Source organism: Fukomys damarensis, unplaced genomic scaffold (assembly GCF_012274545.1).
Source record: "Fukomys damarensis isolate Sample0158 unplaced genomic scaffold, DMR_v1.0_HiC HiC_scaffold_27, whole genome shotgun sequence".
In the NCBI taxonomy this organism is placed as follows: domain Eukaryota; kingdom Metazoa; phylum Chordata; class Mammalia; order Rodentia; family Bathyergidae; genus Fukomys; species Fukomys damarensis.
In genome coordinates, this window is record NW_022900939.1 from 4235233 (window position 1) to 4307321 (window position 72089).

At 37.2% G+C, this 72089-nt stretch overlaps 8 protein-coding genes across 8 annotated transcripts in view; 1 reads left to right on the top strand and 7 right to left on the bottom strand.

Annotated features, from left to right (window-relative positions):
- Nucleotides 1-204, bottom strand: part of LOC104851252 (olfactory receptor 8K5) — a 930-nt gene extending 726 nt beyond the window's left edge. Inside the window, exon 1 of the mRNA XM_010608426.1 lies at nt 1-204. This exon is cut by the window's left edge and continues 726 nt beyond it. Within this exon, the coding sequence (XP_010606728.1) occupies nt 1-204 (204 nt within the window).
- Nucleotides 205-13134: 12930 nt separating this feature from the next.
- Nucleotides 13135-14295, bottom strand: LOC104851176 (olfactory receptor 8K5-like). The gene is made up of 2 exons (XM_010608352.1): nt 14175-14295; nt 13135-13952 (listed from the first exon to the last, which is right to left on the bottom strand). The coding sequence occupies exons 1-2, from the start codon at nt 14293-14295 to the stop codon at nt 13135-13137; spliced, it is 939 nt and encodes a 312-aa protein (XP_010606654.1).
- Nucleotides 14296-26531: 12236 nt separating this feature from the next.
- LOC104851177 (olfactory receptor 8K5-like) lies at nt 26532-27473 on the bottom strand. Its single transcript, XM_010608353.1, has one exon. It carries the CDS (start codon nt 27471-27473, stop codon nt 26532-26534), a length of 942 nt encoding a protein of 313 aa, XP_010606655.1.
- A 7583-nt stretch (nt 27474-35056) lies between these two features.
- Nucleotides 35057-35995, top strand: LOC104851253 (olfactory receptor 1052). Its single transcript, XM_010608427.1, has one exon. The coding sequence runs from the start codon at nt 35057-35059 to the stop codon at nt 35993-35995; it is 939 nt and encodes a 312-aa protein (XP_010606729.1).
- A 5491-nt stretch (nt 35996-41486) lies between these two features.
- LOC104851178 (olfactory receptor 8K3) lies at nt 41487-42434 on the bottom strand. The gene has a single exon (XM_010608355.1). It carries the CDS (start codon nt 42432-42434, stop codon nt 41487-41489), a length of 948 nt encoding a protein of 315 aa, XP_010606657.1.
- A 7743-nt stretch (nt 42435-50177) lies between these two features.
- Nucleotides 50178-51119, bottom strand: LOC104851179 (olfactory receptor 8K3). Its single transcript, XM_010608356.1, has one exon. It carries the CDS (start codon nt 51117-51119, stop codon nt 50178-50180), a length of 942 nt encoding a protein of 313 aa, XP_010606658.1.
- Nucleotides 51120-59443: 8324 nt separating this feature from the next.
- On the bottom strand, nt 59444-60415 carry LOC104851255 (olfactory receptor 8K3). The gene has a single exon (XM_010608428.1). It carries the CDS (start codon nt 60413-60415, stop codon nt 59444-59446), a length of 972 nt encoding a protein of 323 aa, XP_010606730.1.
- Nucleotides 60416-65521: 5106 nt separating this feature from the next.
- LOC104851256 (olfactory receptor 8K3) lies at nt 65522-67857 on the bottom strand (the record flags this gene model as incomplete). Its single annotated transcript, XM_010608429.2, has 2 exons — nt 66948-67857; nt 65522-65544 (listed from the first exon to the last, which is right to left on the bottom strand). Coding segments are annotated over exons 1-2 (933 nt in total), but the record flags the coding sequence as incomplete, so codon positions are not given.
- Nucleotides 67858-72089: the final 4232 nt, after the last annotated feature.

Consider the following 72089-nt stretch of genomic DNA (forward strand, 5'->3'; position numbering starts at 1 on the left):
GTAAGCCAGGTGTCTGATAAAAAAATACATTGCTGTGTGTAAATGGGAATCCAGCTTGGTCAGAATGATCATGCCCAGGTTGCCCACCGCTGTGAGACCATAGATGACCAGGAAGATAAAAAAGAGTGGGAGCTGCAGCTCAGGCAGGCTGGAGACCGCTCTCAGAATGATGGTGGCTGGCACTGTCAGATTCTGTCTGCCCATGACGTCCAGATATCTCTTCTGGGACAGAAGAAGATGATGGTATGACTTCTATTCACAATGGTCAAATAAATTGACATACTCACGCACAGAAGGAAATATATATTTTCCCTGGCCATAGAATAGTAATACCATTTTCTGATTCCATTAGTATAAAAAGGAGTATAATTTTCACTCTGTCAATCACCTTTTCATGTTAAATACATGCATAGATTCAACTGTTAAGAAAGGCAGAAATATTGGAATATGTCTGTCATATACAAAACCATATTAGTAAATATATAGAACTCTTTGCTTTATTTATATCCATGATGGAATAAGTGTTTCTTTTTCTGAGAACACATGGGTAGATGGAAAGATGGGGTAAAGGTTGAAACAAAGCACATCCATTACGATGAGACTCACTGCCATTAGTCAGCCTCAATACATTCCCTTTGGTTCAAACACATAAATGTCATTATTCTTGCTACTCTGAGATGCAGTCCCGACAGACTCCTTTCATGACTGTATAAGGAGGTGTGGACTAACGAAGTCAGTGAATGAATGCTGCTGTGAGCTTCCATGCAAAAGAAAGACAGTCCCATAAAATCGGTGTGCTATGTTTCATCCACCTCCCTCAGCAGATCTGTCACAGTGGGACTTCCCTCTCTTCTCCAAGGTCAGAACGACCTCCAGATTGATTCAGGACACCAAGGCAGCCATAAAAAGGGCAACTGATGATACTCAAGAAATAGAACTTCTAGAATAGCTTCAGCAAGTGGCAATAACAATGCAATGTTATTTCACCACGTCGCAAGATGATTTAAAGATAATTAATAGCAATCTGTTCTTTACTTGTTAAAATTTGTGATTGTTTATTTTTGCACTGCTTCTTGATCATACCTTGCATTGTTGACTTAATCCATCAATTCTAGTGATTTCTAGTACAGCTTTATCATTAAAAATACACAAAGCAAGTTTTTGTTGTCAAACCTCCAAAAATGCGATGTAACCTTCAATCAATTAAGCTCATTTTTCTTTACATTCTAAAGTCCACTCCCTTTTGATTTTAATAGAACTTATGGTGCTTTAACCTGTACATACATTTGCAGAGTCCAAGTAACAGAATTGAGGTAAAATTGAAGGCATTTAATAATGATAAATGCTTAATTCTTATACAAGAACATATGGCTCTGTAGAATTTTCAATACCTTTATCAATATTAATATATTTTGTTTTTTAGAGTAATTTTTACATTTGAAGTTCTAAAATATTTTTCATTCTCTATAAATGCTAACACTCTTTTATCAGCTTTTATAGATATTTGACTTGATATAAGTGTAAAAGTATACACAATTATATTATGCTTTAAAGCATAATATTGAAATATATTCATGTTCACATAAGTGCTATTTGTCATCACATATGAAGTTTGAGCATTTAATTTTATATGCTTTATATGATAAATAGACACTAGTAAGATGACAGTTTTTGATACATTAAAACAATCTTTCCATCATTTATATAACCTATTAATAGTGTTCACAATATGTCTACCATTTTATAGTGAAATAAAGTATGACACTGAGATATTCTAATACTCCGTAAAAGCGACTGGCCTTCAATCCCCAAAATTAATGTGACAAGACCATAAACTAAGCAGAATGCATGAAAAGTGGGGATGCTGTCAGCCTCACCTCTTGAAGTCTCTTCCTGTTACTTTCAGTCTCAGTTCAGTAAAGGCCTGGTACTGCGAAGTTGATTTTCCGTAGAAAAGAAATGGGATGTCCCAGTTCTGTTCTAGGAATGCAGAACAGGAATGTTTCCTAGGACTTCGGGGTCCCCCACATAGACAGCAAGACTCAGGGTCCAGGGCAGACACAGAGCGATCCTGGAGGTTGCTGGCAGCTGGTATCCCTTCTCCCCAGTGCAGTGGTCTGTGACTGCTTCATCTGAGTCCCACACCTCTGCCAGACCTCTTCCTCCCACTCATGAGCCAGAATATGTGTCCTTCTGAAAGTTTAATTTTGAATTTTCTGGTTACAGGTTCTGCTATCTTAAGCTGTTACTGTAGAATGGAAGAGGATTTGACTGAGAAAAAAGGATCCAGAAATGCATCACCTACCTTATGACTGTAAAGGTCTCAAATATGTCCAAGGATTCTAGAGCTGTGTGTGTGTGTGTGTGTGTGTGTGTGTGTGTGTGTGTGTTCATGCGAGGCAGGAGGCGGCACCACAGAGCTAAATCAACAGGCCTTAGAGCTTTTTTCTATATTTATTGATTTGTGTACTTTACTGATTTGTGTGTGTGTGTGTGTGTGTGTGTGTGTGTGTGTGTGTGTGTAACACAGGATTGAACTCAGGACCTTAAGTTTTTCAAGGCAGTAGGTGGAACCACTGAACTAAATCCCTGGCCCTAGAGCTTTTTCAAAAATTATTTTAATTATAATTTTATCTCATAACTGCCCAAAGCCCTCATCTCCCCCAATGTAATAAAATCTTTGTTTCCATTTTTCCTTCTATTTTCATTTTTGCCTAGTTCCTTTTCTTAGAACTTTTAATTGTGTTACATCTATCTCCATTTCTAGTGACCATTTTACATTGCCATGAAGATATAAACATGCTTTCCCCCTGCCCTGTTTTCCTGTTTGAAAAAAAATACCTCTGAGCTCCTCAGAATATCTCACTGTATACATTTTCAGTATTCCCACCTGGAGCTATTTCCTAGCACAGGTAGAGTACAAAAAGTATGTGGAGGAACTAGGTATGCATGCTCATTTTATTTAACAATTATTGGGAGGTCAGGGGTTTCTTCATAACTTCAAAAGCCTTACAAAGTCATCTGATTAGTTCTATATAGTCAAGATTTGTATTATCCAAACAGAGAATATACTGTGTGAAAAGAAAATGGAGCCAGATAATAAGCACCGTTTTGGAAAATACAGTCAAAGACTGAAAAACCTGACTGTTGATGCATGTAACAACACCCCACAGAGAAAACTATCTACACTTTAGGAAATTTTACTATGAAATATGACTATAATTTTTCAAAATGGTATTATTATATGTTAGTGGAAAGTGATATTTTAATGATAAAATATAACATACTAGTGGAAACTGCCACACATTTCAAGACCAAATAAAACTCCGCATTCTGGATTTTACTTGGAATTTCTAAACTTAATTCCACGTTATGAGTCCAGTGATACACTTTATTATGTTTCCTAACTCCCTTATGACTCACATTATCTAAATGCCACGTGAAACTCTCACCCATCTGATGGATCTGGAGTATTTGTTAGGTGCCCTGTTTTTTGTACCTAAAAGCAAAACGCTTTTTCAAGAGCCTGCAGTTCACAGGGAGATGCTGAATTTTGCAGTGTATTTAAACAAATCAGCCATCCTGATCATGGGTGTCTACAGCCAAAATCCAAAAGTGAGGGAGACTTACCAAATGCAGGGGAGCATCCAAAGTGAGGGCTGTTCTTTCTCATCTAGAAAGGAGAATCAGATTTCCTCCTCTGAAATCGCTCTCTCTCTCTGTGTTTGGTTAAGACTTTAAGGCTCACTACCCAATGTGTGATATTCCCTGAGGAAACAGCCCTTAATTTGTTTCCTTCGTTTTGCCTGATTCATCTGAGAGACTTAACATTTGTTTTGACAACACCCCTACATTCCCTGGTGAGAAAGTTTCAGAGAGACTCAAGAAAATGAACAAACCATGTAAGTGATCTGTGCCGTTGCATGGAGATTTGGAGATTTCCAAGCACTTTTTCACCCAATTACATGCATTGCAGCAGTGGGGAAGCGTTCACATTTAACCCCTGTGACCTGAAATAGTTCCCAGATCACCGTGACATTTGAAATCATGCCGTCATTATCACCTAGGAGTTTTCCTCTCCATATTTCACAGTAAAATGCAGAGTAAGCACTGAATTAAAGCTATGTCATTTACCTCATACATGTGAGATGGAGTTTAAGAGTAAATAAAACTTTTTTTGTTCTTTCCTGTGGTCACATGAATGGCAACTGAAAGATGTGAAATTAATACTTCATGTCTTAGTGAGTGTCACATCTAGCTTTTTCATTTTCTAAAAGGATGGCAGTTTTGATGAGGAATGCTTTACTGTAACTCTATGTAGTGATTTTTGTGATTTTATTTCATGACCTGAGATTCCACCAGTGCTGTATCATATTCAGTGGAATCTCACTGTGCACACAGTCTACTAAATAAAATGCCTCTCATCTCATGGTTCAAGTATGCAGCCTTCCTTGTATTTGTAGAAAACTCACAGGCCATATACACAGAGAATGTTGGAAGGTTTATGAACAATATCACCAAGTGTGATTAAAAAGTATTTCATGGGTCCGGGGATTTAGCTGAGTGGTTCCACTGGCTGACTTGCAAGCACAAGGACAAGAGTTCAATCTCTTGTTCCCCACCTAAAAAAAAAGTATTTCATGACAGACCCCAGCCAGAAGCCCAGCTAGACAACAGTAGCACAGTTGCACAGGTTCCAGCCAGGGTACCACCCTGACACCAGCATTTTGATCAAAGAGACCCATTCAAAGGCCCACTGCCAAACAGCTCTGTAGGTACACAAAACTCCAGCCAGAGGCCTGCCTAGAAACCATCCACATGTGTGTGGGGCCTCATCCAGAAACCTGCTCATATACCAGAGACTTGGGTGCACAGCCCCCAGCCAAAGGCTTTTCGACACAACAGCTACGCAGGCAGACAAGCCCCAGCCAGGGGTCTGCCCAGTTACCATTACTATGTGTGCACCCGTCCCAGCAAGAACCCGGCCAGGACAACAGCACAACACAGGGGTCCAGAAGGCCATCATTCTGAACCCAGGTTTTGGCACAGTGGTGAGCTTTAGAGAGAAGGCCTCTCTGTGGCTTCCTGAGAACTGAAGCCCACAGGGCAAGCAAATAGTCGCCTCAACAACAGTGCAGCAGGCCACAACTTTTGAAATGAGAAGACCTTAAATAAGCCTCAAAAATCAGACTTCCAGATCACCTAAGGCAACCCCAAAGGGCAATGAGATGAAACCCTCTGATACTCAATCACCTGGATTCTCTGAACTGGCAAAGAAAGAGGATCTGGAGAAAAAAATCTGAAAGAATTTCTCAGATAACAACAAATTGGGTCCATAGCAAAAGACATGATAACTAACTCTAGAGCAGACACAGAAAAACAATCATTGGAGCTGAAGAACATGATAGAATCCCAGCATAGGAAACAAATGGCATCCACAAAACAGACACAAACAAAGATCCAGAAAAGTAAAAACTCCATTTAAAGTTTACACAGCAGAAGGAGCCAATGTGAGGACAGAATATCTGATAAAAAAGGCAGGATTGCAATTAGTGACCAGGAAAGGAAACATTTTTTAGAAATAGTAAGGCACCATGAGAAATCAATTCAGCAACTGCTACATGGTGCAAAGAAGGATAACATAATACTGATCAGAATCGGCGAAGTAACAGGAGAGAGTGCAGACAACATAAAAAACTTCCCAAATAGGGAAAAAGAATTTGACATACAGATAAGTAAGGAATATAGGATACAACTAGCTGTGATCAAAAATATTCTATACCTAGGCAAATAATAGTTAAAATTCCAAAAACCTAATAGAAGAAAAAAAATATTAAAATCAGTTAAAAAGAAAAAGAAACAATTCACATACAAAGCAAAACCCACCAGAATCACAGTAGCTGACTTCTCAACATAAACCCTGAAGAAGGGCCTGGGGTGAAGTATTTCAAGCCCTGGAAGGAAACAACCTCCAATTGCTTCTTGGCCTTTGGGCTAAGATCAAGGTTGAAAATTAACCTCCAACCCAGATTGATGTATCCTGCAAAACTATCTTTTAAAACTGATGGAGAAATAAGATACTTTTGTGAATAAAGTAGAGGATACTGAATATGATACTTTCCTGAAGAAATTCATGAAGAAGTTCATGAATACCAGACCATTACTTTGGGAAATTTTACACAATATCCTAGGAAAAGACAATGAGGATAACAATGCCAGGTAACCCAGCAGAATGAATCCATCAGGCAAGACAATAAATTAAATACAACGGGGGAGAATCCAACAACAGGGAAAGTTCATGACAAGGATAAGTTGACACATAGCAGTTATAACCATCAATCTTAATGATCTCAATTCACCAATCAATAGAAATAGAGTTTGAAGTAGGGATTGATGATCCTCTGGATTTCTGTTGGATCTGTTGTGACTTCACTTTTTTCATTCCTAATTGAATGAATTTGAACCCCCCCCTTTTTGATAAGGTTGGCTAAGAGTTTATCAATTTTATTTATTCTTCTGGAAAACTAACTCTTTGATTCACTGATTTTTTTTGTTTTGTTCTCTTAGTCTCCATTGCATTAATTTCTGCTCTGATCTTTATAATTTTCTCCCTTGTATGAGCTTTTGGCTTGTCTTGCTCTTCTTTTTCTGGGAACTTAAGGTTAAGTATTAAGTTGTTTATTTGACCTCACACTGTTTTCCTAGTACGGACATTTACTGCTATGAATTTCCCTCACAGAACTGCTTTCATTTAGTCCCACAGATTCCTGTATGTTGTATTGGCATTATCGTTTAATTGTAGAAACTGTCTAATTTTTTCTTTAATTTCTACTGTGACTCAATTATTGTTCAGCAAGGTGTTACTTAATTTCCATGTGTTTGTGAAGTTCTTGAAGTTTCTTTTGCTATTCATCTCCAGTTTAACTGCACTATGGTCTGATAATATACAGGGGATAACTTCAATTCCTTTGCATTTACTTAAGCAAGTTCTGTGAGCTGGCATGCGATCTGTTTTGGAGAAAGACCTGTGTGCAGCTGAAAGGAATGTATATTCTGATTTTGTGGGATGGAACACTCTGTAGACATCTACTAAGTATACATGTGCACCCATGTTTATAGCAGCACAGTTCATAATAGCTAAAACTTGGAAACAACTCAAAGGCCCATTAACTGGAGACTGGATAAAGAAGATGTGGTTTTTCTATAAAATGTAGTACTACTCAGCCATAGAAAATGAGAAACTAGAGACATTTAAAGCTAAATGGATGCACACTGAGGCTGTCTTCTAAAATGAAATAAATAGGGCACAGCTGATAAATACCGAATAGTTTTTCTGGTGTGAAAAACTAAAAATGTAAATATGGTTCAAATGGTATAACTGATAGTGTGAAATAGGAAGAAAAGGGCTAAAGGGGAAGTGGGAAGGGGAGGGGAAAATCAAGAAGGGAAAAGAAAAAATGTGAAAAAAGGAAAAAATGGAAACAAAATCTTTGTAAATAGGGAAGCGTGAAGGGGGCTAAGGGAGGGCAGGAGTTTAGGGAAAAAATAAGAACCAAGACACATCCTGTAAAGGTACAAGATCCCAATGACAAGTGTAACTGTATTGTTTGCTTTACATGGACCAAAAAAATTAATGGGGGTGGGGAGAAATAGCCTGGCAGAATGGGTCCAAAAGCAAAATCCAACAATATGCTGCATACAAAAAACACATAATCCAAAATGAAACTTATCGACTGGAAGTGAAAGGGTAGAAAACTATACTCCATGTGACAAGAATGCTCCCCCGCAAAAGACAGTAGATATCCTAATTGCAGATGAAATGGATTTCAAACCAAAACTAATTAAGAGAGAAAAGGAAGGGCACTACATCCTTGTAAAGGGAACAATCCAAGAGGAAGAGATGACAATGGTAAATATATATGCACCAAACACTCGTTCACCAACGATATAAAACCAATTCTAATGGACATGAAAAGTCAAATAAGCACCGATATAATAGAACTGGTGGACCTCAGTAATCCACAGTTACAAATACATCAACTAGACAAAAATTAAATAAGAAAATACTGGGATTCAACTAAACTCTTGAGCAAATGGACTTAACAAATATTTACACAGTGCTTCACCCCACAAAATCAGAATACATATTCTTTTTGGCTGCACAGAGGCAATTCTTCAAAATTGGCCACAGACTTGTTGATTGAACATGTTTACATAAGTGCAAAGGAATTGAAATGATCCCCTGTATATTATCAGACCACAGTAAGATGAAATCACAGATCAATAGCAATAGAAACCACAAGAAATTCATGAACACATGAAAATTGAGTAACATACTTAGAAACATCCAATTGGTCACAGAAGAAGTTAAAGAAGAAATAAAACAGAACCTACAATTAAATGACAATGTCCATACAACATATTGGAATCTATGGGACACAATGAAAGCAGTCTTATGAGGGAAATTCATAGCAGTGAATACTCATATTAGGAAAACAGAGCAAGCTCAATTACCTAACCTGATGCTGAACCTCAAGCTATTAGAAAAGAGAAGAGCAAAGATAATCCCAAAGTTCATACAGGGGAGGAAATTATAAAGATCAGAACTGAAATCAATGCAATGGAGACTAACATAATGATACAAAAAAAATCAATGAGGCGAAGAGTCATTTCTTCAAGAGAATAAACAAAATTGACAAACCATTAGCAGACTTTATGAAAAAAAGGAAAAGAAAGACCCAAATCCATGTAATTAGGAATGAAAAGTGTAAAATTCCAATGGATCCAGCAGAAATCCAAAGGATTATGAATACCTTCTTTGAGAATCTATATGTCAATAAGATGAAAAACACAGAAGAAATGGACCACTTTCTAGATACATATGAATTACCAAAGTTGAGGGAAGAAGACCCCAAAATTATGAGCAACCCAATACTAATCAACAGAATTGAAAATGTGATTAAAAGCTTACCAACTAAGTAAAGTCCAAGTTCTGATGGCTTCAATGTTGAAGTCCACAAGGCATTTAAACAAGAACTACTGCCACTACTGTTTAAACTCTTCAATGAAATTGAAAGGGAAATAATATTCCCAATTAATTCCTGGAAGCAAACATCACCCTGACCCCCAAAGCAGAGAAAAACCCAAATGAAAAAGAGGCCATCTAATAAACATAGATGCAAAAATCCTCAATAAGATATGGCAAAGAGAATACAGAGGGTCTTCAAGAAGATCACACACCCTGACCATTGGGATTCATCCCAGGGATGCAAGGATGGTTCAACATAAGTAAATCAATAAATGTAATGCACTATATTAACAGAGCCAAGGGGGGAAAAATGTATCATCATCTCAATAGATGGAGAAAAAGTGTTCAACAAAATTCAACACCTGTTCATGATAAAAACCCTACAGAAAATAGGAATAAATGGTCTCTATCTCAACCTGATAAAAACCATCTATGAAAAACAAACAGCCAATGTCATGCTAAATGCCCCCAAATCAAAATCCTTCATGCTAAGATCAGGAACAAAACAAGGATGTTCACTATACCCACTCCTGTGCCATATAGTTTTGGAAACATTAGCCACAGCAATTAGACAAGAGACAGAAGTAAAACAAATAAAGATAGGAAATGAAGAATTTGAATTGTCTTTATTTGAAGACATGATACTCTGTATAAAAGACCCTGAGAACTCCACCAAAAGACTTCTAGATTTAATAACCAAATTTAGTAGCATAGCTGGATACAAGGTCAACAACAATAACAAAAATCAATAGTGTTCCTGTACCTGAAAGACAAACTCACTGAGAGAAGAACTGGATAAACAACTCCTTTCATAATAGCATTTAAAACAATGAAATATACCTAAGAATCAACCTAACAAAAGAAATCAAAGACCTCTATTCTGAAAACTATAGAACTCTGACAAAAGAGATTGAATATGATATCAGAAAATGGAAAGACATCCCTTGTTCCTGTGTAGGAAGAATCAACACAGTGAAAATAGCCACACTTCCAAAACTGCTATTAGATTCAATGCAATCCTGATTGAAGTCCCAACAGTATATTTTACAGAACTAGAGAAAACAATCTAAAAATTCATTTGGCTCAAGAAGAGACATAAAACAACAGAAGCAATTCTGTGCAGCAAAGACAAAGTAGAGGATATCACAATCCCCAACTTCAAATTTACTACACAGCTACTGTCCTAAAAACAGCATGGCTCTGGCAAAGAAACAGACCTGAGGACCAATGGAATAGATCAGAAGAGGCAGAAAGGAGTCCAGACACTCTCAGTCCACTCATCTTTGACAGAGGAGACAAACACCCACACTGGAGGAAAGATCTCCTCTTTAATAAATGGTGCTGGAAAAACCAGGTTTCAACTTGTCAAAGATTAAAACTAGACCAGTATCTCTCACCATTCACTAAACTAAAATCTAAATGCATAAAAGAGCTAAATATTAAAACAGAAACACTAAACCAGCTAGAAGAGAAGTTAGGTAGAACTCTTGAACATATTGGAATAGGAAAAGATTTTCTGGACAAAACTACAGTTTCACATGAACTAGCACAAAGAATGATCAACTGGGATCTCATCCTATTAAAAAGCTTCTGCACAGCATGAGAAATGACCAATAGTGTGAAGAAATAACCTACAATGTGGGGAAAAATTTTATCATCTGTTCCCCACACAAAAGTCTACTATCTAGAATATGTAAATAATTTTAAAAAAATCAGACCTCCTAAACTTAAAGACTCAATCCAAAACTGGGCATTTGAAATGAAGATATTTCTCAAAGAAGTAGAAATACCAAATAAACATATGAAAAAATGTTCAAAATCACTGGTCATTGAAGAGATGCAAATAAAAACATTGCTGAGATTCCACCTCACCCCAGAAAGAATGGCTGCTATCAAGACATCAACCAATAGTAAATGCTGGTGCAGCTGTGGGCAAAAAGGAACCCTGCTCTACTGCTGGTGGGAGTGTAGACTGGTGCAACCACTGTGGAAATCAGTATGGAGATGCCTCAAAGAACTAGGAGTAGAGGCCCCATTTGACCCAGCTATTCCCCTGCCAGTTGTCTTCTTAGAAGAACTAAAAGAATCACACCACAGTGATATATGTGCACCCATGATCATAGGGGCACAGTTTGTAATAGTTAAAACTTGGAAACATCCCAATTGCCCATCAACTGGAGACTGGATAAAGAAGATTTTTTAAAAAAATAAAATGGAGTACTACTCAGCCACAAAGAAAGAGGAACTAGAGTCATTCAGAGCTAAGTGGAGACACATTGAGGCCATACTCTTTAAGGAAAATAAATTAGGAAACGTGTGTAAATAGTAATAGTTGGTCTGCTGTGAGAAAAATGAAAGTATAAGTGAGGATGAAAATGTATAATAGATAATGTGAAATAGGAAGAGAAGGTTCAAAGGGGAAGCAAGAGTGCTAAGGGGAGGGGTTAGGGATTTAGCTCAGTGGTTCTGCTGCCTGCTTCATAAGCACAAGGACCTGAGTTCGATCCCCAATGGTACAAAGAAAAAAATAGTGGCAGGTGAAAGGAAAGACGGGAAAAGAATAAATATGAGAAATGTAAAACATGGAAACAAAGTCTTTGTAAGTATGGGGGGTGGAGGGGGTTGAAGGGAGGGCAAGGGAATGGGGAAAAAATAAGAACCAAGATGGGTTATGTAAAGGTGAATATTCCTAATGATGAATGTCATTATCTCATATACCTAAAATGTACCAATCAAACTAATGAATTTAAAAAGTATTTCATGTTTACTTAATGCCTCAATTATGATATAGATTGTTTTTTCTTTTAACTGTAATTAGAGTTATTTAAACCTATTTCCTGCATTGGTTTTTATTGTAATAGTGACTTCCAATAAATTTCATCCTCATTTTGAACTCAATGTGCAGCTCTAGCTAGACTTCAGCTCTTAGCAACCCTCCTGCTTCAGCTTCTTGAGTGTTGACATTACAGATGCGTCAGTACTCCCATAATATATGCTAAGAACCTTTAAAAAAAGAATTTCAGACAGAATTTCGGGTTAACATTTCCCCACATTTTTTGCCCTGCCGTTTCTTTTCCCATTAGAATTAAAATTATACTATATTAGGCATCTTGTTTTTCTTCTGCATAATACTGTGGCTATACTAGTAATTTTTGTTCAGTGTCTTATTTCTCTACTGCATTCACTTAGGAAGGACTCTAGTGTGACTTGTTGAAATTATCATCTTCACCTTTTTCATGAATAATCAGAGGCCATAATAATTCAATAAATATTTATTATTAATGTTATATTGTGATCTTCAGGAGTCCCGTTAGTTTCTTTCCATCTTTAATTTATTTCCCATAACAATCGTGTTTCTGTTAAATAACTCAGGATATTAAACACATCTATAAGTGAGGTCCTAAAGCACTTACTTGCTGATTTTATTGCCAATTTCATGTCAGGATTTAGTTACCTCCCAGATAGGTCAATGATTTGTAATTAAAAGTGGAATATTATGTAATCATGTTAACATGTACCTTGCATTTTTTGATCTATTTTCCTAAAAAACATTAAATATGAAAGAACACTACTAGGTGTTCTGGAAATAGAACAAAATGCCCCACATGCTGGCTTTTAAGAAATCAAATATTTGCCTGAACAGAAACCCACATAATCCATAAATATGCTGTATAAATGCCAGAAACCTATATTTTGAACTGTAGTTTGAGATTTAGTATGTAAAAACAAAAGCAAGATTTAATAGGGAAGTTCTCAAAACCCAAACCACAGCAATAAAAGCAAAACAAAAATAGATCATTCATGTACAATGTAATATCCACTATTATTTGAAAAATAAAAATTTCCAGAAGAAACAACATTGAATAAATAGCAGAGAATTTGGGGGGAAAAGTGACATTTAATTGGTATTTAAAATTTGAGGCTTAATTGGGGTGGAAAATAATGAAATTTTCTATACAGGTATATTGTAGTGAATGCTGCCTGTGGTGAGAAAATGTGTCTCCTCTCGATTAGAAGGGCTGTCAAGTGAAATGCTTTTTTAGTTTTAGTTTCCCAATCAACATTGCCTTTTTAGTACTTATTATGCTAGCATTCTACACGAAACACTAAATACAAACTTTAAACTTATTCCTGAAGATCCTGTAGAAGGCACTTTTTACTTCTTTGTTCCTAAAACTGTAGATCACTGGGTTTAGCATGGGGATCATTAAAGTGTAAAAGACAGAGGACAGTTTATCAAGGTCAGAGGACTGAGCAGATTTGGGCTGCACATACATGAAGAAAAGAGTCCCGTAGAAGACCACCACCACGGTCAGGTGAGAAGCACAGGTGGAGAAAGCTTTTTTTCTTCCTTCTGCAGAATGCATTCGACATAAGGCTAAGAGAATCATAAGGTAAGACAATAATACTACCAGGAAGGAGGATGTCACGTTAAAACCTGCAAATAGATTGATCATCAATGCTACTTCTCGTCCATTTGAGCACAGCATAAGTGATAGAGGAACATCATCACAGTAGAAGTGACTGACCTGAGAGCTACAGAAAGTAGATGTAAAAGTCTTAATAGTGATCAGCAGGGCAACAAAACTGCTATAGAGGTACGGAATGCCCAGGAGCACATGACAACGTGTCTGGGACATGATGACGTTGTAGAGCAGAGGGTTGCAGATGGCCACATAGCGGTCGTAGGCCATGGCTGACAAAACGAAAAGTTCACTGATGATGAACGTAACAAAGAATGTCATCTGTGCGGCACAAACGAGATAGGAAACGGTATTTTGACCCATAACAAAATTCACCAGCATTTTGGGATAAATGGCGGTGGCATCTCCAAGGTCAATGTAAGCCAGGTGTCTGATAAAAAAATACATTGGTGTGAGTAAGTGGGAATCCAGCTTGGTCAGAATGATCATGCCCAGGTTGCCTGTAACTGTAATCATGTAATGATGAACGTAACAGAATGTCATCTGTGCGGCACAAACGAGATAGGAAACGGTATTTTGACCCATAACAAAATTCACCAGCATTTTGGGATAAATGGCGGTGGCATCTCCAAGGTCAATGTAAGCCAGGTGTCTGATAAAAAAATACACTGGTGTGAGTAAGTGGGAATCCAGCTTGGTCAGAATGATCATGCCCAGGTTGCCTGTAACTGTAATCATGTAGATGATGAGGAAGATCCAGGCAAGGGGGAGCTGCAGCTCAGGCAGGCTGGAGACTGCACTCAGAATGAAATTAGTTGGCACAGTTAGATTCTGTCTCTCCATGAGGGTCAGATATCTGTTCTGAGGAGGAAAAGGGGAAATGCCGTGTGTGTCATTCAGAATTGGCAAACAGATTTTAATACTCGTGCACAAAATGGAAACATTTATTGTAACATTCTGTCTCGTACTGATGTCTTCTTCTGATTCTAATTATTTTAGAAGGAGTATAATTTTCTCCTTCTCTAAATGAAGTGTTCATGTGAAATACATGAATAGTTTCACTTGTTGAAAGAGTCAGTAACATTTGGAACAAAACTATTGTCAACAAAATCATATTAGTGTCAATGTCGAAACATTAGCCTTTATTTCATCTATAGGATGGAGCAAGTTTTTTTTCTGAACATGTAAGAGGGTTAGAAAAATAGAGTAAAAGTTGAAATAAAAACATCTTTGTATTACAATAATACACATTGCCATTAATCAACCCAAAGACGTACCATTTTGTTCAAACACATAGATAGTATCGTTCTTGCTACTCTGGGGTTTGGTTCTGACAGTCTCCTTTCATGAATTGTTAAAGAGGTGTGATAAATAATTGATAAATGCTGCTGCCCACGTCTATGCCATAGATAGGCAGGCTCGTAAAGTTATTATTATTTTTAGAGGTTTGACAAAATATTTTGCTTTGTAAATTAATTAATTAATTAATTGATGCTTTGAGCCCCCAGGAGTGGGTCCAGACCTTCTACTTGGTGCTAGGATGCATGCTGAGACAAAAAACTCAGAGACAGAGCTAAAGAGAAACAGACAGGGAGCTGGTATGGCCAGTGCTGAGCAAACAGCAAAGACCTTAAAGGCCAGAGCTACCAATATTAATTAGTGACCCAGCCATGGTTAGGTTTGACAGGGTTGTGGTCACTAGGGACATGTTGCTGTTGTAGACAATACTTGCAAAGGAAGAGACAAAGCGTTTTTGTGGTAGGCTGGGAACAGAGTCTCCCTGAACTCAGCAAAATATTTTGTCAAACCTCTAAAAATAAGACACATAATCCAATCAATTAAGCTCACTTTTTCTTTACCTTCTGAGTTGCATTCCTTCTTGCTTTAATTGAAGTCATAGTGGATTAAGGTCTACAGGCATTTGTAGAGTCCAAGTTTAGAGAACTGAGGTAATGATATTTTATTTGGTGATTAGTGTGTATGTTTATAATGTTCAAATTTAATATTATTTATCATTGATAAATTCTGCCTTCTCTCTCTCTCTCTCTCTCTCTCTCTCTCTCTCTGGTACCAGAAACTAAACTCAGGACCTTGCATTTGTGAGGGAGGTGGTGACACTGCTGAGCTAAATCCCCAGCTTCTGGCCTTCTTACATAGGAAAATGTACCCACCAATATCTGTAGATTTGTCAGTTTCATTATCAAAATTAGTTAATTTATATGTTGTTTTCACTATTTGTAGTAAACGTTCTTAAATTCTTTTTTATTCTCCATGAATATTTACATTCATTACTGAGATTGTAAGGATAATTTCACTTTGATTTACTGAAAGAGAATCCTCTACTACGTTATATTTTAAGATGTAGATTTATTTTTACTCATATATGTAGGTTTTATCAATACACATGGATTTTGAGTGTTTAATTTTATATACTTTATATAATTAAATAATCACTGTAAGATGTCAGATTTTAATAAGACTGATATTTTCTTCATATCATTTCATAACATATGCTGATAGCTTTTATTTCTGCAATTTCATAATGGAATAGAGTGTGGCACTGTAATATTAAAATATTTCAGTAAAAACCCTTCATTTCACAAAATTGATGTAAGAAGACTATAAATCAAGCAGAATTGATGAAAGTTGGGGAGCAGTTTTAGCCTAATCTGTTGAAATCTCTTACAATCACATTTAGTATCAACTCAGTGAAAACCTGCAACTTTCTCAGTAAAATTTTCTGTGGAGGAGAAATGGAAAACCAAACGTTCTGTTCTATGAATGCAGAATAGAAGGATTGTTTATTGGGACATTGGGGTCCCCTGCACAGACACTGGGTAACAAATTCTTGGAGCCCACCACAAAGTTGCCAAGCACAGCTCAGAGCAGCTGCCTTGCAGAGCACAGCAGATACCAGTGGGCAGGAGATCTGGGGATCTGCTATGTTGATGTCCATCTGCGTTTCTGAGTCAGGAAGTGGAGCTGGGCTTGTGTCTCTTCTCCGCGGTGCAGTGGTCGTGGCTGCTTCCTTTGAGTCTCATTCTTCTCAGACCTCTTATTCACTCTCCTGGACCATAAATTGTTTCCTTTTGAAACCTTAATTTTGAATTTGTAAGTTTCTGGGATCCACCATCTTAGCGTTTTACTATAGAGTAGAAGATGAGTTTGATTGAGCAAATCATCCAGAATTCCAGGACTGATCTTGTGAATGCAGAGTACTTAATTTTCCCCAGTAATGCTAGATCTTTTTCATTCTATCTCCAGTTTAGTTTACATTTTACATCGCTGCAAAGCTATAGAAATTTCTTCACCCTGTGCAGTTTCCATCTATGAAAAAGAATACCTCTGGGCTCTTCAGAAATATCTCATTGTGCGCATTTTAAATATTCCCACTTGGGTGTCCACTACAGCAAGCAGAGTACAAAACTTATGCAGAAGATTTAGTTTTTCAATCTCTTTGCATGCTTATTTTAGTTAGTAATTATTTAAGGTTCAGGGCTTTCTTCATCATGTCAAAATGCTTAAAAACATTTATATATATTTTTTCTGTATACTGAGCATTGGTATTATCCAGTATGAAAAAATAGAGCCAGAAATAACAAAAATGCAAGAAAAGACTATCAAAAACTAAGATATCTGCACATTTATGCTTGTGGCCTACGTCACTAAAAATTATTTGCACTTTATGAAATTTCACCTTCAAAATCTTATCTTTAAATATTTTTTCTAAAAGAGAGCTATTTTATATCTATTAAAGAGATATTTCAACAATAAAATGTTTCATAAAATATAAGTGCAACTTGTCTTATATCTGAGAATCAAATTAAATTGTCTTATTTTACCTGGAGATCCTAATTTTAATAGACTCTAAATTATGAAATCAGTGATTACACTTTATTTTTTCCAACTCCTTTTTTTTTTCTTGCTTTATCTATGTCACCTTAAGTACTGCCAAGTCAGATAGATTTAGGTTGGGTTGTGTTCAGTTCATGGATTTTTATACCCCAAATAAAATACTTACTGAGAGATACTTATCTGAAGCACATTATTTCACAGCAGAGACACTGAATTTTGTAGTGCATTTAAAGGAATCAGCTGTCATTGGCTGTATCTGCAGTACAAATCCAAAGGTAGCAGAGGCTTGTGAAATGCAAGCAAGTGTCAGAAGCCAAGGCAGTTCTTACCCACCTCCAAAGAAGAGTCAGATTCCTCTCTCAGAAATCACTCTTGGAGTTTGGATAAGAATTTAAGGATCCCCATCCTTCCTGTGGTGCTCCCTGAGGAAATAACACTTAATTCACCCACTATAATTCACTTACTTCATTATATCTACACCGCCTGAGAGACTTACAATCTGCGCTGGTGACACCCCCGTGTATTCCCCCTGGAGAAGGTGTCAAGGAGACTCAGGGAAAGCAACAATGTAATTGGGCAGAGCAGTTCCGTGGAGACTTCAGAGATTTTGAGGAACTTGTTCACCCACGTATGTGGAGTAAAACAGCAGAGCAGCAAAGCGGAAACTTTCACCCTAGTTTACCCCTGTGAACTGGGACAGTTCCAGCATCACCAGGGGATTTTAAATGATGTCATCCTGTCACTTAGGATTATCCTCTCTCTTTAATACAGCGTAGGCAGTAAGTTAAAAATACGTCATTTAGCTCTTTGTGTGAGACAGAGTTTAAGAAGTTGCAAAGAGGGTAACTGGAACATATGAAATTAAAGCCCGATCTGTGAATGAGTATGAGATGTGTTGTCTTTAGGCAAAATCTTGACAATTATGATGAACAATGATTTATTACAATGTCTACGCAGCAGCTGTATTTGCTGAGATGAAATCCCACTACTGTTGGATACTGTTCAGTGAAATGCTATTGAGCGTACAACCTCCTAAATACAATATCACGCATGTCCCACATTTTAAGCATGAATTCTTCCTCTTTGGTTTCCATTTGTAGAGGAACTGGGGCATTTGCACAATGAAACTTGGAATTTTACAGAGAAAAATATTCAATTTTGAAAAAAAACCAATTTAATGTTTACCTAATAGCTAACTCATGGTGTAGATTTTTCCAGACAGATCTCACTCGTGCTTTTCACCTCCCACACCATAGCTCTTCGGTCTTGAAGAAATTTCCCACATATCTTACCTCGAACAATATCTCGTCATCCTCAGCCATTGTTGCTCTAAATTCCATTCTTGCATTTTTTTCTCTGACTTGAATTTCCTGTCTGTGAAATCCCACAGTGTATAACCTCCATTTTGTTTCATCTTCTTGGCATATTTTTCTAATTGTGTCCCTGTTATGTCTGTACTTTTATGGATTCCTCCATTGCATAACTATTTAAAAATTCCTAGATATTTCTCCTTACGAGATATTTTTGAGTTTAGGATTATTTCGTTACATCTATTATAAACACCTTCTGTTAACAAAATCATTACTCTTTCTTTTAGAAGATGTTTTGAAATTTCTGGATCATAAAGTAGATGCATAAATAAATTGAGAAGAAACTGACATCTCCAAACTTATTGCAGTAGTTTATATTATTACCAGGTTGTCAAAGTCCTATTCTCCAAATCATCATCAATATTTCATAAATAAAGGAATATTTAGTATTGAATTTAGAAATGAAAAATAGCAGGGGATAATATATCTCATTGTTTTTTAAGCTTTTGTATACTCGCTGTCCAGGGTAAGAGCACTTTTCCATGCATGTGCATGTATCTTGCTTTACTATGCCCACTTTTGTTTTATTAGATTCATTTTGGGAATTATTTTTATGTGATTCAGTTCAGCCTAAATCAATACTTCTACTTTTCAGGTATTCTTTCTAATAGCTGTGCTTTATTCGTTTTTGTTTGTAGGTCCTTGGCACCAGCGAGGGTAAACTGTCTTGCCACAGCCCACCACACCAACAGTAGGTATTTTGTGAGTAGTGTTCTTGTCGTCTGCTGCAGGCTCAGTGAGTCCCGCAAACCGTGAGCGTGAATTTCAACGCGCTGAGGAGCAGTGGAGCAGCGGGCGACTGATGACGTGGGGGTTGGATGTGCGGGATGGATCGGGACGGACCGGGCAGGAAGTCAGCACAGTCTCTACTCAAGATCGGGAGCACGGAACCCTCCCGACTGAGAAGGGAGCAGCAGCAAAACTCAGCTTCGATTCCCACTTCATGTTTTTCTATAATTTTCACGGACGTCTCAATATCAAGAATTTTTTTCTCATCGAGTTTATTGGTACATTTTAGGGTATACAGTACAGTTACATTCATCATTGGGCTCTTGCACCTTTACATGGCAGGTCTTGGTTCTCATTTTTTCCCCATTCCCCTGCCCTCCCTGCAGTTATATTTGGGGCACGGTGATTTGTGGTATGGACATGTCTGAATTTCCTAACTACCTATAACAGCGCGGATTCAGTTTGTTCTTTTTTTAATGAGAAAATAAACATGGTTTCGCTCACACAGAAAATTGTGTCACGCTGGTGGCTATACAAACATGACTTCATACTTTTAACATTGCTAAGTTCCTGGAATTTATCTCGCACTTAAATGATGCGGGGTCATTGAATCGGACGGAATTTGCATAGGGAACATAGATTTCCCTTTCTCTGTGTCCTTTCTGTAACGAATCCACATTTTCTTGTGGCTGTGGTGGTAACTATTGCACCTTCTTGTTCTTTTGGCCAGACAGACTGTGGGCTCTTTACGTCATTTCTAACCTCAGGAAACCGCACACTGCTCATCACAAGCGCCTCCATCGTCTGCTCTTCCACCCCAGAGGATGTAAGGGTCGCTGCTCTCCACATGCTTGTCAACAGCTATCTTTTGTCTTTTTCAGTAACAGCTGCCCTCACGCTTGGGAGGGGATATATCATCTCGCTTTTTACTCGCATATCTTTAATTTCTTAGTGATGTTAAGAACCTGAGTATGTGTTGACTGTTTATATGCATTTTTTTGAGAAGTATTTATTTGGGTCCTTTGGCCATTTAAATGACCTGGTTATCTGATTATATTATCCTATTGGTTTTTGTGAGTAGTGTATGTATTTGGAATATTGATCAATTAGGTAGTTTGCATATATTTTGTTCACTCAGTAGGCAAGCTATTCATTTTGCTTGATTGCTTCATTTGCTGGGGAGAATCTTTTTCATTAGATATAGTACCATTTTTTATGTTTTCTCTTGAAGCCTTAGCTTTTAATGTGATAGCAAAAAATTGTTTACAAAGCCAGCGTCAATGAGGTTTTTCAGTATTTTCTTCTAAGGGTTGTGCGGTTTTAGATAATATTCCATTTAAATATTTGTGTAGCTTTTTCTGTGTGGGGAAAGATAAGGTTCAAATTTTGTTCCTTTGCATGTGTAAATCCAGGCTCCTAGCACCAGTTATTGAAAAAGCTGCATTGTTTCTAATTTTGGTATCACTGGTTAAAATGAGCTCAGATGCCAGCTGCCTCTCAAGTGCAATGACCTGAGTTCACTCCCTGGTACCAGAAAAAAGAGTTTTGTTTTTGTTTGCATCTATTTATTGCTTCCCTATTCTGTTTAGTTTGTCTATGTACCTGCTTCATTCCTACGAAACTTGGAAATATTATGTGGAATCAGCAAGTGTGATATCTCTAAATGTTTTTATTTCTCAGAATTAATTCTTCTATTTGCAGCCTTGGTGGTTCCACATAAATTTTAATATTATTTTCACTATAGTTGTAAAGAAAAGCAGTAAAATTTTGGTAGGAATGTCACTAAATCTTTATATTATTTGAGTTTTATAAGCAGTTTAACAAAATGCATTCTAACAACGCATGCAAAAAATCGGATGTCTTCTCACATACGTGTTTTATTCAGTTTATTTCACTGGACTCTTAGTGATGCAAGCATACAAGTCTTTCATATCCTTGTTTAAATTTACTTACAGCTTTGCTATTATATTTGGAAATTTAGCACATAAAGTGCTTTCTTGGTTTTCTTTTCTGGATACATTCATTATTTAGTACAGAAAATGCAACCTATTCTACGTAGATTTTACCCTGCAACTTTTCTAAGTATATTTACTAAACCTAACAGGTGTTTTATTTTGTATGTTAACTTTTGGGGATTTCTCCATATAGGTAATTTTATTTTTCCTTTCTGTAGCTGTATACTTTTATTTATTTTTCTTATATAGAGTATTGGAAAGTATTGTATTACTGTCCATTTCACTCCTCATGTCTTCATATATAAATGTGCAGCGGTGTTGGGGACATAAACATTTACAATTGTTTTAATGAATTGGCACTTTTCAATTCTTTGTTTTTCCCGTAAAGTTTATTGGTAAGTTTTATGTATACAATACATTTACCTTTACCTGACCTATCTTGGTTCTTACTTTTTCCCCCTTCCCCTGCCCTCCCTTCCACCCCATCCACCCTTCTCTGTTGACAAAGACTTTGTTTCTATTTTTATCTTTTCTCATATTTTTTCTGTTCATTTCTCACCTTTCCCCTACCCCTCCCACTTCCTTTACTACTTTAGACCTTTTCTTCCTATGACACAATATCAATATTACATTTTGATCCTTGTTTACACTTTTAGTTTTTCACACTAGAGAAACTATTTGGTATTTACACATGTGTATGTTATTAATTTCATTTAGGAGTATGGCCTCAATGTACATCCACTTAGCTGTAAATGTCTCTAGTTTTTCATTCTTTATGGCTGAGTAGTACTCAAGTTTATAAAAACAAAACAAAAGCAAAAACACATTTTCTTTATCCAATCTCCAGTTGATGGGCAATTGGAGCTTTTATCATTTACTTCTTTTATATCCAAGTCAAATGTTAGGAAGTAGGTTTAATGTAATTTTATGACTACTTTTCTGTCATTCTCAATGAGTCTTCTGTGTCACCTTGATATATCATGGTAGAAACTTTATGGAAGTGGCTGAAAGTTTGAGAACCAAAATTCTTTATTCATATTTTTTAATGAAAAACAACCTTAAGTCACACGATAAAAACAAAATAAAATCCCTAAGATTATTAATGAGGAGACTTAAATTCAGAAAATAATATTCATTTATCCAAGGACACGGGTCCATAGATGTTTCAGTTTGCTTTTAATGAGTTCCATATTCTCCTGTATTTGTTTTAAATCTCGGATCCTTCTCAACTAACATTTCAAGAAAATAAATGACCAAATCGCTGAGAATTATTTCACAATTTTTACTGGCTTTCACAAGGGGGACTGGTAGGTGGCAAAGAATTTAACCCTGTGCTTTTTGGGTTGTTCCTGGTGACTTATGCCATTTCCTTGGTGAAGAATCATTCTCTTACTTCAGCTCAAATCCAAGTTCAACACACGCATGTGCCCCTTCCTCAGTTGCCTTTTATCTAGCACAGTGGAACCCATGTTCTTTTCTACGTGCACGTGTGTACGGCTTTTGTTCTGTGGGGTTTTCATTATCACAGAGGCTTCTTGCTCAGAAGTGGTTCGTGACCCCTGAACCCCTGTGACTCTCTCCATCCCAACGTGTCCTTGTTTGGCAGTGGCACAGGTATGCACAGTGTGCAGTGCTGCTATTGGTCCTCTGCAGGTGGGCAGTTACCCCACGGACGCACACACTGTGCTCGGGACACTGGCCTGTTGTGGACCCGATGTTGTAGACCCAATGTTCTGTGATTCTGTGCTGTCACCTTATGATATCACCACAAATTTAGTTTTGGATTTTAATGTTTCCTGGAACATTGCCTTGCGACTTTCTAAATTTTGGCCATTTACCTCGTGTTTATTAATTTTGCTCTTCTAAGAGTCCACTGAGCAGGAGGCAGAAACTCTTCTGCCTCACGCTGTACCCACAGATGGTGTTGTGGTATCAAAGCCTTTTGGATTTGCTTTCATTCACTCAGTAGCTCAACATGATCAGAGCCAGAGTACTTGGCATTGTGTTATCCTTGAATTAATGTTCCAAATTTGATGAAGCTGACACAAAATGGTACCAGTCTAAGAGGGAGAAGTTTATTTCTGTTGCAGACTTCTCTTTTGTGCTACAGAAACATCATCTGTTATGAATGGTCCTCAGCAGATTTCCTCCTGCACATATTATCTAGCAGCATAGTATCTAGCAGCTACTCTTTACAAAATTCTCTTCCTCAGTTTTCATTTCTCAGTGTGACTTTCTGGAGAGTGAAATTATTAAATAGAAACACTTTTTCAAAATTCTGCATTAGCATGTTTTTGACTGTTTAATTAATGTGAATGCTTGCCCCCTAGGCTCCACAATTTATTGTAATTCTGTTCAAAGTTTTACCGCCATCCATAGGTTTGGTGATGTCTTCCTGTTTGAGTAATACCATTAATCTAGAATGGCCTAATTAGCTTATATTACTGAATCAATTCATTAATTGATAAAGTATACCTTTCATGAATTCATTTTCTGGTTTGGTATGTTCTAGAGATTCATTGCTCTTTTTATATTGTGTTGTAAACAGTCGACAATTATACATTGTGTATTCATAACAACTAAGGTGATTATTAGAGGTACCAGCAGGCACAGTGTATCCTGATTACCAAGATCTAATTAACTAACTCATTCATCACCATTCATAGTTAAACTACTTGTGCAGGTTTGTGAGAGCTGGGGAGGGGCAAAGACTCTTCATATCTGTTCTCTAATAAAATTTCAATTGAGCAATAAAGGACTACGAACTATGGTCACCATATTATACCGTGGATTCTAAGGAACTTATTCATCTTATAAATCCTCACCGCCCCCCGCCTTCTCTTATAAGGGTGACATTGGTGAAGCCAAAGAGACAATATAGGATAGTTGTTAAGAACACAAAATCTAGAGATAGATCACCTGTCTGTGAAATCTGTTTCTAAAATCTAGTATTTTGGTAAACTATATCTGCTCACCTTTCCAAATCTTCCATGATGGAACTCTTACAACTTCTCCCAAAGCTATTTTGATTACTTCTCTAACACACAACTAATGCTTATGATACAGTACTCACTCTCAGTAAGTGTGAGAGTGTGGTACTGCCTGATAGTTCTGATGTCTACCTAAAACTTCATTTTAGAGACATCAGCAATTTGGTAATATCTATTTGCCATTGCCAATGTATTTTATACAAAATAAAATCTTTTCACTTAACTTGTACACCCTATCCTTGTGCAACTCAAAAAAAGATCAACAAAGCAATAAAACAATAAAAGTCAATGAAAATATAGCACATCAACATATTGATTGAAATTTAGAGGCCGGGCGTGGTGGCACATCCCTGTAATCCCAGCACTTGGGAGGCTGAGGCAGGAGGATCACTGTGAGTTTGAGACCATCCTGGGCTACATAGTGAGTTCCAGGTCAATCTCAACTACATAGTGAGATCCTGTCTAAAAAAACAAACACAAAACAAACAAACAAACAAACAAACAAAAAAAGAAGAAGATAGAGACAGAACCCCCCTTTGAAAGAAGGGCAAAGAATTAATTGGTTGAATTAATGTCCTCTTAATAACACAAACACAAAACCTGAAATATATCTCTTAAAGGAGTGATTGCTTTTTCCAGATAAAAATCCATGAATCCAAGCAGTCAGTTACACAGTGAGAATAACTGGGAAAACAAAACAAACTTAAGAGGTTTTATAAAAGTGTTAAACATTTTATCTTTTATGTTGTATCACCTGATATCAAAGAATGGGAAGACAGAGGAAAAAGTTAGGTACAATCAGAACCTATGAATTACTGAATTACAAAATATATTCCATTGACAGATCTGAAAGGGAAAAAACGTATTCAGTAGAAAACGTGTGACCACAATGTTGGAAATAGTTTACTCTGAGCTTACTCCTATGACTGAGTACGTAAAGTCTTCGCGTACCCTGAATATAACTGGCATCAGGCACAATTACAAATTTGTCCAGTTAAAAATATGGAGCTTCAGTCGAACTTGACGGACTTGCATATAATCAGGTTATGAAATATGTATGCTCATTGGTCAATGTCAAAGAAAGTGCAGGGCTTCGATGACCCATGCAGAAAACTCAAGTCCCATAGAACGCTGTGGCAGCTGCAACCCGTAGGGCAGATTTCCAGGTGGAAAAATCCTTGCAGCTGCCTGAGGAGCTCTCACCCTGAGAATGGTTATGAGAATAAGGAGATAAGACATAAGGGCATCCCGAAGAGAAAACACAATGAAACATTGAACACATAATAATCAGAATTATCACCTCTAATTCATGAGTGTTGAAGCACAGCAAACATAGTAAGGGCAGACTGCCTCAGGAGAAAACACAGAGGACACGATTCACACAGGATGACATACAATTTTATGGTTACTAGGAGAGGCGGAACACAAAGAGGGAAGCAATTGCTGGGAGCATCTAACAAAACCCTCTGTGTCTTCACGACTGTGTAGACAGCATTACAAGGTTACAGAGGGAAATCGATGACAAAACAAAAAGATCCCTAATGATGAACACAAAAAAGAAATATATTTTTTTGTGATTCATAAGAAAAATTACCAACATTTTGGGTCCCACAATAATAAGGTAGACAACAGCAGTAAGAATGGTGTCTGAGCTAGTGAGCTGGTGATGTTTTATTTCCTAGGGTCCCTTTGAACCTTACTATCTGTAAGAAATTCAGTGTGTTTATATTTTTGTTTTGATTCAGAAAACACAGTTAAAACAGATTAAGGAGCATATCTGTCCACCCCCAAACTGACAGAAACAGACATAGTTTACAGATGGAGAATTTCATACGTGTTCACTCTATCTGCAGACGACACATTGACTCAGAACTAAGGAGTGAAGGAGTGCTAAGAAAAAAAATGAGAATCAAGACTTGTCATGTAGAGGTACAAGATCCCAACAGTGAATGTAACTGTACCGTATCCCTAAAATGTACCAATAAACTCAATTAAAGCTGAAAAAAAAAAGAAAGTCACATCCAATCGATGTTTAATCGAGGTTTAGCTTAGCTAAATTGAAAGAACAATCTGCTTGTATGTTCTGGAGCTAAAACCTGTGCAGTAGTTTTTATGAGAAATATTATCATGTGACATTTGCCTTTATTATAATTTGTTATAACCCTATGCAATACTGAATACTAAACACAAAGCTTGCATCGCTGCTTAAAAACCCTATGGAAAGCATTTTTTACCTCTTTGTTCCGAAAGCTGTAGATTAAAGGGTTTAGCATGGGGATCACTAACGTGTAAAAGACAGAGGCCAGTTTATTGGTTTCCAAGGAATTAGCAGATTTGGGCTGCACGTACATGAACAGCAGAGTCCCGTAGAAGACCACCACCACCGTCAGGTGGGAAGCACAGGTGGAGAAAGCTTTCCTCCTTCCCTTTGCAGATTTCATCCGACAAATTGCTGAGAGGATCAGCACATAGGACAGAAGAACAATGAGGAGGGAGGAGATCAAATTGAATGCTGAGAACAGCATGGTCAACAGCTCTGTTTCTTGTGCCTGTGAGCAGATCAGAGGTGACAAGGGGACAACATCACAGTAGAAGTGACTGATGATGTTAGAGCCACAGAAGGTCGATGTGAAATACTTGATAGGGAACAGTAGAGCCTGAAAGCTACTGTACAGGTAGGGAATGCCCACCAGCGCCTGGCAGCGTGTCTGGGACATGATGGCGCCGTAGAGCAGAGGGTGGCAGATGGCCACGTAGCGGTCGTAGGCCATGGCTGACAAAATGGACAGTTCACTGACAATGAACATGATGAAGAAGGCCATCTGCAGGGCATAGGCATAATAGGAAATGGTATTATGATCCACAACAAAATTCACCAGCATCTTGGGACAAATGACAGTGGAATTGCCAAGGTCAATGATAGCCAGATGTCGGATGAAAAAATACATGGGTGTGTGCAGACGGGCGTCCAGCTTGGTCAGAATGATCATGCCCAGGTTGCCCACCACTGTGACTGTGTAGATGGAGAGGAAGATCCCAAACAGGGGAAGCTGTAGCTCCGGCAGCCTTGTGAGTCCCAGCAGAATGAAGTCAGGCGGCCCTGTTAGGTTTGAGTGTCCCATCCGGGTGATACAGTTCTATGTGTTGTAGGAAGAAACAGGAGGGGTTATTAACTGTCCCACTGCACCATGATCAATGCAAGATTTATAGAAAATTTGAAATTTTAATTCATTATCAAGGCAACCCAAATAAATTCTACATCTGAATTTGAAATAAGGATAAATGATAACATACTCCACCTCCCAAAGTTAAGGATCCATACAAAACACCTAAATTTTTATGATGTAAACTTTAAATACAATGAATGAAGTTTGAAACATTTCCACTGAAGGCAAAGCCATATAGGGAATAATCAAAAGAGTGACTTTATTTCTTCTGTGCAAAAACTACACAGTTTTTTCTTTGTAAACTTTAAATTTTATGAATTTAAGTGAACCAGTAAACAAAATAGAACTGCTTTGATTAAAGATACCAAAGCTGATTTATCTTAATTCACGTGGATATTCTACCTGCGACATTTTGTTTATGGTCACTGAAAACCTGGAGCTCTGTATGATTTTTAACTGGAGTAAATGAATATCACAGTGTAGCAAAATAAAGGATGAAATTATTAGTGTAATCCAAACCCAACTTGAACCTGGGCAGCTCTCAGGTCCAAAGCCTCTGAGCTCAGCGCAAATGGAGAACTGGAATTTAGTAGCACTGCAGTGGCGATCTCGGTGTCTACCCTGCCTTTCTGATACAGGGAGTGGGTCCTGGGGAGGAGGGGTCCCCGGAGTTTGCTTAGCTACTTCCGTGTCTTCCTCCAGGATGAAGGTGTCTACTCTTTCTCCATTGATTGCTAGTCTTATTTCAGATCCTTTCTTCACCTTCAAATAGAAACCCCAGCCTGTCTCTTTGAGAAGTTAATTTTGAATCTGAAATGTTGCCAGGGCTGATGCCCTAGGTTCAATGTCAGAAACAAAGATCTAAATTATACAAATTGAATAATCTTATTAAAAAGGATGTTTCCTTTGCATTCATTAAGTAATACTTAAGATAGAGAAGCATTTTTAAAACTCAAAAATATTTTATCCTTATGCTTCAATCCTGTGAGATGCAGGATTTGCTGTGTCAGCTACAATGTAGCTCTAAGGGTATCTGCATGTTTTTACTCTGAATACTGTTGTGTGAAAAAAGTTACTATTTCCATTTTGCGATCTGGTAAATTTGTTAGGAGGAATTTCAAGTTCAGCAATTTCTCCAAAGTTCTGTAACTCTTCATTTTTTCCCCTCATTTGTCAGTTTATAGTAACTATTTATCAAAGTAATCTCATAGTAAACAACCCAGTAGCAAAAAACCCTAAGACAAAAATTTGCAAATTTGTGTATGCAATGTCATTACATAAAAATCATTGAATTTATAAAATATGACATAGTAAATACTTGCATTTATAAATATTGCATCATATATACATATTAAAATTATACTTGTCATGTATTAGAGATTGCATATTATATACATACTACGATGGGCTATTCTTTATGTGAAAATCAAATATAACTGGACATCTCATCCATGTGGAAATCTTAATCTTAATAGATCCTAGGAAATAAGATTTGTGACAATGTTTCAGGTGTTTGTAATTTCTTTTTCATTAGAATTTCCAAATATTTATATCAACTTTTGGAACTCATTGATTGAGGATACACATTTTATTAATAGCACTTAAAAGTCTAAAAATACCATGCTACAACAGAAACCCTAATTGGCAAAGCAGGTAATGCTTTTTGCCCTGTATTTGAAGAAATCTTCTGACAGTTCCCACAGAAGTCTATGCTCAGGAGCCTGAAGTAGTGAGAGATCATCAAAAAGAAAAATAATTTCTACTCACGTTTAGTGCTGGATTAAAATGTTTTTCATATTACACATAGTTTTGCTTTGCATAGGGAGAATTTATGGGTTTCTCCCTCTTTTGCTGTTCCCTGAATAGATAATATTTAATTCATCAGATCAGTATGCCAAATCTTCTGGCTTACTAAAAGATGCTTTCATATACCTAGTAATGATTTAAGAACTCAGCATATTGTCCCTTGAGAAAATGTAAGGGACATCTCAAAGGGAGGAACAAAAATCATAGCTGATCTGTGTAATTCTCTGGAGACTTACATGCCTTAAAGGTATTCACTCACAATGAGACAAAAATTAAAGCTCAAGAAATACTACACATGGATAGAACTTGTATTAATATACTGCATTAAAACAATTTTAATGAGACTCTGTATTAGGCATATATATAATTCATTTTAGGTACAGTCACTTGGATAAAATCAATGTAATCTTAAAATTAAAATCTAGTGTTAAATAAACATTGAATCAAGGGCCTCTTTTATGATTGAAATGTTTCTCAGGACTATGAAAAGTTAGGTACAGAGAAACAAAGATCTAAATTATACAAATCAAAGAGTCTTATTGAAGAGGATGTTTGGTTTGTGTTCATCAAGTAAAACTTAAAGACAGAGAAACATTTTCAAAACTCAAAAATATTTTATCACTATGCTTCATATTTTGGGTCTTCACTAAAAAAAGAGGCGGCACGCGTCTATTTTCCTTTGTGTTCAATGCATTTCAGAATTTTCTTGATTTTTTTTCAATTTTTAAAATTCTAGCATATTTGTGAATCATGGAATTGTCTCTCAAAGCCCATTTGATCATTACCAGAGATAGAAGGAAGTCAAATATTTCTTTAAAGTTAGAAATTATGTGTTTTCATGATATAAAATCATAGTTCAGTGGGGGATTTAGCTCAGTGGTTCAGGAACCTGTCTCGCAAGCACAAGGACCTGAGTTCAATCTCTGATACTGGATAATAAATAAGTAAAATTATAGTTTGATATATTTTTAGTGTTCTAGGAACTTACCCATATACTTTAGCTCATATTTATTTTAACACAACATTTCAGTTAATCCATATCTTTTCTTTTATTTTTCTGTATTCAAATTCCACAGATCTGTCAAATTTTGAAAAGTTAACTCACTGCCTTTGTATATAAATGTGAGTGTTATTTCCCCAAGTTCAGATAACAATGTTTTTTCTGCAGTGTCAAATCTGCTCTGAGGAAATGAACAACAGAATAATTATCGACATTACTACATTTTAAAAATTAATTTTATTGGCACATTTAAAATATATAAAATAAAGATCATCATTAGAAATTTGCACCTTTACTAATCCATCTTGGTTCTTATTTTTTCCCAATTCCTCTGCCCTCCCTTCAACCCCTCCATCCCTCCATATTTACAAAGAATTTGTTTCTATTTTTTCTTTTTCTTGTGTTAATTTCATTCCCTTCTTTCTTTTCCCTTCGCTTCTCACTTCCCCGTCCCCTTTGTAACTTTTCTTCTTATTTCACTTTAGCTCTTACACCTTTTAACCCTTATTTACTCTTTCAGTTTCTCACACTGGATAAACTATTTGTTATTTACACAAGTTTGGCCTATTTTTTTCATTTAAGAGTATGGCCTCAATGTGCATCCATTTACCTATAAATGTCTCTAGTTTATCATGTTTTATGGCTGGGCAGTGCTCCATTTTATTAAAAAACAAAATAAAACAAACAAAAAACCTACATTTTCTTTATCCAGTCTCCTGTTGATGGGTAATTGGGTTATTTCCAAGTTTTAGCTAATTGTGCTGCTATGAACATGGGTCTACATATATTATTGTGGTGTGATTCTTTAAATTCTTTTGGGAAGAAACCCAGCAGGGAGATAACTGGGTCAAATGGGACTTCCGATCCTAGTTTGAGGTGTCTCCATACTGATTTCCACACTGATTTGCACCAGTCCACACTCCCAACAGCAGTGGGGCAGGGATCCGCCTTCCCCACAGCCCACCAGCATTTGTTATTGGTTGATTTCATTTTATAGCAACCCTTTCTGGGGTGAGGTGGAATTTCAGTGTTTTTTTCATTTGCATCTCTTGAATTACCAAGGATGTTGAACATTTCTTCATATGTTTATTTGCTATTTCCACTTCTTTGAGAAATCTTGAAGACATTGGCGTAGGAAAAGGTTTTATGAACCAAACCTCAGTTGCCCTTGAACTAGTACAATCAATCAACAAATGGGATCTCTTCTTACAAAAAGCTTCTGCACAGCAAGTGAAACAACCAACACACTATGAAGAGACAACCCACAATGTGGGAAAAACTCTTCATTACCTCTTCCTCAGACAAAGATCTACTATCTAGAATATATAAAGGACTTAAAAATGTCAGACCTCCCAAATTTAAAGACCCAATCCAAAAATGGGCATCTGAAATGAACAGACATTTCTCACCATTACTACATTTAGCATTAATAATTGAGTAGTTTCTTCATTGTAAATCTGCTTTTCCTTTTAATATCCATGTTTAATCATTCAATAATTGTGAGTGATCATAACTATTTCAAAGTCCTTGTGTGTTACTTCCATAATCCCTATTGTGATTTATCTACTACCGGTAATTGATTTTTTTTGGGTGGGTACCAGGGATCCAACTCAGGACCTTGTGCTTGCGAGGCAAGCATGGCACCACTAAGCTAAATCTCCAGCCTAGTTTCATTGTTTCAAAAAAAATGAACAATTGATCATTTTTGATGGCCCCTTTATTCTTATTGTGCAGAATAATGCCCACTATATATAATGCATTGGAAAAGTTATTTTGATAGACCCATAATTCTCCAAATGGATTCTTCATAATAAATTCTAAATAGTGACATTGGCAGTCCAGGTGGAAAACAGGTAACCCAAAAGTCACAAAAGTCCTTATATTCTCTTGTATATGTTCCTGCATAGATGAGTGTGTGCGTGTGTGTGTGTGTGTGTGTGTGTGTGTGTGTTTCCTTGGAAACTGCCTTTACTAGTGGTGACATTCGTCTTGTTCCTCTATCTACAAAAAACACACCTGGCTTAGTCATATCCACCCAGTTAGCATGGGTGATGTACAGTTCTGAGTTAATAATTTTCAGTTATTGTTTCTATAATATTTTACCAAATTCAAGAATAACCCCAAGGTGCTTGCTATTTTTCAACTATGTGTGGTATTTTAGTCAATTATGTACTTTAGGGATATATGCGAAACACGGGAAATTCCACTGTCCCTTGAGAAAGAGAGTCCTTCCTAACGTTTCATTTGCTGCTCTATGTTATACGTAAGCTGTGGTGGGGCTCAGGAGAGGCTGGCAATATATATGTTGGTGTTGTTTGTTTGAATTTGTCCTCATAGAGGAAAAATGTTGAGGTTTTATTTATTTGTTCATTGCTTTTTTATCTATCAGTTGTTAACGTTTACCTATAATTATTGTATCTTCAGCTACATACTCTGAAAATATTTTATAACTCTGTATTACATTTCATCTTTCATTGAAAGTGGTTCTTAGCAAAGAACAAAAACTCAAGAGAAGGGCATGAAATTTCAAAATCCGAACTTTTAAAATACTTCCTTTTGGTAAGTTACATTTATTTTGTGAAAATTGTTTTCTCTTTATTTGAGTTATTAGTTAGAAATTTGATTTTCTGATAGAAACATATGATGATTTGGAATATTAGGAGCCATTTCATTGACCTGTGTAACCTGCCTTAGGAATTAAAATTCTTTGCAGTAGGCAAATCTTCCTTGTTATGCAAAGGGGACTCTAAAGCAAAGCAGCTGAGGTTGAGCAGACTCCGGTGGAAACACATAGCACGGTGAATCTGTGCTGTGCAAGGCAGTGGTCACCAGCCACACACACCTGCTGATGATTCCTTGGGACTGCTTCAAAGGCTGAAGATTTGATTTTATTTAACAGTAGTCAATTTCACTGTCTATTCAGTGTACCCTTCTAAGTATTTTTATAGTATTGAAACATTTAGATGTCTGACAATAATATCATCAGCTCGAATGCCAGCTTTTAACATAATTTATCGAATGAGGTTTGTATTTTCATAAAAAGTTTGATAGTTCCTAGACAGCATGTGAGCGATCATAGAGTGGTTTATTAGAGCAAATTGTAAAGCATAAATTTTCACATCAAGTTAATTATCATTTCCAATAGAATAAAGCAGAGATTTAAAGTTGGGAACATGAAACTGGTTGAGTATTAAGATAACTTTTTCATGATTTATACATCTTCACATCATCATTCCCTAAGCAAAACACTCAGGCAGCTTTTATCCATGGATGTATTACTCACCTACATAGTTATCTACCTCATTGTCTATCGATAATTTAAAAAATTGTCCTCCTAAAGCAACATTTAGCATTGACATGTGGTATTTCTTATTTGATTTTAAAGAAGTCCTGCAGGGCATGTGTAATTACACCAAGGAAAAGATAAATGGATTTCTCAAAGTGACACAATTAGTAAAAACATCACCATATTTTTTTAATCCCATCTTGGGCCCATGCCAATAATTACTCTTTGTGACAATTAACATGAGTTAACTGAAATGACACTAAAAATGACATAGGTAACCTCAATTTGGTCACTGAATTTGTTTCTTCATTTCCGAAAACGTATTCTCAACCAAATACAAAGTATGGTAAACTGAGAGACAGAGGTTAAGAGGGACAAAGAAAGTGGGAGAGGGACCTCTATTCTATTGTGGATGCATTAATTGTCATAAAAATATAATACTTTTGAGTTAGAAGTGTAACTGAAGTCTGTAATACAAACCTTAGAAAATGATGATGATAAATATTCAGCATTATACAAACAACATAAAAACGTGTTGTAGACCAATAGGTAAGTGCAACTAACCAAAGTTAAAATTTTAATCTCTTCTAAGTGTGTACGTATTATATAATGTACAGATTAATAAAATGATGCAATATTTCATGCATTATGTATAAACGTGCACTTTAATGAAAATAAACACAGTGTCATAAATGTATTACTGTTTTTCTGAACATCGAATTAACTATGATGTCTTCCAGAATTGCTTCACTTAGACAAGTCACAGATTTTTGTGCTCTGGGTCTCAGAGCTATGCGGTTCCATGGAGGCTTTCTCCACAGGACTCCCAGGAGGCTCCCGAAGACCCGTGAGATCGACGGTGCTTCAGTGTGCGCTATGACTTCATCTTCGAGACTAGCACAACGGATTTTGGATGTTTTGTCACTAATTCTTTTTACATTTCAAACAAGTTGAAATGGAGCTTGAAGTTAATTTTGCAACTTTCCTTCAATCAGTGCTCCTCGTGTGGGTATCAGCTTCCTATAGTGCAGAAGCTCTAGAAGCACACTGGAGTTTTTACAGCCAAAATGTATTTTATAGAGAGCTTTATGACATTGTATCACAACTGTCACTTTACAAAAGGGGAGGAAGGCCAGGCATGGTGGCGCACGTCTGTAATCCCAGCACCCAGGAGACTGAGGCAGGAGGGTCTCTGTGAGTTCCAGGTCAGATTCAACTATGTAGTAAGACCCTGTCTCAAAACCCAAAAGAGAAAAAAACGGGGGGGGGAGATCATTAAATTAAATACCTAATATTTTAAATAAGAACACTTAGGTTTTCCAAAATAATCCTTTTGATCTAAGAATGTATCTATTAACATTTGTAGCTGATCTTGAATAAATGCCCGATTATTTCATTTCTATTCTAATCCCTTGTCTTTTTCCACCTCAGAGTTCACTAAAAGGAATGGCCGCAGGCAATTTTACTCCTGTTACCGAGTTCATTTTTTTGGGACTGACAGATCAAGAAGAATTGAAAGTCGTGCTTTTTGTGCCGTTCCTGGGGATTTACATCATTACGTTGGTGGGCAATGTGAGCATGATCCTCTTAATCCAAATCTCCCCGAAGCTCAGCACACCGATGTACTTTTTTCTTAGTTGCCTCTCATTTGTAGATGCCTGCTATTCCTCCGTCATTGCACCAAAATTGCTGATCACCCTATTGGTGGTGAGGGAAACCATCTCCTTCTCCGGCTGCATCATACAGCATTTGTTTTTTGGGGTGTTCATCACCACGGAAGGCTTCCTGCTCTCAGTGATGGCTTACGATCGTTATGTGGCCATTGCCAACCCTCTCCTGTACAACATGGCCATGTCTCGGAGAAAGTGTGTAGCCCTCGCTGTTGGTTCCTACACAGGTGGACTGATCAACTCCCTGACACACACAGTAAGCTTGGGGAGACTGTCCTTTTGTGGGCCCAATGTCGTGGGTCACTTCTTCCGCGACATTCCTCCACTGCTGAAGCTGTCATGTTCTGACACCTCCCTGAATGAGTTTTTGCTCTTACTCTTCTCTGGAGTCATCGCAATGGCCACTTTCTTGATTGTGATCATTTCCTACATATTCATTGCCTTTGCTATTCTGCGAATCTGCTCAGCTTCAGGCAGACGGAAAGCCTTCTCCACCTGCACCTCTCACCTGACTGCTGTGACCATATTCTATGGCACCTTAAGCTTTAATTACATTCAGCCAAGCTCCCGGTATTCTGTGCAGCAGGAAAAGGTGGTTTCTGTGTTCTATACATTAGTGATTCCCATGTTAAACCCACTGATTTACAGCCTCAGGAACAAAGAGGTAAAAGATGCTGTGAAATGGGCCGTAGATATCAAATATTTCTCAGGTTAATTTCAAATCCATATTAATTACACACACTTGTTCCAGGCAGTCTTCAGCCTCTAAAAGTCACATGAATTCAATGATGTCAGTTCCTTGTATTTTCACAGATCTGAAACATGTAGCAGATCAATCTGTGGTGTCAAGTTTTACCGCTCCATCCGTACAGGCTGCACATTATTGATGCCACATTCAGAAGACACGTGGCTCTTAAGTAGCTCACAGTCATATAATCGATCATGAGAATATTTGGAAGTAGAACCCCATCTCTCAGTCTGCAATGTGCTTGCCTATTCCTACATGTGGCAAATCCAGAACTATTTGTTTTTCAGTGTTGCATAAATGGAGTGTTTTTATACTGACGAAATTGTTTTCTAGCAGTCACAGACAGAACAGGTCAGAATGAAGGCATTCCAAATGTTCAGAGAAAAATATAGTTGACCAATTAAGACACTTTTCAAAACAACGTGGCTTCACACAGTCCTGTGGTTGCTGCAAACAGGGCATGAGCTCTTAAAATGGCAGCTCAGCCTGGCCTCTTACCGCACTGGTTTCCCAGGTGGGGTCACAGTCATCGCCATCTTTCCCGACACCGCTGTCAGCCTGGTGGAAGGGCAAGAATTGGAGGATGGCAATCCTACTCCCGTTCAACAGTGCCAAGGTCAGGGGGATAACCTTGCAGGGGAAAGTCGCAGAAATAGGGTACAGCTCTCTCTCTGGCAGCGGTGCAGATGGGAGTAAGCTTCTCTGGAACTCCAAAGTGGAAGATCTTGAGCTTCCCTCCTGCTGCCTAATCATCCCTTTTACACAAAGGAAGCTGAAGCCAGTGAATCTTGCTACATCCGCATGTGGATAAGTTCTGCTTCTTAGAGTCTTTTCTTGCTGATGCTGCCCCTTCACTGTCTTTGGAGAATGAAGAGGCTTCTTGTTCCCCTAAATAATAATTTCTGAGGGGCAAAAACAGACTAACCAGCCACAGAGCAGCAACAGCATCTACTCTAATATCAAAACATAAACATTAACATCCATATCAAGATTTTCCATGATTATTTTCTACATCAATTTTAAGAAAAAAATATTGAGTAAGTTGTGCTTTGAGCACATTTTACATCTGTGTTCCTCAAGTTGTAGATCAAGGGACTCAATGTAGGAACAACCAGAGCGTAAAATAAGGAGTAACTGGGCTTGGGGTTCACATACACAAATATTGGCGTCCTGAGAAACACTGTGACCACGGTTAGATGAGATCCACAGGTGGAGAAGCCCTTGTTCCTGGCCTCAGCCAACTTCCTCCTGAGAATGGCTGTGAGGATGAGCAGGTAAGATACAACAGGGATGAAATGAAGTAAGAAACCGAAGAGATGAGAATGATCACTTCAAGTTCGTGGGTGTTCAAGGAGAGCAAAGATACTAAAGGGACACAATCACGGTAGAAATGGCTGATGATATTGTAGCCACAGAAGGGTGGAGTAAACATCGTTACAGTGAGCAGAAGTGGAAGACACGTGCTGTAGACATAGACCATGACCACCGGCCCTCCACATACCCCCGGACATGTCCACTGTGTAGCGCAGAAGTATAGATGGTCATGTAGCGGCCATAGGACATCACCGACAGAATATAAAGCTCACTGATGGTGAGATGAACACGATATAGAAAGTACTTTGTATGGCACACAGATTATAGAAGACTGAATTCTGGTCCACAACCAAAGTTACTAACATTTAACATCCCACAGTTGTTGAATAACTGAGATCAGCAAAAGCCCAGAGTCTGAGGAAAACGTCCATAGGTGTTGTACCTTGGAGTCCACCTTGGTGAGGGTAATGGTTCCCAAGATGTCCGTCACTGAGACTGGGTAGATGACAAGGAACAGCGCAAACAGTGGAGCCTGCGGCTAGGGATGATCAGCGACGCCCAGCAGGATGAACTCGGGTCACTGCAGTGAGGTTGTGCCCCTCCATTCAGACTTTTATAAAACCAGTTCTCGATAGAGATGGCAGAATAGTCGATAGCTTTTAAAAAGCACCAAGCAGTGATATAATATACAAAGATACAACACATTAAATCAATTCAAATTTTCAATTTAATGTATCTTAAAACAAATCTCCCTTCCAGAAGTAAAACATTCACAAATATGTAAACAGATCGAGTTAGTGATAGAGTTAGTGATAGAGAAACAGAAGTAGGGATAGACCTGGCCACAGAGATATGTTAGTGGCATTCAGTCCAGGAAGCCTTGTTTGTTAACACATGCTGGGAAAATCTGAAGCCACTTCACTCGTCATATTTAGGGTGTGGCTCATACTGGCTTTTAATTATGAGAATCCATACATGCTACCAAACATTAGTCTGGAGGAAATGTTAATATAGATATGGTTTAAAAATCATTATAGGTGATGTAGATACAAGGTATAGATACATGTAAATATAGGTTATATATAACTATGAATGTGGGTATAGATGAAGAAAGATAAAAGTAGTAAGCGTTTTAGGTGTTACGTATATAAAGTGTTATTTAACTTTTCTGTTTTTATTTAATGTAATGAAAATATAGGATTACATTTATGAAATCACAGTCACAGTACAGCATGGCACATAAATTGATTGCATAACAGAATATTCAAAATCAAATACAATGATGCAACTGTATCATTAGAATCCCTACATTTAAAGATCGTCTTCGAAAAGCCCTACATGTAAAATGTTCACCAGAGTTGAATGACGCCAGACGTGAGTGTGTAAATAAGGAAAATGCTAACAAATCACACATTAGAGAATATTTGCTTTCAACTAGGCAAGCATCCTAGGAATGCATAATGTATCTAATGCATAATGTTTCAGATAAATTTTGTAAATAGCCTCATTGTCTTTATATACATTAAGAAAAGCCACTTTTCCTTCCAGGTTTCCTGGAAGAAGTTAGAATTAAAGGTACAAATGTATTTATGGTGTCTGTAATAGATCTTTAACAGCAAGTACACAGTGAGCTTCCTTTGGTTTTAACTGGAGGTAATGTGTTAGGCAAAATGGTATTTTCTTACGTACATACAAATTCCTATGTGGCTTAATTTCTTCAGATTGTGATAATAAACAGGCAGTGTAATGTGTTATTCAGGAATCTAAGACTTACTCTTTCCACTTCTCCTTGTAATTTGACTATCAGTCTGGTGTTCTTTTGTATAACTGATTTTCTGATTAACATATTGAGAGAATATAAACTCCTAAAATTGGTTTAATCAGTGGAATTTCATATTCACTTTTCATAAACAGATTGTTCTTCCCAAAGTCTTAAAATCACTATAGTACACATAGCATACTAGCAAGTTAATATACACACACGATTTTTTGTGCATATATGTGTATATAGTTTTGGTTTGGTTTGGAAACACACATTTAATTTTCACATTAAGGCCACTTAAAACCCATTCATCTTATGATTATTTAATTCAGACAAACATTTGCATACATGGATAAAAAGGTAGCTGGGTAATTCCTAATAAGTCACCATTTCAAAATTTACCATACTAGAATCAAGATGTCAAAAGAAACATAAAATAAAATAAAGATATCAGGCTAAGTTCTAGCAACCAGTGGCTTAAAAATTTGTGAATATCAACAAATTATTTTATGTATTTATTATTTTTTAAGACAGGGTCTTGCTGTGTAGTTCAGGCTATCCTTGAACTCATAGTGATCCCCCTGCCTCAGCCTCCGAAGTGCTGGGATTACAGGCTTGTACCACCATGCCTGGATAACAAATAATTTCTTTAAAAAATTAATTTGGTCCTTAATAGAATACAAAGAACACACAGAAAAGGTGTGTTTATAAAATTAACCTGTAGGATATCTACTCTTAATTCACATGAAACATTGCTTAATTTGTGAGCTTAGATTTCTTAACTTGTTATGAATCAGTTTTCTTCAGTCAGAATCACTGGAAAGAAGTTAGAGAAAATATTTCTGCAGGTTGACTAGGAAGCCACGTATATCTTGATATATACACTGATGAGAGATTCAGGAAATATTGTATAGGTAAGGGCTGACTTCCTTTAAGATGGGGAAAGTAGAACGTCTTCTCTCCAGCTTTAGAGTTCCATGTAACATAATTTTCATAGTATTCTTTCTAGTTTGATTATCTATTTTTTTTTACCAATACACTCAGAAAATTATATCTGCCCTCAGTTAAATCCCACTGGAAACTGAGCATCTCATCCCTCAAAGGGTTACTCTACAGGTCAGTTTTACAAAGCCCTTTATAGCCAAAGCTTTAATTACCCATCTTAAAATGAGTGAGAAACACTTTTTTAATTGTTTCCTTTTCAAAACATCAGAAAAATAAATGTTAATAAATGTATTTAAATATTTGAAATTATGTTTTTGGAAGGACACAAGAAGGGCCTAGAGCTACTAAATGATAAAGGATTTGGAAGAATATCAAATGAGAAACTCGGGATTTCAAATTTTACAACTCGGCCATTGTATATTTTAAATTGCTGATTCCTTCCTAAGGCATGACTTATTCCTACATTGACCTCTATTTTTTTCTATGATTAAACATGCATAGAGTGTATAAATGACATATCACAGTGCTTATAAGCATTTGTAAAAATTATTGTAGTTTTCTACGAAGCACCTCCCTGTTAATTTACTTGACAAAATTGGCTCTTTCAAAATTAATCTGAAGACAAAGGCTTGTTTGCTAAGTTATTACCAAGGTCTAGAATGCCCACAGAAACTGAAGTTCAGGTATTTTTTGGGTTTTTTTCCCCCACACATTCTTGCATATGTCACTGAATCTTCAGATATTTGGATTTATTTAGCACTCTGAAATAGAAACCTCATGGCTTTTTACCTGTACTAGACCCTCTGATTTGACTGCCAGTGTTGTTTCTTAGCATAGCACAGTGAGAACCATTTATAAATTATCTGACTCTTCAAGACTCTGAGAAAAAAAAAACCAAGCAATTTTTTGGTTATCCCAGAAGTATTTGAAAGCTTAATAGGATGAAGGGGATGTTGACTAATTGTCCAGAGCAATTTGTAGCCCGTGGCACATGATTTAGACTAGTTTTTCTGGCTTATGTTCTTTTATATTTGGTTATGATTAATCCTTCTTCACGGTGGTAGTGAAGTTTATATGTCTTGTCTTCATGATGGTGTCCAGGTGTTTGGTCAAAAAAAAAATCAGTGTACTTGTAAGTGGAAAGGCAATTATTCTGTAAACTTGATTCATGTTTAAATTGGTAAACAGAATATCACTCTTCGCAATATGAACTGCCTTTAAGCAGTTAGAGAAATGGCTGAAAAGCAGAAACCAAGGCAGCACAAAGAAGAAAATATTTTACTCCCAGTTCTAGTATCAACATTCTTCTTCAGTTTCCCAGCTTTTTAAGTGAACAAGATTTCTGTTCAATTTCTGCATAGTTCCTTTCATGGTTTATTATGTATAATCCATGGAAGTATACATCCTGATTTTGCATACTTAGATTCTAAAGTGAATTTACAAACAGAGTTTGCACAGATTGCTCCATATCCTGTGCAGGGCACCTTTGACCTCTCTGTTCCTCAGGCTGTAGACCATGGGGTTCAGCATGGGAATCACCAGGGTGTAGAACACAGAGGCCAATTTGTCAGTGTCAAAGGAGTGACTGGACCTGGGCTGCACATACATGAAGAATAGGGTCCCGTACAAGACGACCACCACTGTCAGGTGAGACCCGCAGGTGGAGAAGGCCTTGTGCCTACCGTCTGCTGAGTTCATCCTGAGGATGGCGGTGAGGATCAGAGTGTAGGAAACAAGGACTATCAGAAGAGAGGAAACCAAATTAAATGCTGAAAAGATCAGTAGTATCAGCTCAACTTCTCGCGTGCCTGAGCAAATCAAAGTTAACAAGGGAAGACTGTCACAGTAGAAATGACGAATGACATTATTGCCACAGAAGGATGAGAGGAAAATTTTGATGGTGACTATCAGAGAGAGAAAGGTGCTGTAGAGATAAGGGACTGTGACCAGCACCCAGCACACCCTGGGTGACATCACCACTGTGTAGAGCAGAGGGTTGCAGATGGCCACGTAGCGGTCACAGGCCATGGCTGAGATAATGCAAAGTTCACTAACGATGAACACATCGAAGAACGCTAGCTGTGTGGCACACCAGTTGTAGGAGATTGTAGGTTTATCTACAAAATTTATTAACATTTTGGGACCCACAGCTGTTGAGTAGCCAAGATCAGTGAAAGCCAAGTGTTGAAGAAAAAAGTACATGGGCGTCTGCAGCCTCGAATCGGTGTTGGTGAGGATGATCAAGCCCAGGTTTCCCACCACTGAGATCGTGTACACAGTAAGGAAAAGTCCGAAGAGGGGAGCCTGCAGCTCAGGGAGATGTGTGATTCCCGTGAGAATGAATTCATCCAGTGTCGTTAGATTGTGTCTGTCCACGTAGGCCATTTGGGTAGGCTGCACCAGGAACACACATGAGAAGAATCACTCACTTCTACTAGATATGACCCAGGAGTACATATACAATTATGCTCACACATAGTAATTGTGTTATGAAATATGTGTAGATGTAATGTGTGTCTGTCTGTGCTTTTATGCATGCATCACTGTAAGACCATTCCATATTTCCAACTTCAAGATTCTGACATAAATCATGAAAGTTGAGAAATTGAAATTGTTTTTATGTAAATGTATAATATCATACATATTAAATAATTATGTCCACTTCTCTACCCATATTTGCATGCAGGTCAGTGGTAAAAGCACATAAGCTAAAGTCAAAACAAGCCAGAGAACTTATCATGAACTTCACTGAATAATTTTACTGCAGATGGGCAAAATTTTTTCAGCATGTGATTTTCATATTCTGCTCAAAATGTATCCCGTATATTATTTGATTATTAAAATACAGACACCAAACCTTAGAATACATACATTATTTAGTATCTTAATCTGAAGGTTAACTTTACATCCTAGGTACTGAAATGATTTAAGGAGATAAAATGTGAATCATGCACATTCATGTGGAGGATTCACAGCAAAGATTTTATCTAAATAGAATCCAAAGCTGGGCGTGGTGGTGCAGACCTATAATCCCAGCACTTGGGAGGTTGAGGCAGGAGGATTGCTGTGAGTTCGAGACCAGCCTGGGCTACATAATGAGTTCCAGGTCAGTCTCAACTACATAGTGAGACAGACTCTGTCTCAAAAAAACAAAAACAATAACAAAAAAGAGCAAAGAAAAAACCAGAATCCATACTTTACATATTAGTTCCACTTTGAGATACAAGTAATAGAAAGATAGAGTGACTAAAATTAAATAAATAAAGCAATAGAAAAATAAAAAGTCATTATACTTCAATAAACAAAGTATGCAATAACTGTAACCAGCTCACTGAAAAAGACTTCAGACAACACAAAAGACTGGAACACTTTCTGACTCTAAGAATCCTGTAGTAACTTGAAATCAACTTTTGCCAAAGCAGTCACCATTAAAACAAGAATACTCTGGATACATATTTCTTATTAAAAATGAGAAAAATCAAAATTAGTAGTATATTTTAATAGATGATAATTTATCACCAAGTTTTATATATCACAATAATTCATAGAAATTCTAACAAATGGCAGTCTGTAACAAAGTAATGCAGAAAAAAAAAATCTCCAATTTACTAAAAAAGCACTTGACAAAGAACAAAATTTTATGACAGGAAAAAGCACACTGTAAAACTAGAAGAGTGAACATCTTCAATATTGTTTTATATGAAACCTACAGGAAACCTACTAACTCATTGTGAGAGATCAAGGATTTCTCGCTTAAGAAGACAGAAAGAAAATGAAGTCAACCTTCAGCACTCTAGTCAATATTTTAAAGTATTTCACCCAGAGAAACATCATTAAAATGAAAAGAAGACAAAAATTTGGAAAGGAAGTTCTGAAATTATCTCCATTCACAAAGCAGATGATTTATATTCAAAAATTTCAAAGATTTCATACCAAATAAAGGAAAAAAGCTTCTTAAATTAACAAATCCAGCAAACTTGAAGAGAATAAAATTGAAACATGAAATCAGTGGTGTGTCTCCACCCCAAGGATTCATTTAAAAAATTAGGCAGTGGATTTCATTGACATTTAAAGAATAAAATACAGAAAAATAAATTTATCTGAGGAAGGGCAAGATTTGAAAATTGAAAACTACAAAATGTTGATGATAAGCCTTGCAGAAGGTATTTTGTTTTGTTTTCTTTTATTTTCAGTACCGGGAATCAAACTGAAGACCTCACACTTGCCAGTCAGGCACGGTGCCACTGAACTAAATCTCCAGCCCTACAGATGGTATTTTTAATGAATAGAATTTTCATTGATTGGAAAATTTAAATAGTTAAGTAGTGAAAATCATTCCAACTTATCTACAGAGTTTAACCCCTTCACCACTGGCTGTTTCGGAAGAAATAAAAAATTCAACAGTGCTAGGGGTCTAGCTCAGTGGTGCCTTCCATGACTGGGAAGCGTAAGACCCTCAGTTCAGCACCTGGTACAGGGAAAAACAAACAACCAAACAAACAATTTAATACTAAAGCTCACATGGAATAACAAATGGCCTTCAAAACCCAAAACAAAACAGACACAAACAAAAAGAAAAACAAACAGTTATAAATGCATTCATGCAGAGGATTCACGTTTCCTTATTTTTAAAACAGTACAGGACACAGCAAGAAAAAAGTTGTTATTAATAACAACAACAAAAATATGAATGAGAGAAGTGGAACATAAAAAGAAAACAAAGCAATTCAATTTTGAGCGGGACCGGAAGCCCGTTCAATGCAGGTAGAAGAGGGTCTTCCATACTCTGCTGCCCACAACGGAAGCAGGAAGGCAAAACAAAGCACTGGGCTCCTCCCTAGGCTCAGGCAAAATGTACCCCGAATGGGTCGGAGACCTAACTGTTAATGGCAAAACCGAAAGTCTGAGGGAAAAACAGGTCCAAGTCTTCATCACCGCGGATCTGGCGATGGATCTGAGGAACCAGGGTCCTGGTTAGAAATGGTGTGTGGCTTTGGGGCCTGAGGACACAGTCTCCTTAGGCAGCCATTCCGGGCAGGCCTCGGCCCTTTCCCAGCAGGCCTGGCGAGCCAGCGCCCTCTGCAAGGCCGGGTGTGAGCACAGTCGGTGCGGGTCCTGTCTAAAGGGAGCTGTTCTGCAGGACACCAGCCCCCCGTCAGTGAGGCTGTTTTACATATTCTCATTTCTAGCGTTTTGGCCTTCATTCCTACACCCTGTATCTGAAATGTAAACAAAAGTGTTTTCTAGATACCCATTCTGAGACTATTCTAGGGAGGAAGAAGGTGAAATATTTAAAACAATTTCCCTGCTATTCAGTATTTTCCAAGGTTAAATATCACCCTATCTATTTTCCTCTCTATTTACACAGACACCTCAGGGTCCATAAAACTCTCAGAGTCGGTCATTCTTAGGCTCATTCAACAATTTCCAGCTCTCTGCTCTACTGAAACTGGCCAACGTGCCTATTTCATGGAGGAGAGGGGACTGAGAGTCAGCGGTTTCTCCACGCTTAGACCCAGTTTATGCCATTTTAGAACACGGTTCAAGTTAATGCCTTCATCTACAGCTTACTGTTTTAATTTGCTACTGGTGGCAAAACTCTAAACATAAAATACTTGTGATTCAAAGTATTTTACAGTTTCATTGAAGATGCATAATGGAAAATCAAAATCAAGTTGATATTTGTAATTCCATGCTGAAAAATGCACACCATTATCCAGCAAGACCTCCTGTGGCCATATTGAATTGACAGTTTAAAACTCTCAGGAAGACACACATACTGTGATTCTGTCTTAGGGTTTATTACTCTGTTGGGTTGTTTATAAATGAAATATTTTTGTACAGCAAAATGAAATGGCACATCATGGCCACTGTGAATTTAGAGCCGCATTAGCATTATTTTAGTAACTTGGCTGAGAAGTATATTTTGATTGTAGCAGAAACGTGTAAGGAAGCTATTGAATTATGGCATATGAAATGATGACCATCTGATGTCATTTTCTGTGTGGTGTTGACACATTTGGGTCCTAGTTAGGTATTGAATTAATTTTCAAGAAATGATAATTTCTGGGTCATAATGAATTAGTATACACTATGCTGAATTAAAGAAAGGTTGGAAATGTGTTTTTTTTTCCTAAATCAATGTTAGTGGATACTAGTTTCTCTTATGTACATTTATTATTTGTTTCTCTAACCACATTGAGACCTACGTAAAGCATAACCTCTTTTTACACACAGGTATCTATCTATATTACATTACGTTATTCCAGGACTTTGTTCTGATGTTTTTAACCCCTTTAATTATGTAAGACTTTCATTGTAAAATAAAGCAAAGTGGGGAGCTTAGAGAAATTCATTCAGTCTCAGCTGTTATCCTCCCCACGGTAGGATTTTCATCACCAAAATAACGTATGATACGTGAGTTGTACGGTGAGAAGTGAGTGAGTACACACTTACCCATTCATTTAAACACTAATGAGAATAAATACGACTAAAGGACATCTCAATGTTAAATTCATATCGCTGCTTTTTCATTTGGAAAGGCCTGCGCCTTTAGACATCATCTAGAGCATCAAGAGACAGATGAATCGCATTTCAGAGACTCCTCTGAGCTTTCAGGAAAGGAGGTGTAATACACCCTGTGATAAATGCTGCGGTAATATTCTCTCACATCCAACCAAAGTGGTGCCTAGCAAATGGCATCGACCCTTGGATACAGTGCTAAATATATGACAAAATATAGACTCCATGTAAAAGCAGAACATACAGGAGTAACAAAATCATCGATATAGTTCCTTTCAGGGGTAAATAGAAAGCAATAAGAGATTCTGTTGAGACTAAATTACTGATTTGAAAAACCTGGCAACTGCACATCCCAATATTGTATTCAACATTTGGATGGACAAATGACGTGAAAACCACCATAGAAATCTAAGACTTTGGGTGTATAGCTCCTTATCATCCTCTTCAGAAATAAGCTACACCTCAGCAAATGTCCAGCTCTTACCAAAGGCGGCAATGCAGGTGATGGCTGTGTAGTTATAGCCCAGACACGCCAGTCGTCAGAACAGATTTTTACAGCTGTGGCTACACTTCCCAGTTTGGGTGTTAGAAACCAGTGAAGAGTCCCTGTGCCTCTCAGGGCGGTGCGGAAATTGGTATAGTCCGCTCACCTGTCCTGCGGGATCTCCCCATGCTCCCCATGCGCTCTTGCATGGCTGTGTAAGAGTGATTTATGGGTTTCTTTCTCCTCTGAGACTCTCCCCGAGGAGAGGGGCTGCAGTTTGTTTATTATTCCTGAGCAGCGGAAAGCTTCAGACAAAGTCAATGAGGTGTCTGGTAATTCCACAGCTGTCCTTCATGTTCCCATGCAAGTAAACGTGATGGATCCCTTACCACAGCTTTTTAGGTTAAATCTTCTTTAGTAAGCTCCAGAGATTTGGAATCAAAATATTGTAATGAATGAAATGTTAATGATATAAAAACGATATTCGCTTTTGGTGTTATGAAGGCTAAGAAATGTTTAAATACTTGTTGAAGCACTGTTTTAGAGTCATGTAAGGTAAAATTATAGATGTATGCAAAGACCGCCAAGAAATGGTACCTACTGCAGGAAAGAAAAATCGCATGATGCTATTTTAAGGAAACAGTGTTACCTTCTCATGGCAGAACATAGAGGATGTGTACATCACAGAAAAACCCCTAAACTGCCTGCCCTTAGAGAAGAAATTGAAAATGCGTGTGCAGGAATCTCAGCGACCAAGGCTGCCCAAGGAGCATAGGCTGTACTAATAAATGTCTGGGGGATCATGGCCACCATTTTGTCCAGCTCTTGTCAAGAAGGCAGATATGATGTGCGTTGATATTGTAATATCTCAATAAATTCAGTATGAATATTTATACGAGTTTTTCTTTACCTGGAGTGTGTATACATGTTTTGGTGGAATGTCTATATATGATTACACACATGTATGGCTGTTTGCTTTTTTGCAGTGGCTTACCTTTGTTAATTTATTGTCCTGACTTAGAATATACATATAACCAATAGCAAACATCATTTCTTTTTACCATTTAATAAATTAGAATCGAAATAATACAAATTAAACACAGCAGGCACGAACAGCAAAGAGAATATTTCCAGAACCGCATAATGATCCTTCACTATTCTTTCGGTCACGACCTGCTCCACAGACACAAAAATGTGTAAACACCAAAATGAATTTTAAACCACAATTTTCAAGTTTTTATATGAAATGCTTTAAAATTACAAATTATTATATTTTTCACGATCCATTGAAACACGTATCAGGTGAACAACGTTTGAATCATGGTAGACAGCATTTCCATTTCCTTACATCTTCTTAAAAATACTTTCTTCTGATGTAATAAGTATGGGAGACACCATGTATTTCATGGAAACGCAGATGTCAGCACAAGACCACACAACGCTGGAAGAGAATACAGCTTGAGGATGAGCATATGTAACTGCGAAACTTTCCAGAAAACCATGGTAACCGTGAAGTGTGGTGCTGGTGAAAGAGCAGACAAATAGATGAGTTGAACAGAGTGGAATGAAAGAGAATAGAGTAGAAAGGAGCAGAACAGAGTCGAAGGCCACGGCGTGGAGTGATTTACACGATGTGCATGTGACACGATGTGTATGTAACACAGACTGATACATCTGCCCTGTGAAGTGGGACACAGCTCACTCTCTGAAACGTGCTGCTTTGCTACTCCTTCACAGCCCATCTCGTTCCGTTCTCCCTCCCATCCCATCCCGTCCCACCCCTCTTCACTCCACTCCACTCCATTCCATTCTAATCGACTTCATTCTGTTCTACTCAATTGATCTCTTTTTCTATTCTTTCCCCAATACCGCACTAGCATGGTAGCTTTGGTTGTCTGGAAATCTTGGCGTTACACACAGACCCCAAATTTTATTCTCTTTAAATATTGTGTTGATCCTTTGGTGTCTTTCCATTTCCATGCACACACTAAAACTATTTTGTTGGTATCCACAGAATACCTTGTGGGACTTTTTCATGGCAGCTGTAGTTTAATTTGGAAGGAACTTACATCTAGATAACAGAGGGCCTTTCCAGCTATGGACTTGAAATATTTCTGTGTTTAGTTCTTTCTTTCTTCCATCAGAATTCTGGAGATTTCTTCATATATATCTGGTACCTATATTGTTACCTGGAGAGCAAGTATTTCATTTCTGTGGGGTGTCAATATGAATATTGCTGTAGCTTTGATTTTAAATATGCCTGTTGATTACCGATGCACAGGAAAGACTCTGACTTTTATTTATTTGTTTAATACCTTTCAATCTTGCAATAATCACTGAATAGTTCCAAATAAAGAAATAAAGAAAATTGCTCACTTATCTTTCCCTAAGTATTTTACAGTCATTTTTGCTCGTGTAGTTGGCATTTTAATTTAATTTTCAGCTATTTGTGGTATTACACAAAATAATCAATTTGTTTGGTGGAGCCCTTACAGAAAGTCCCTTCAAAGTTTCACTGTGAAGTTTTAGTTGGCAGATTGGGATTCTTACATTCAAACTTATCTCTCTTGAAAATTGCTGCCTATACTTTTATTTCTATTCCATAGTTCAGGACATATATACATATATTTAAGATTGATGGAACATTTTAATAGAAATCTGAGATGATTACACACGGAGACCCAGTGTAATTAAACTCCTCATGTTTAATGTTTTATTATTTTCAATGTATGTGCACAGTACAAAATGCTAACTGCTTCCTTGAAGAGGTCAATATGTACTGGGATCTACAAGATGTGTAGACCCAAAGGAAATACATGTGTTTTCAAGACCCAAGCACGGGTATAACAAAAAAAAGTCTTAAGAGGAGAAGTGTAACTACAGGCTTCCCTTAGTTGTAACATAATGATTTGGCAATGTGACCAGAGCGACACAGACCAAGGCACTTTACACAAAACATGTGGACAAATCACAGTGAAGGCCAAAGAACAATTGGTTTTTAAACATCTATGGCTTGAATATTATTTCCTATTCAAGTTTTGCATAGTTTCTTTCAAAGTTTGTTATGTATGATCGGCAGCAGTATACATCTCAATTTTATACACAGAGATGCTAAAGTGAATTTACAAACAGAGTTTGCACAGATTGCTCCATATTCTGTGCAGGGTACCTTTGACCTCTCTGTTCCTCAAACTGTAGATCATGGGGTTCAGCATGGGAATCACCAGGGTGTAGAACACAGAGGCCAATTTGTCAGTGTCAAAGGAGTGACTGGACCTGGGCTGCACATACATGAAGAATAGGGTCCCGTACAAGACGACCACCACTGTCAGGTGAGACCCGCAGGTGGAGAAGGCCTTGTGCCTACCGTCTGCTGAGTTCATCCTGAGGATGGCGGTGAGGATCAGAGTGTAGGAAACAAAGACTATCAGAAGAGAGGAAACCAAATTAAATGCTGAAAAGATCAGTACTATCAGCTCAACTTCTCGCGTGCCTGAGCAAATCAAAGTTAACAAGGGAAGACTGTCACAGTAGAAATGATGAATGATATTATTGCCACAGAAGGATGAGAGGAAAATTTTTATGGTGGTTATCAGAGAGAGAAAGGTGCTGTAGAGATAAGGGACTGTGACCAGCACCCAGCACACCCTGGGTGACATCACCACTGTGTAGAGCAGAGGGTTGCAGATGGCCACGTAGCGGTCATAGGCCATGGCGGACAGGATGAAAAGCTCGCTAATGATGAACATGATGAAGAATGCTAGCTGTGTGGCACACCGGTTGTAGGCAATTGTATTTTGATTAGTTGCAATATTTGCCAACATTTTGGGACTCACAGCTGTTGAGTAGCCAAGATCAATGAAAGCCAGGTGTCTGAGAAAAAAGTACATGGGAGTTTGCAGCCTGTTGTCTACTTTGGTGAGGATAATCATGCCCACATTGCCCAGCACCGAGGTTACATAGATGATGAGGAACAGCCCAAAGAAGGGGGCCTGAAGATCAGGGAGGTTTGTGATGCCTGTCAGAATGAATTCATTCAGAGCTGTCCAGTTCTTTTTGTCCATCTGGGCCACCAAGGATACTTACTGTGGAAAGAATCATTAAAAGCCATTGGCTTCCAAGAAGTATTGCATATCAAAATCTGATCCTCTATCATATTTGAATGTAAAATTGACCTCTATCATTGGACCTAGAACCAAATTGGGACACCATTTAAACATAGGGTAGAATAAATACTTCATTTTTGTGTTACATAGTGATTATTGTTAGAAAGTATATAGAGTCACTTGTAATTGTCAGCAATCTATTGATAGAAAGAGTGTGACCTTGAGTGAAAATTCTAATTTTTTCACAAATGATTATCAGTAAAGAATCTGTATAATTTTTCAAATATACCAGTTTTTAACGAAAAGTATCAACTCCCTTTTTTTTACCCTTGAAACTTCTGTCACAGTATTCAAAGGAAACCATTATTAAGTCAATTGTTAACATTTTGGTTTATATCTCCTCATTGTACATCTTCAGTTAAGTGGTACCCTCCTTTCCTTCCACTTAGTCTTTGAAAATTGCATTTGTATTCCACTATATTTTGTATGCTATAAACATATTCTGCTATTTTTAATAATAGTGAATAATTTAGCTTGGTTTTAGCAGTGCTGACATTAATATTTTCAAAATGCAAAAAAAAAAGGATAATGCACTCATTTTCTGTAGACCAATATATCCAAAATTTAACAGTCTAGGGCAATCTTTCTGATTTTTCCCTGTGTTGCATATCAACTAAGTCCTGTATCTACAGTCGATTCAGTCTGAGACTAAATGGCTAGCAGGCATCTACAAATTTATTTTGACCCTAGCAGTAATATCGTTCCAGTGATGTGCTTTATGTTGCAACTCTATTTTTCTAGTAGACTTTAAAACAAGTAAACTTTAAGATAAATTTAAGCTATTTTAAGATAAGTGTAAAAAAAGGATGTCAAATTTATTTGCAAACTTACCATTTAAAACTGTAATATAAAATGCTGAAAATATCTCCAATGAGAAACCATTACCCTAAGGTATGGAATGCTATTTTCAGTGTCTTTTAGATAGGCAAATGGTACCATTTTATGAAGTATATGGAAAAAAGAAAAGTAAAGAAAAGGGGGAACTAAAGAAGTAGATATTTTGTGATTAATCTGAAGTACTTAATTTTACTTGCTTACATGTGTTTGGCCAAGACAAGTAATTATTTGATATAGAAAAATGAAAGTATACATACCCTTGATAAGAGGTAAACTTAATATAACTTAATTTTGAATAACATACATTTCCCGTGAAATCTATTTCAGAGGTTTTGAGAACACACTGTAATTCAAAGGTTGTGCGGTCTTCGCACACACCTTCCTCACTGCTTTTACTTCGTAGCCTGTTAAAGGCAGTTGTTTCCAAATGTTCACGAAAACAATCGTCCATACACTAAATGAATGTCTCCAAAGAACTGAAAAATTGAAATTTTAATGCTTTCTTTCATCCCTTTATAGATAGTGACCATTATCCCATTCTGCTGTTCTGTAAAATTATTTTAAAAAATATTTCCACCAATGTGGGAAAAACATGTCACATTTGTCTTTCTGTGCCTACTTTATTTCACTAACGTAAATGCCTCTAATTCTATTCATGTTGGTAGATGTGACATTTACCTGTGTCTGGTTTATCATTAACATAATAATCTCTAGTTCCATTCATGTTGCTACAAATGATTTTTATCAAATTGATCTATTTACTCCCTGTCTTTCCAGTCAAAATTGTAGTACAATATGTGATTTAAATATGCAAGATACTCCTGAAAATGACATGTGCTACCACATTTTGAAGAATTTTAAGGCTTTCTTTCTTTCTTTCTCCTGGGGACTGAATTCAGGACCTTGCACTTGAGAGGCAGATGGCAGAACCACTGAGCTAAATCCCTGACACAGCTATATTTCTTGAGGAAATGTGGCTGTATCACAAGAATTTACAATTATAATCAATGCAATTGAAATGGGGAAAATGGAAATCAAACATGACAGAGGTACCATGTGTGGCAGAAAGATCTATTCAGCCCTGGAGCTGGGGGACAATTATCACTGTCATACAAAGAGGTGACACTGAATGTTCAGTAAATACACTTAAAAACCAGTTCCACATACATCAAACATTTAGCACCTAAAGAGAAATAAAAACCCTTCCAGTTTTAATTGGTACATCTGCATATGCTTAACAAGTAATTAAGGAAATTGGAGTAGAAATTCTAGACAAGGTTAACAGAATATATTTACTCATAAAGTTTACTTTATTCAAAAATTTAGTCACAATATTAATAAAAAAGTACAAAACCTAGAACAAACATCAGCGACAACTAAAGGAAGAAAATGGCAAGGTCAAAGAAAAGAGTTCCCCAGAGAAGTCTGGAGCGTTTGGCAAAGCTCTTCCTCTCTGGTCCACTGCCCTGCAGTTCAGCCTGTCACCCGGTTCACAGCTTCCACTCCCTGCTTGCCCTGAGCCTCTCTCCTCTCTCTGCACCGCCAGGAGAATGGCAGGGAGCCTCAGCCACAGTTCTTCTGGTCCCAGTAACTGGGGAGTGGACCGTGAGCCTGTGGATGCCCTCTTGGGGAAATGGGAACTGCTCATCTCATCACCATATTTCATACAATTTTGGAAATATTTGTACGAGTTAAAGGAGTTGGTTAACTTGATACTATCCGTCTCCACTCAAAGAAGGCTGGGGAAAATGAGAGAGAGGACAAAGGAAAGAGGAACTGCGAATAGCTCTGTCAATGGTTCTAAAGGTTTAAAGGCTCAGCAGACTCGTGGTGCGTGTCATCAGGCGTACGTACTGTACCAGTCCCTTAAAACCTGTGAAACGGAGGTATGAACACTCAGATTTTTCTCATGCTGGTCACATAAAAATCTCATGAGCATTTTTCATGTTTCCACTTGCGATGAAACACTACAGAACAGTGTTCAATGCAGAAATACCAATTGCAGGAAAATGGGTATCTGTGAGTGTTATAAATCAGGATAATTATTTCCTAATTTTAACTTTGGAAAATGCTCTGGTAGGCAAATTCCAAAATTTTGGGAGTTTAGAAAAATGTGCAGTATCGTGCCTGTGATCTTTGAAGTTCAAGGTTAATTCTCTAATCCTTGTTATGTGATTTTCTAATCACCCCTGTAGATTTTTAAATATTTATCTGAGGCTTTTTCAGTTTTAATAACACATTTAATAAATTTAAATATTTTATCCACTTTTTCCTATTGTTGGAACACTTAGGACACTTTCCCTAAGTTTTTTATGATGCTTCCTTAAATACTAAGTTTTATTAACTGTATCAACTTTTAAAAACCACACTTGTTCGTGTAATTGTACCCCATCGTGTAAGATTCTCCAACATTTGAAACATTTTATGGGCAGATTTATAAGGCTTTTTTCCACTTGTGCCATGTAACTGAAAACCCTGGAGAGGGAGAAGCAGGTTTCCTATCTGTTTATTTTTCCTGTTCTCCGAAATTACTCCACAATCTTCACTTTGGATATTTACAGTTTATAAAATTAAGTACACGCGAGATCAGCATGATTGCTTTTCTTAATCCAATTATGCATATTATAAATGAGAAGCTGGAGTATCGAAGCAGAGCATGAGGAGGAATTTCAAAGCTGTGGTCCATGGCGCAAGGGAAAATTACAAAGAGATGGAGGGGAGGAGGAAGCCAGCCAAGACGTGTGGTGACACGCACCAACTCCCCAAGATGAACGCAATCATTACGCACCGCAAACACGGACAAATAAAATAATTAAAAAACTTCGGCCTTCTTCCAAGATCATGGTTATAGGAATATATTTTAACAAAACTATTAAATGTTGCGTGCAGTCTATGGCACAGGGCCCTGTGAACCCCTAGTGAAAAAACAGAACAAAACGAAAGATCTCCACGCAGTTAAATGCGTCACGCGGGGGAAGGGGCAAAGCGAAACCTAGAATTATGAAATGTTACGGGCTAGCAGAACTGAAAACAAAGGTTGTATATTTGGTTTTTCACTCTTCCACAAGTATCTCTTCTTGAACTTCCAAAGGCACTGATATTAAACACAGCCTTATCCCGCTAGAAATATTTAAGGAATACTTCCAAGTTTTGAGCCTTAATGTCCATATGGAAACAACTGTAAATTAAATACAAAGACAGGTGAGGCGAGAGCATCCCATTGTTACGGTATTAACCCAAGTCAAAACGCCTTCCTTCTGGCTTTCCGTCATTGCTATTGTGAATACCGCCGTAATGAACCACCCTTCTGCCTTACTTATCACGTTGGACCACTTCTCACTTGGTCTGCAGACATGGTAGTTTTTATTTCTGAGATGTTGACAACTTTGAGCCTTGGGGACGCTGCTGCTTTCTGGAGACCAAGTTTCCAGAGAGCTTGAAGGCAGCTTTAAATTGCCTGGGCTTTTCATGGAAGGAACAATGCCAGTGAAAAGGAGAAATTGGCAGATAGATGCCTAACCCTCTCTGCTTTGCCTTAGAGTAACTCTTAGAAGAGTTCTACACGATCCCTTCAAATATCTGAAAGGAATGAATCCCAGTTGTTTACTTCAATAACCTACAGTGAACCCGTGACTTGCAAACTCAAATCGTTCATAAGAGCTGGTTGCAACTCAAGTTGGTCAATGAAGGCTCAGGCTCCTCAACACAGCTTTCAAAGCCTCTCTGCTGTACATAGGCCGATCTCAGTGTCCTTAGAGAGACACTGACCCGGGATTCCTCAGTGAACCCCATACAGGAAAGGGTGCTGTCATGTTCCTTCCAGAACTCTTTGAGGGCTAAATCTGTATTTGAGACCATCTGGAAGCACACGCGGTGGGCAGTTCAGTCATAACTCAGGAATTTTTCAGAGTTAAAACTAAAAGGCAGTCCTAACCGAAGTTGTTCATATGTCAGGCTGGTCGTAATTTGAGGGTCCACTGTACTTGCTGCATGTTGCACTGACTCGATTTTACCATTGTGTCATCTATTTCACTCTCTCAGATTTGCTTCGTTGAATCACCAGACAAATAAATATCATACACCAAATCTTTTCTTCAGGAGCTACGCTTGGGGAACTTCTTACCATGACAAATCTAGCATTCTGTAGTATAAGTAAAAGGAGACCACAGATTTCTATGTCTTGAGTGAAACTCTAAGGATGTATGGTCAGAAGAGAAAAAGACTTTACCTTACTGAATAGATGGAAGACCCACCAGAAAGACATTGAAATTTGAGGTATTCATAGTTAATCTGCCTCTATATTTCACAGTGATATCTTTGTTTAGAGAACATTTCAAATGGAAAATTCGTATTACGTTTACTAGCGCTTGTAACATTCACTGTTTAGCATACCAATATAGTACAATTATAATAATAAATAGAAGCAGGGTTCATTTTTCCTCAGGATGATAATAGTTTTAAAAGTATATTGTTGTAGTTATAGAAGATGAATATTAGCATGCTAGAGTATTCTTAGTCTCAAATTTGTATCTACACTTTATAATTGCATCTATGGTGTGGTTTAAATTGAAAAAAATACAGTTACTGTAACCAATTTATAATGTCAAAGACTAGTTCCAACTACTCACCTAAAATAAGAAATAAATTCTTGTTCCCTTCTGCGATAGCTAACCAGAAACATATGGGAGAATTTATGACTGTCTCTTCATTTTGAAATGGGCCACTGGGATTTAAAATGTAATTTCTTCAGTATTCCCAAAGCTTCTCAGAAGGGGAAATAATGACACCAGACTTTTCTTAATTATCGAGAGTATCTCTGATTTCCCTACTGAGGAATTCTTATGTACATTATTCAGCTGCTTTCCTTTGCTACTCCTTGTAACTACCTGTGCGAGTACACTGATTTGATTATATTATCTGTTGGAGACATGATATATCCCCCATAATTCCAACATTCAGCCTTTCCACGATGGCTTTCAAGTTTTATATCTGTGAACAGTGACAAAACTCTTTACACATGCCCAATTCTGATTAAAAATCAGATTCAGAAAGTGTATGAATTAAAATATATATGAAACTTTAATATTTTAACATAAGAAAATTAACACTTAATGAGACATTAATTTTATATCCTAAAATGATCATCAGTATTGATTACTCATTCTAATTCAGTTCTCCTTACCCTTCATCCATCTCGATATGAAGTGAAGATTTACACAAAATTTCAAAACTATATCTTCACTCTAGAGTTTGGGAATAATTTCTAAGAATTTTTAATCCTTAAAAAATTGTGGACATGATTTTATGGAGCAGAGAATAAATTTTTAAAAATGTGTGGTTTGAAAAGTCATTTTCATTCATGAACTGTTTTATAAATAAAAAGAAGATACATCACCGTTATGATACTAAATCCCACTACAGATTGCTTTGTTACTGGAACTCTATGTGGCCCTAGACTGTTGTATATTTCTTATGCTAAACTATCTTGAATTTTCAAAAAAATATTGAATGCAACATTAAATACTGTGATTCCTCTTAGCTTAGCAGTAGTTTCACCAGACTCCAACTGATGGTTTCTAAAATTTGTTTTACATTACAAATATAAGAAAATTCTGAAGTAAGTTGTCAATCTACTTATTAGTAAAATACAGACTAACTCTAAAAATAAATGCAATTTTTACCCAATTTTAAGTGTCAAAATATTTCTTTCCTTTTTTAGTTTATCATTTCATAGACTATCAAAAGTTATACCAATATTTATAATAGAAACGTGAAATTGGCTGATATAAAAAAACATCTTTGCCAAGTTTACACTTAGAAATTTTTGCCTTTCTCGATTAAAGCAAAATAATTAGTTTTACATATAGTTGTAAATAGCATAGGAAGTTAATCGGGGAGAAATATAACAAAATAGAATAACTTAAACATATTTATACTTTATGGCCACCACCAACACTTCACATTTTCCCCTTGCATGTTTAGTTCTAGAAATGGAAATATTTTTTATATATTTAAATTAATAGAATTTCATAAATATTGTATAGTATATTATAGAATTTCATTGTAATAATATTTAAGGATGCCCAATACTATACATTCTTTATAGTATATCATAGAATTTCAGCATCATAAAAGTTCATTTTTAAAATCATTGATAATATGCATGGCTATACATGGCAACATACATTTTATTTAATTCACACAATTATTTTATTTACATTCTTAGCTACACAGATAATTTTGTTGCAAAGTAATACATTAAGATCTCTCTACTGTGTAAATAAAACCACAGTAATGTCGAAATAATGCAGGTAATGAAGAACACATGGAAAATTGAAGAATGTTACAGATGACACACATGCAGATGAAATTACAAGTGTGGACATAGAACGTAGCATGCTGCACATCGATTTCAGACAGAGTAGCTGAAATTAGTGCATTATTTCTGCTTGCTTTCTTCCAATCATATTTTCAAATGGGTGCAAAGATACTTCCCAAAACAGTACCCCATCACATGGACAAGGTTTGAGGGGTGTCAGCCACAAGAAAGAAAAGCAATAAAAATACTACATCATGAATGAGTCATCTTATGCAAGAATAAACAAAAGTAGAATATAATTATTAAACAAGCATTTTTTTCTTATTTAGAGAGGAAGGAAAGAGTGAGCATGCAGTAGAGGAAAATGTGCAGGGAGGAAGCAAGATCAGGCCAGTGGTGCAGAGGGGTATGCAGAGCTCTGGAAACCTGGGCCATTGTTAGAAATATATTTTAATTGGGGTACGTACTAGTAACACATATGTACTAAATGGCATACAATTAAATGCTTCATTTCAATACACAATTTGATTTCTTTTGATCTATAGGTACCATATATGAAGATACAAGAATCAGTGGGAAAAAAGAAGCAGCCTAAAGCCACCAGGAGGACTTTTGAGTACATTAGTAAATGATCACGCTTTAATGAGCCCGCTGAAACTGCAATCATGCTCAACTTTTACAACGTTGAAAAAGTACACAGAGACTAAAAAGGAACTATCCTGCTTACATATAGAGGAGCTCACAGGCACTGCAAACTTTATGGTAATGTTTGCAAAAGTCACAAAAGCCATTTCATTTCAGTACCAACTATTCTTTCTGTTTGTCCACTGGTACACAACGCTGCATTTTCCCCAGAAGGTCTGTGAACTGTGAACCATTTCTGCTTCTCCATTGCACTGTTTTCAAGTATTCGATTTACGATAATGGAAAGTTTCACATTTCCCACATTTTTTAAAAAAGTGTGCCTAGTACCAGAAATATAAATCTAAGGATATAAAATTATACTATGAGCCAAAGTGTTTCTTATATGTTCTAGATGAACAGAAGAATAGATTCAATCTATACTTCATTTATAGGAATAGTAATGTAGAGCATTGTTAGAAAAGACTTTGTGCAGCTTTCTCTGTGATCTTTGAAGGGCACATTTCACATCTTTGTTCCTCAAGCTGTAGATGAGAGGATTCAACATGGGGATGACCAGGGTGTAAAATATCGAAGCCACTTTGTCAGTGTCAAAGGAGTGACTGGACTTGGGCTGCAGGTACATAAATACCAGGGTCCCGAAGAACACAGTGACCACGGTCAGGTGGGACCCACAGGTGGAGAAGGCCTTACGCCTGCCCTCTGCAGACTTCATCCTGAGGATGGCTGTGAGGATGAGCAGGTAGGACAGGAGGACCACCGGAAGAGAAGAAATCAGATCAAATGCTGCAAAAATAACCATTATCAATTCGATTTCATGGGTATCTGAGCAGACAAGAGATACCAAGGGGAGTGTGTCACAGAAGAAATGACTGATGACATTGTAACCACAGAAGGACAACGTGAAAATCTCTACAGTGAACAGAAGAGACACGAATGTGCAGTAGAGATAGGGAATCACCACGAGTACCCAACACACCCTCGGTGACATGATGGCTGTGTAGAGGAGAGGGTGACAGATGGCCACATAGCGGTCATAGGACATCGCTGACAGAATAAAAACCTCACAAGAAATAAACACAATGGAGAAAGCCAATTGTGTAGCACAACCATAATAGGAGATTGTGTTTTGATCTGTTACAAAATTTTCCAACATCTTTGGTCCCACGGCTGTGGAATAGCCAAGATCCGTGAGAGCCAGGTGTCTGAGGAAAAAGTACATGGGAGTCTGCAGACTGGGGTCCACCTGGGTGAGGATGATCATGCCCAGGTTGCCCAGCAGCGAGGTCAGGTAGATGCTGAGGAACAGGAGGAAGAGTGGAGCCTGCAGCTCACAGCGATCTGTGATGCCCAGCAGGATGAACTCGGTCACTGTGGTGAGGTTGTGCCCCTCCATCCAGGGTGAACAGTAGACCTGCTCAGGATAGAAATAGCAGCACAGTCAACAGTTTTTCAATATTGCCCACTACCTGGGGAGATTTTACTAGCAGGTACTGCTTATAAACTCATTAAAAATTTCCCATTTAGAATATCTTAAAACCATTTTTCAAAAATTACACAGGAGGTTCTCATGTGGGATGGTTCTCCTCCCAGAAGAACACTGTTTCAACAAACTGCAGTAATGTATGAAAAGTTACCTTGGACGTGTTCCTGAAAGTCTTTATTTGCATTTAAAAAACTAACATGCTCTTACTGGTTTAAGCGAAGAATACAGTAAAACGTGACTATTCAGTGAGGGTCATGTTAACTGAAAATAGTCCTCTCACATTCATGTACACTCTCATTCTTGGCATTTTGGGATTGTTAATGACAATGGCATCATGACACAGTGACTGCCAAGCAGAGGTTCACCGATGCCCACGTGGTGGATATCAATCACTGCAGACAAAATAGCCCACTAATTACAAGCACGATTGTGAACAGTGTGTAGGGTATTGTTTTTCAATTAGTTACGAAATTCACCAATATTTTGGCTCCCACAGTGCTCGAGTCCCAAGATGAAGAGTACTGAGATGCCCGGTAAAAGTACGTGAGTGTTTGTAGTGTGGGGCCCACCTGGGTGAGGGTGATCAGGCCCCATTGCCCTCTCTGCAGTTTCACATATGAGGACGAACAGCCCAAGGAAGGGGGCTGCTGAGCAGGGTGGGCTGCGAGGTCCCAGACAGATGAATGCTTTTCATCATCGATTCATTTCTGTCATCTGTGCAGCCCACTAAGGGTACAGGCTCTGGGCAAAACCATTAAAACCCATTTGGTTTCAGGAAGCATCACTTGTAAAAATCATAGTAATCCATCCTTTAATGATAAGATAAATTAACATTTTTTTCCCTACTTGAAAATGACCTACCTCCACCACTGAGCCAGAGACCACATTTAGAAATCTGTAAAACATACAGTAGTTAGGGCTGGGGATTTAGCTCAGTGGTTCTGCTGCCTGCCTCCTAAATGCAAGGACCTGAGTGTGATCCCCGGTACCAAAAACAAAAAAAACAAATATACAGCAGTTAGTGGACATTTATTTCTCTGCTCTGCGGTGATTATTATTACAAGATGCAGTTTATACAAGGCCTTTTGAATGTGTCAGCATTATATGCTTAGAAAAATTTAAGCTTGATTGGGAATTCTGATATTTTTACAAAATAATTCACTAAAAATTGAGGATTTATTCTAATCTTTAAATTTTTATCAGAATTATCATGAAAAGCAACAGCTCTCTGCTTTTTCAGCTTTTATTTTCAGTCCCAATCTTACAAGTAAACCATTATTAAGAAAACTTTAACACATTTTGACTAGTACATCAACCACCTGATTGTAACTGTTCATACTAACAGGTAGTCTCATTCGCTGGTCCATTTAGTATTTGAAAATTGTATTTCACACCTCCATGCTTTTGTATGCTTTGAGCATGTTCATGGTATTTTGTAATGATGGGGAGTAATTTAGTTTGCTTTTAGGAGTTAGAAAAACGATCATTCTACACAATCCACAATATATTCTACAATGCATTCATTTTCTCTACACCAACACATCCAGACGTTAATAACAGATTGCAGTCTTTCTGGTCTTTGCTAGGTCCAATATCAACTAAGTTCTGGACCTTTAACTTACTCTGCTTGAGGACTAGCAAATGTTGGCGTTCTGTCTTGACTTTAGCAGTGATATCATCACAATGGTTTGTTTTATGTTCAAGCTGTAGTTTCTCCAGCATATTTTAAGATACATAAAAAGAGAGCAGATTTTTTTCAAAATTTACTAAATAAGATTGTCAGATGCACCGCTATAACTATTTCACAATGAGGAATAGTATTGTAAAGTGGGAAATGCTATTTTTAATATCTCAGAGGGAAGCAAAATATACCATTTCATGTAATTTGTAGATGAAAGAAAAGAGTAACCGGGAGCAAATGTACTAGGTGTTGGATGATTCATTTGATATACTGGCTTTTCTTGTTTAAATGTGCTGAGGCTAGGTAAATACTTTGTTCTATAAAAATAAAATTTGATCTAACATTGATTTGAATGAAGCAATTGATTTCATTTTATTTGTGAATACCATTCTTGTACCTTTATAGATCACCCATACGAATTATATGAAAGGTTTTGAGTTAACCAAACCATAGCAGTGTCAAGATTTGATTTTCTCCACATCGAGTTCCCTGATAGTTTTCTCCTTCAGACTCCGGTAAAGGCAGTTTGCATCAACTGAATCAATGCTCATTTCAGTGTATTATATATGAAAGTTGTCATTCAGATTCCAGTAAAATAAACACATCTGATGAACAAGCGCTCGTGCACACACTCGCACGCACATAGGGAGATGTGTGTGTCTTTGTGGCAAAGTGAGAGCGCGTTCTTTCAGGAGTTCATGAGCCAGGCTGACTTCTGCAGTCCTCTCCCTTTCTAGGGGCTCCTTCTCCAGGGCTGCGCCGCCCTTACTCATCGGGGGGATTTTAGTGTTTCTCTGCAAGTAGCCTTAGTACTTGGGCTCTTCCTTATTAATTTCTATGCTACGATTCCACTTCATCTGCTCAGCAACGAGGCAGCCCTTCCGAGTCCATCCTTCTCACTGACTTTCTGAATCTCTGCATTCCCCTCCACTATCACACAGGAAAGACTGAATTTTCAGACGCAGTTACCTATTCAAGTCCACTGATTACTGGAATTACTTCATCTTACTGAGGACTTTTGTGTTTTCAGTGGGTAAATCAAGTGTATATCCTGTAACACATGGGCTGGTTGGAAGGCAGGTGAGATTGAACTGGAGAGCAGTTTAATTTATCAGTGGGGACTTTGGACGTCGTAGTTGAAGTTGTACCATGTCCCTTGAAGCAGGAATCTAGGGGCAGATGTTTGATTACTTGGAAAAGAAGATGCATTATGTTATTCAATCTTGAGTGTAACTGAAATGGAAAAGAACAATTCAAAGACACTTGTACCTTACATTTAGACTTTGCAGTAAATGACATACATGATGTAAATGATGTAACCTACCTGTGCAGAGAGATCTGCCAAGATTCACCACCTGAAGATCTTCACACTCAACTATATATGCTTACACATTCAGGTCCAGGTGCCTGAGGAACAAATTCCCAAATGAAGCCTTTATCTCAAAGGACTACGACTCCTAGTTAATTCTCCTCTGAAAACGTGATGTAAAGTGAAATGCAGTGAATGCGGAGAGACTCACCATTAAGCAACCCCATTGAGTAACAGAAGAACGCAGTGTTTGCATTCAGTACTTAACTTCTGTTGAACAATCCCCTAAAGCCTGTATTAGCTGGGAAGTGCTGTACCTGGCCTTTGGATGAAGAAAATGCAGCAGTTCAGAAACATCTGCATATATTCCCGAAAAACCAGATGATACAGAATATGAGTTCAAAATGTAAATAATTGGGAACAGACCCAATACTGATGTTTTGTTGAATTTGTAAAGCACCCATCCTATTCTAGTCTTACTTCTAATTTTTAATTAAAATCTTTAGAGTGTAAAATGCATTTTCATACAAGTCATCAATCTTCCCTCAATGTACATACAAACACTGCAATTGACTATTTAGAGTATTTTTAAAAAATTTTTGCTAGTATTAAATTGCATATTCTAACAGCAATATAAATGCAAAAGTATGTCTGGAGAGTTTGCTTACCTACTAGCAGCCTTTAAAGCAATTCTCCACAAAGCACAGATATTCAAAAGAAACTTAGGGACTCTCTGATGAACTACATAACTGAATGAGTGAAGAGAAGAACAAAATAAGGCTGGAGATTAAGTTCAATGGTTCTGCTGCTTGCCTTGCAAGTGCAAGGTCCCAAGTTCAATCTCTGGTACCCCCCCAAAAGGGAAAAGAACAAAATATTTACCCTAAAATTATGTTCAGACATGAATGTGTTATTCCTAATGCTCCAATTCATCATTAAGATCTATTAAATTTCATAAATCATGAAATTTTACATCTGTCTCCTCTTCTAGAATATTTTGGACCATAGAGGAGAGGAATATTGCTCACCTGAATATTACATAAAAATAAAAAAAAAGGAAACTCTATTGTGATCCAGCAGTTCTACTTTGGAGTACTTATCTAAAAGAATGTAATTCAAAACTTCAAAAACAAATGGTGGATTCTCATGTTTCTTGGAGCTCTGTTTGCAATAACCAAGATATAGTTACTGCATAGATGGCCATTATGGATAAATGGATACTGATATATGTATCCATAAATGGATAATGATATAAGTATGAAAACTGACATCATTTAGCCTTCAAAGAGAAGGGTATCCTAAACTATGTGACAATATGGGCATGCTTAGTGGAATAAGCATATTTCACTTTATCACATCACTTTTATGGTTAATGAAAACAGTCAAACTCACAGTTTTATACAGTAGCATGGTGGTAATCAGGGATAATGGAAAAGAGAAAGGAGAGAAAATACTGAAGTTACAAAGTTTCAGTTACACGGTATGAATAGCTTACGTGGATCTGGTGTAGAACAGTCGGTATAATTAACAATATTCTTTTCTATCCTTAAATTTGTTGAGAATAGAACTCATGTTAACCATTCTCATGATAAAATAATTTCTTTTAAAATGAAGCACATACTTATATGTCATACAAGAAGTATGAAGGTTGAAATTATTATGCTAAATGCTACCATACAAAATAAGGACAGAATGATTTCGTTTTGTGAACTATTTAGAGGCTATGAATCTGAGGACATGGGAAATGAATGAAATTGTGCAAGGGATAGGAAGCAGGAAGGGGGGAGAAAAAAAATCCCTCAGCAAATATCTAAGAGTGCTGCTATGATCTTGAATCTACATAGAGGTGTTCTTTGAAAAAAATTATGCCTGCAATCATTGCTGCTGAATTGTTCAATGTAAAGTACCTAGCAATATATAATGTTATTCTATTTCAAAAAATTATTCTATTTTATTTTTTATTTATTTTTCTCATTGAGTTTATTGGTACATTTTAGGTATACAGTACAGTTTCATTCATCATTGGGATCTTGTATCTTTGCATGACAGGTCTTGGTTCTCATTTTTCCCCTTACCCCCTGCCCTCCCTTCACCCCCTCCTCCCTTCCCTATTTACAAAGACTTTATTTCCATTTTTTCATTTTCTTGTTTTATTTTCCTTTTCCCTTGTTCCATTTCTCCTACCCTTCCCACTTTCCCTACACCTTTAGCTCTTTTCTTCCTATTTCACAATGTCAATTATATCATTAGGATCCTAGTGTGATGATGTATATAGCCTATTATTCCAAAATTTTTGATTCATATTTATTGATTACACAGATAATTTTTTGTCCTGATGCTGTACTATGACACAAGTGAAACTCCAGGGGTATTGAATCATATATATTTTTTAAAAACACATGGAGAATAAAGGTTTATGAAATAAGTATGTTGAAAAGACAAGTATATATACATTCATATTACACTCAAACTAGGAAGCTAATAAACACCTCATGTAGTCCAAGGATGGAACGTTATCAAAAAAGAACAAGGCTGGAATTTAGCTTTCAGTGGAGCTACACATGCCTGGCAAGTACAAGGTCCTGAGTTTGATCACTGGTACTTTTTCTATTTTTTTCCTCCTAATTTTCTTTTAAATTCTGATTTCCCCAAGATTTTCATCCTTCCTACTCCTTAAAAATATTCTTGGTTTATTTATCCTATACTTTTTGCTTCTAATTCTTTTTTTTCCCTATTTCATTGAGTTTTTTGATACAATTTAGGTCTTTTTTTCTTTTCAAATTCTGATTTCCTCCAAGATTTTCAAGCTTCCTTTTCCTTAAAAAAAAAAAAAAAAAAAAAAAAAATCTTTTTTTTTTGTTATTGTTGTTAGAATAGATTGCTTAGAAAAAAGAACAAAATGACCTTCAGGTATTTTTATTGGAAATTGGGCACTAATTTATGAAAATTAATCAAGTGATACAAACAAACACCTCAGTACATGATTTATACGGCAAGCTTCAAGAAATTTATCTGAATTGCTCATTCGCTATTCTAAACGTCAATAGATTTAGATGAAATCATTTGCGACCCTGACCAGAGAGATGGGTTGCGGCCAGACAGGAGGACAGAGGCACCACCCTGGTCCTCACTCCTACTCAGCAAACCTAAGCTTATTCTCTGAAATTAGATCTCTAGGTCTTGATTCTAGCTTTCTTTAACATTTCTTTGATTGTTAAGTTTAGAATTTGTTTCTCTTCCTCAAAGAAGGCAGAGTTTAATTGTTTTGGTCACTAAATTTGTATTTACTATTTAGAAGTTCAGCTACCACAAGAAGGCCAGTTTCTGTGTACATCCCAAGGCCATTTGTACTATCTTTACATTGTGCATTTAAAGACAGCAGGTTCTTGTGAAAGCTCATCTCTGTGAGTCCTTTTGTACCTTTCATATAATAATGCATATCTTTTTCCATATCCTTTGAACAACATATTTGACATCGTTGTTCCTCAAGCTGTAGATCAATGGATTCAACATTGGAATAACCAGAGTGTACGATATGGAAGCCACTTTGTCACTGGCAGTGGAGTGGCTGGACTTGGGCTGCACGTACATAAACAGCAATGTCCCATAGAACACGGTGACCACGGTCAGGTGGGACCCACAGGTGGAGAAGGCCTTGCGCCTGCCCTCTGCAGACTTCATCCTGAGAATGATCACAAAGATGAGCAGGTAGGACACAAGGATGACCAGAAGAGAGAAGATCAAGTCAAAGGAGGATGCAAGCAGAAGGACCACCTCTAAGTCAGAAGTATCTGAGCAAAGTAATGATATCAAGGGGAGACTGTCACAGTAGAAATGACTGATCACATTGTAACCACAGAAGGATAAAGTGAAAATCTTCGTGGTGACCAGAAGAGACACGAATGTGCAGTAGAGATAGGGAATCACCACGAGTACCCAACACACCCTCGGTGACATGATGGCTGTGTAGAGGAGAGTGTGACAGATGGCCACATAGCGGTCGTAGGACATCACTGACAGAATAAAAAGCTCACTACCCACAAGCGTACCTAAGAAAAAGAGCTGTGTAGCACAACCATAAGAGGAGATTGTGTTTTGATCTGTTACAAAATTTTCCAACATCTTTGGTCCCACAGCTGTGGAATAGCCAAGATCCGTGAGAGCCAGGTGTCTGAGGAAAAAGTACATGGGAGTCTGCAGCCTGGGGTCCACCTGGGTGAGGATGATCATGCCAAGGTTGCCCAGCAGTGAGGTCAGGTAGATGACGAGGAACAGGAGGAAGAGTGGAGCCTGCAGTTCAGGGCGATCTGTGACTCCCAGCAGGATGAACTCAGTCACTGCAGTGAGGTTCTGACTTTTCATCCAGATTTACAGCAAAATTATTCTCGAATGAACATTAAGCATAGGCAATAAAGGTCCAACTAATCACCTGGGGGTTTATTATGTAAAGCTTGGATTAGTAAGATATATCTAATATACCTGAAAGAAATTATTTTAAAATAAACTCATTTTTATGAATATGATATACATTGAGTTAGAGACACACAGAATGTAGAAAAGTATTTCCCAACCAAGGAGCTTTTCCACATAAAAATGTATTTCCATGTCCACTTATATTTTAATTGTCACAGATGGGGGAAAGCTATCATTGGTATCTAATGGCTAGTGGCTCCTTAAGCAGATAAACATCTCATTATATCCAATATCTAGTCTATGAAAATATCCAGCCAGCTCGAGTTATCAACCTTCATAAGTTTCAAGAACCCTGATAGGTTTCTGATAGGTGAACCTACCCTGATAGGTAGATAATTAAATACAAATATAGGTGGATTAAAATATTTAAGCCCCAAATCAAGAAAGATTAAACACTGTAGAAAGTTTGCACAGTGTGTTTACAATTCATTACATGTATTTTGCCATTCACTGACTCACAATAACCCTTTTCATCATTAAGTTTATCGGTACAGTTCAGATGATCACATTCACTTTGATGATCACATCCAAATGCACATGATGGATCTTGATTCTGATTTTCCCATTCCCCTCCCCTCCTTTCTACCCTTTGCGCTCTTGTTATTTATAAGAGCTTTGTTTCCACGTGATCTTTCTCTTCTCATTATTTTTCTCTTTCCTTTCTTCCTTCCCTCTCCCCACCCTCTGGGCCCCTTCCCAGTTGAGCATCTTCTTCCTATTTCACATTCTCTATTACACCTTTTGGTCCTGATTTATACTTTCAGTTTCTCACACCAGAGAGACTATGCGATATTTACACATGTGCTTCCAACTACCTGATATGCTCCCCTGCTCTGTATAGAAACCATTTTCATTAAATATTGTAAACATCAGATTGCAACATTAAAGAAGTATTTTAACGAGGTGAAATATGAGGCAGGCTAACTAAAGAGCTGAAGGCCTCAGAAAGAGAAACTGAAACCCTGCCACGCATTCAGAAAGTTTATTGGTACTTGTTTTTATTCATCACTTTTACTGGTACCTTTTAGGTACACAGCACAATTACAGTCATCATTGGGATCTTGTACCTTTACATAATGGATCTTGGCTCCTATTTTTTCCCCATTCCCCTGCCCTCCCTTCACCCCCTCCACCCATCCCTATTCACAAAGTCTTTGCTCCCATTTTCTCCTTTTCTCCTTTTTTTTTCCTTTCCATTATTTCCTTTCCCCTACCCACTCCCTTGAACACTCTTTTTTTTTCTTATTTCACATTATCTATTTTTGTTTTGGTTTGTTTTGCAACCAAGAAAAGTAAAAATTGAAATTTGTATAGAAAGTATAAATTTTCTTATAAATAAGGAAAGATTAAAAATGTTTTCTCTCACCTGCTTTGGAGTTCAGTGATAAAGCCAACCCTAATCAAAATGAAATTTTGTTCTTACCGTAAGAGCGACTCCTTAGGAGCCTCCTGAGATGCAAATACTACTTTTCAAAACACTATGCAATTTGAAAACACATTTTCCCATCAAGATATCTGTCGTGAATCACCTTTCTATATTCATGTATATGCTTATTGAATGTGAAGTTATTTTTCAGTAAATCACAAAAAGTCTAGAGCCAAAAATAACTAAAGATTCAAAGGACATCAGAATGAGAGACTAAATTTCTGTCATTTCAAATCCTGATAATTTTAAAAAATCATATTATCTCAGTTATGTTTTATCACCTCTCAGTTTTGGTACGAAAATGAGGCACACGGTTTTGTGCCTCATTTTGACCTAACCATACACACACTCTTTGTGTGTTTCCAAGATGATTCTGAGTACTTTGTATCTCAGATTAGGCGTAATATTAAAAAAATTGTATTAAAACAGTGAGAATTGCTATTGCTTCTCGGGCATTGTGAGCTCCTGCATGGCCCAAACACTGAGTTGGAAATGACCACTGACGTTAGACGACACACACAGTCGCTGCTGAATGTGAGCACGGCAGTCAACAGTGAAATGTGTGGTGCCACATGAAGCCGTTTATCTTTGTTACCTGTATTAAAACATCTCTCTGATTTCCAATGTGCTCCTTCACATGGGGACCTCAGGATCAATTTATATATATTTTAAACCTTTCCCACTACCCCTATGGAGTAGCCAAGCAATATTTTCATCCCTAGATCATTTGAGAGCTCAGTAAAATGCCTAGAGATTTTTCACTAATTGTCAGGGACAATTTGTAACTGTGACTTTTTGTTTGCGTGTATGTATTTTATATTTCAGCAGTCCCACTTGTGGATATTTATCTAAAATATTGGTAATACCATCTTAAAGAAGTATTAAAACTTTCATGCTTGTGTGGCATATTTAAAAATCATCAATATATCAAAACAAGTGTATAACATTTCATAGAGACGTGGACAAATAAAACATATACAAGCAATGGGATTTTGTTCAGCACTAAAAATAGTTATCAGGGGATTTAGCTCAGTGGTGCTGCCACCTGCCTGGCAAGTGCAAGGTTCAAATAAAATAGTTATCATATAATATGTGAAAATATCAATGAATCTGAGGAAAATTATGTCAAGTAAAACTAGAGTCACAGGAAAAATATTGCATGATTTTAATTATATGAGTAATACAAAATGTTCAATCATGTGAACTCAGAAAAAGGCAATGGTGGTTTCAAAATACTTGGGGTGAAAGAAGTTGCTCAACAAAAGGAATGAAGACCCAGTTATAAAAACAAAATAGTTCTGGGGAACTGTTGCAGAGCACTACTCCTGAAATTAATAGCATGAGATTGCATATTTGAATATATTACAAGAGTAGGTTTTAGGTTAAACCATGAATGTTTTTAAAGGCATGAAATACCAATATATAGTTTAATGGGAAGGAATTTTGAAAACACTAATTCAAAGTAGTCAGGAACAAAATTAGCCTTTATTAGGAGTGCTTCATATGAAAGATTAAGAATAGGAGTATACATCAAGATGGTAAAAAGATTAGCCAGAGTGTGGAATAAAGAAGGTTTATTTAATAGATACTCTGTATGGAGGGCTGTGTTTCAGATCTAGGTATATCTTGTGGCTACGTAACACTGTGAATTCAATAATTACCACTAAATTGTTCCCTTTAAAATTGCTATGAGTTACATGAAAGTTTATATCGATAAATTCACGTTAAATGAGGTTATAAATTACATGTGTTTCATCTTTATGTCTTATACTAAAGTGCTCACTTTCACATTTTGGTCATCTAATTTGTATCCTGTGATAATTGTGTCTGTTACATGTGATAAAATGGCTGTCTTTTTAATTCATGACACTGGCTTATAGAAGTTTTAAATTTAGAGTACTCAAAACAGTATACACGTGTAAATTACACATTTGTTTTTATATGTGTGTGATTATGGGCATAAATGCTCTGTGTTTATAATAACTCAATGGTTCCTATTAACCTGACATTTCTGAAAAGTATTTAAAAACGTTTACTGAAACACAACATGGCTGGATTTCCTAACGAATATCATGTTGGAGTTCAACCAAATTTACATACTCCCATTAGTGTTTATTTCACTCAACACAGAATATCAAGTCCTCTCTGAAACTAGCAGTGACCACAGTCTACCATTTATCGTTCCCAAGGGAGTGAATCACACTGTAAATATTTTCATATTTTAGATAAAATTCGGCAATACGGTAGTGAATATCATTTCCTGGACATTATTTATAGTATGGTAGGAGGCTCTCAGGCCCATTCATGTTAATTAATATAGCTGGGCAATATTTCCTGACTTCACATGGGTTATAACGTATCAGAAACTTACAAACTACTTCCCAGAATTCCTCTTAATCATAGCCTCCAAACGCCAGAGCAGAAACATTCTCTTTGCCCTCCATCTTCTCACTGTCACTTTGCCAGCACTGGACGCTGATTTTAAGAGTGTTTGATATCGTCCTCCATTTTCCACATTGTTTTGCCATACTACACACCAAACGATGTGTCATTCTACCATTGGAATACGTCCCCATCCTTCATTTAGAAAGATACATAATTTCAATGAGCAATAATTTTAATAAATAATTTTGAATTGAGATGGCTTTCCATGTTGCTATGCAGGCCTTGAACTTGAGATCCTCCCACCTCGGCC

Coding starts and splice junctions, on each gene's coding strand:
- LOC104851178 (XM_010608355.1), bottom strand. CDS start 42,434: ATGGCCTACGTGGACAGACACAATCTAACGACACTGGATGAATTCATT.
- LOC104851179 (XM_010608356.1), bottom strand. CDS start 51,119: ATGGACAAAAAGAACTGGACAGCTCTGAATGAATTCATTCTGACAGGC.
- LOC104851253 (XM_010608427.1), top strand. CDS start 35,057: ATGGCCGCAGGCAATTTTACTCCTGTTACCGAGTTCATTTTTTTGGGA.
- LOC104851176 (XM_010608352.1), bottom strand. CDS start 14,295: ATGGAGAGACAGAATCTAACTGTGCCAACTAATTTCATTCTGAGTGCA. Junction 13,953..14,174: donor CTACATGATTACAGTTACAG/GCAACCTGGGCA, acceptor TTACAGTTACAG/GCAACCTGGGCATGATCATT.
- LOC104851177 (XM_010608353.1), bottom strand. CDS start 27,473: ATGGGACACTCAAACCTAACAGGGCCGCCTGACTTCATTCTGCTGGGA.
- LOC104851255 (XM_010608428.1), bottom strand. CDS start 60,415: ATGGAGGGGCACAACCTCACCACAGTGACCGAGTTCATCCTGCTGGGC.